The sequence below is a fragment of the Pithys albifrons genome, chromosome 10, assembly GCF_047495875.1.
Source record: "Pithys albifrons albifrons isolate INPA30051 chromosome 10, PitAlb_v1, whole genome shotgun sequence".
Lineage (NCBI taxonomy): Eukaryota > Metazoa > Chordata > Aves > Passeriformes > Thamnophilidae > Pithys > Pithys albifrons.
Window position 1 is genome coordinate 32179429 of NC_092467.1, and position 63259 is coordinate 32242687.

Consider the following 63259-nt stretch of genomic DNA (forward strand, 5'->3'; position numbering starts at 1 on the left):
TGGAAGTTCCCACCATCAGAAAACAATGCAGAAAATCAAACATCTAAAGGCATTTCCAACTCAATAATGATTTAATTTCTAAACTACATATTTTTGGCCCAAAGTTTACCAGTTTTCATGGATGGACTTCAAGGGACAAAAAAAAATTTATCTGTCAAATTTCAAATAAAAAAAAAATACCCCCCAGAAGTTTTAATTAAAAAAACCAGAATATTTTCCATAACTTTATGAGGAGGATTGGAAGTTCCCACCATGAGAAAACAATGCAGAAAATCAAACATCTAAAGGCATTTCCAACCAGAGCCAAGCATTTATTTTATATTTATAATTTCTAGAGGGCAGGACTAAACCAAACCTATCCAATTCCAGAAATAAGTTTGACCACTGAAAAATTATTTAATTTCTAAACTACATATTTTTGGCCCAAATTTTACCAGTTTTCATGGATGGACTTCAAGGGACAAAAAAAAATTTCTCTGCCAAATTTCAAATCCTGACTTAAAAAAGCTTAAAAAAAAATAACCCCCAGAAGTTTTAATTAAAAAAAAAACCAGAATATTTTCCATAACTTTATGGGGAGGATTGGAAGTTCCCACCATCAGAAAACAATGGAGAAAATCAAATATCTAAAGGCATTTCCAACCAGAGCCAAGCATTCATTTTATATTTATCATTTCTAGAGGGCAGGACTAAACCAAACCTATCCAATTCCAGAAATAAGTTTGACCACTGAAAAATTATTTAATTTCTAAACTACATATTTTTGGCCCAAATTTTACCAGTTTTCATGCATGGACTACAAGGAAAAAAAATTATCTGTCAAATTTCAAATCCTGACTTAAAAAAGCTTAAAAAAAATAACCCACCTCAGAAGTTTTAATTAAAAAATCCAGAATATTTTCCATAACTTCATCCCACAAAAATGGCATAGCAGAAAATGACAACATGGTAGAAGAAAAATAAAAACTGGCATAGATTAATTTTGTCCACATACTTAGAATTCTTTCCAGAAATAACAAAAGCAATGGGGCTATTCATTATCTCTGAAGAATCACCTGCTGATTTGCTTTAGGGAAATGGGTGAAGTTTCTAAATCAATTATTCCTGGAAGTTTATTTTCTATATTTTTCTCCCACACAGAAAGCTCGTGCTGATGCAAGAAAAAAAGCCAGAATAAAAAATAGTAGAAAAAAAAGAAGTAGAAAGTGCAGAATTAAATCCTTATCAGACCCTAAAAGGGGGGAAAAATCTTCCTTTAATTAAGAATATAGGAAAGCTCATTAATGGTCAGCATTAATGCTGGTGCTCCCATTTAATCCAGGAATCTCAATTATCCCTGTGCTGGTTTTCCAGAATGGCACCTGAAGAGCTCAGCTAAAAATCCTGGGAAATGATGGTTATTATGATGGTTCCTAATTCCCAAGTTTTCCAGCCTAGTCCATGACACCCATAGGGAGGTCACAGGAATTCCCTTCCAGGCCTGGAGAATTCCTGGGGCTTTTGCCTTTCAAGTAGTATCAGTAAGTCAATAAAAATAATACAAAATAATAATAATAATAATAATAATAATAATAATAATAATAATAATAATAATAATAATTATTATTATTATTATTATTATTATTATTATTATTATCATTATCATTATAATTATAAATATAATAAAAATAAAAATAAAAATAATAATAATAATAATACCTAATGTAATATACAACATAAACCAGTGAATTGTAGTTGTGTATAATAGATAAACATATCATAATGTAAAATTAAATATGCATTACGTCCAAGTAATAATAATGCCAAATAATAGTAAAAAAATAGTAAAACAAGTCAATAACACTCAAGCTCCCACGTCCTTCAGCAGAAATATTGTTCAGCTGGAGCACTTCAGATGGAGTGGAAACATGAGAACACTGAAGTTCCCTCCCATTTCTGGGTTTGTAACTCCAGCTCTGGGTTTGTTTCCTCCCATCTTTGGGTTTATTCCCTCCCAGCTCTGGGTTTGTTCCTTCCCAGTTCCCTTCCAGCTCTGGGTTTGTTCCCTCCCAGCTCTGAGTTTGTTCCCTCCCATTTTTGGGTTTGTTCTCTCCTATTTTTGGGTTTGTTCCTTCCCAGTTCTGGGTTTGTTCCCTCCCATTTTTGGGTTTGTTCCCTCCCATTTTTGGGTTTGTTCCCTCCCAGCTCTGGGTTTGTTCCCTCCCACTTCTGGGTTTGTTCCCTCCCAGTTCCCCTCCAGCTCTGAGTTTGTTCCTTCCCAGTTCTGGGTTTGCTCCTTCCCAGCTCTGGGTTTGTTCCCTCCCATCTTTGGGTTTGTTCCCTCCCAGCTCTGGGTTTGTTCCCTCCCAGTTCCCCCCCCCCCCCCCGTTTTGGGTTTGTTCCCTCCCAGCTCTGGGTTTGCTCCTTCCCAGCTCTGGGTTTGTTCCCTCCCATCTTTGGGTTTGTTCCCTCCCAGTTCTGGGTTTGTTCCCTCCCATCTTTGGGTTTGTTCCCTCCCATTTTTGGGCTTGTTCCCTCCTATTTTTGGGTTTGTTCCCTCCCAGCTCTGGGTTTGTTCCCTCCCAGCTCTGGGTTTGTTCCCTCCCAGTTCCCCTCCAGCTCTGGGTTTGTTCCCTCCCAGCTCTGGGTTTGTTCCCTCCCAGTTCCCCCCCCCCCCCGTTTTGGGTTTGTTCCCTCCCAGCTCTGGGTTTGTTCCTTCCCAGCTCTGGGTTTGTTCCCTCCCACTTCTGGGTTTGTTCTCTCCCAGTTCTCTCCCAGCTCTGGGTTTGTTCCCTCCCAGCTCTGAGTTTGTTCCTTCCCAGTTCTGGGTTTGTTCCCTCCCATTTTTGGGTTTGTTCCCTCCCAGCTCTGGGTTTGTTCCCTCCCAGTTCCCCCCCCCCTGTTTTGGGTTTGTTCTCTCCCAGTTCCCTCCCAGCTCTGGGTTTGTTCCCTCCCATCTTTGGGTTTGTTCCCTCCCAGCTCTGGGTTCCTTCCCTCCCAACTTTGCAGAATAAAGTGGTTTTCCAGCTCCTTTTTCTTCCCTGCTCCCTCGGGGGGCTCAGGACTGAGGGTTTGGAGCCCTCCCCGGTGGTTTCTCAGGAGGTTCTCTCTTACCTCATGCGATAGTGGAGCCTGCAGGAGGTTTTCTCATCGATTTTGAACACCTGGTTTGGGGCATACCAGAGCCTCTTGTTCTCATCATACAGGGCAAAGAGGTTGTGGCACAGAGGGGACACAGCTGGGACACAAAAACACACAGTCAGTGGAGCCCAAAAATTCCAGAGCAGAAAGTGAATCCCTGCCCTGGCAAAGCAGATCATGGAAAGAAACTGGGACTAGTTTAAACCAAGTGTTGGAATGTTAACTCTGAAGCAGAACTTGGGCATCAGTTTTACTGTGTATTTATTAAAGAGCTACTTCTAATATTAAACTCATTTTGCCCTGAACTTGAGAGGAAATGATCTAAAATCTTGAATTTTCCCACATCACAGAGATGAGTATTTTAACCAAACCACTCAGCAACCCCCAACTTTGCTCCCAGTTCTGTTTTATTAATGGATTTTGCCCCCCCAGTTGGAAGGGGAGGTTTCAATGTGCCATTTTCAGCCTCTTTGCTCACTCAGCAGAGGTTTCCACAAAGAACTTGGACTTGTCTGTCCCTCCTGACCTGCTTCAACCTTTGCATTTACATCATCCCAGAGCAAAGCAGGCTCTGGGCTGTTTCCAGCTCTGTGGTTTGAATTCTTTGCTCCAGAGTCTCCTGCAGCATCCAGTGGAACTATTTCCATTGTGAACTGGGGAGAGAAGGGAAGAGGAGAAGCCAAGGAAGCAAAACCTGAGCCCAGTGGAACTATTTCCATTGTGAACTGGGGAGAGAAGGGAAGAGGAGAAGCCAAGGAAGCAAAACCTGAGCTCAGTGGAACTATTTCCATTGTGAACTGGGGAGAGAAGGGAAGAGGAGAACCCAAGGAAGCAAAACCTGAGCCCAGTGGAACTATTTCCATTGTGAACTGGGGAGAGAAGGGAAGAGGAGAAGCCAAGGAAGCAAAACCTGAGCCCAGTGGAACTATTTCCATTGTGAACTGGGGAGAGAAGGGAAGAGGAGAAGCCAAGGAAGCAAAACCTGAGCCCAGTGGAACTATTTCCATTGTGAACTGGGGAGAGAAGGGAAGAGGAGAAGCCAAGGAAGCAAAACCTGAGCCCAGTGGAACTATTTCCATTGTGAACTGGGGAGAGAAGGGAAGAGGAGAAGCCAAGGAAGCAAAAGCTGAGCCCAGTGGAACTATTTCCATTGTGAACTGGGCAGAGAAGGGAAGAGGAAAAGCCAAGGAAGCAAAACCTGAGCCCAATGTCCAAGCCCACCGAAGGTGGAGTTGGGCAAACACTGTGCAGGCAACAGGACAGAAGGGCCACCAAAAATTCCAGCTGGGATCAGCAAGGATTTGTCCTTCTCTGCTCTGTGCAATGAGTGCCAAACAAGAGAAGGAAGAAAGAATTCCCTGAAGGAAAACTCATTTTAAGTCATTTCTCCCAAAGATTTAAACTCCCAGCAGACATTCCTGGGAGCAGCTGCACAAGAAGGTGGGTGATAAAAACTCTTCATTTTCATTAAAACTATTAAAAACCAACATCAGCACTTAGAGAATCACAGAATGGATTGGGTTGGAAAAGCCCTCCAAGATCATCGAGTCCAACCCTTGGTCCAACTCCAGTCCCTTTACCAGATCATGGCACTCAGTGCCACGGCCAAGCTCAGCTGAAAAACCTCCAGGGATGGGGAATCCACCCCCTCTCTGGGCAGCCCATTCCAATCCCTGAGCACTCTCTCTGCAAAGAATTTCTTTCTCATCTCCAACTTCAATTTCCCCTGGCAGAGCTTGAGCCCATCGTGCCCCCTTGTCCTATTGCTGAGTGCCTGGGAGAAGAGACCAACCCCCACCTGGCCAGAACTTCCCTTCAGGGAGTTCCAGACAGTGCTGAGGTCCCCCCTGAGCCTCCTCTTCTCCAGGCTGAACACCCCCAGCTCCCTCAGCCTCTCCCCACAGGGCTTGTGCTCCAGTCCCTTCTCCAGCCTCGTTGCTCTTCTCAGTTGGGTTGGAAGAGACCTCAGATCATCAAGCCCAACCCTTGATCCAACCCCACTGTGATCACTCTGGCACTCGGTGCCCTGGGCTGGTGATCACAGTGGGGTTGGATCAAGACATGGTGGATTCTCACATGGACTCACATCCAGTCCCTTCTCCAGCCTCGTTGCTCTTCTCTGGCCCCGCTCCAGCCCCTCAATGTCCTTCCTGAGCTGAGGGGCCCAGAACTGAACACAACACTCAAGGTGTGGCCTCCCCAAGGCAGAGTCCAGGGGAAGGGTCACTGCCCTGGCCCTGCTGGCCACGCTAGTTTGGATCCAGGCCAGGATCCCATTGGCCTTCTTGGCCACCTGGGCACACTGGTGGCCCCTGTTGAGCTTCCTGTCCCTCAGTCCCCCCAGGTCCCTCTGCTTGGCTGCTCTCCAGCCACTCTGTGCCCAGCCTGGAGCGCTGCAGGGCTTGGGGTGGCCAAAGGGCAGGACCTGCACTTGGCCTTGTTGAACTTCATCCCATTGGAATCAGCCCATCCCTCAAGTCTCTCCAGACCCCTCTGCAGATCCCTCCAGCCTGTCCAGATCCTTCTCCACAACCCTCCAGCCTGTCCAGATCCTTCTCCAGGTCTCTCCAGCCTTTCCAGATCCTTCTCCAGATCCCCCAGCCTGTCCAGATCCTTCTCCAGATCTCTCCAGCCTGTCCAGATCCTTCTCCAGATCTCTCCAGCCTGTCCAGATCTTTCTCCAGATCCCTCCAGCCTGTCCAGATCCTTCTCCAGGTCTCTCCAGTCTATCCAGATCCTTCTCCAGATCCCTCCAGCCTGTCCAGATCCTTCTCCAGGTCTCTCCAGTCTATCCAGACCCCTCTGCAGAGCCCTCCTGCCCTCCAGCCTGTCCAGGTCCCTCCTGCCCTCCAGCAGGTCGACACTCCCTCCCAACTTGGGGTCATCAGCAGCTCTTTGATGAGGTTTGTGCTGCAGGTTCCCTCATTTCCACCTTTCCAGCAGCAAAAGAGCAGAAGGGTATTCAGTGCTCCAAAAATCCAAGAGTTGGGAGAGGAAACATTTGAAAGCTGCAGAATTCCTGCCCAGATTCCCCATTCCCTCATGAACAATAATCAGTGTCCCAACTGGCAGCAGGGCAGGAAAGAACCTCAGCATTTTATATAAATATAAAAGTGCAGCAGGTTATGAGGCCAAGCACAGATTAAATCCTCTGTTTCCTGTGGAATTCCAAACACTTGGGACTCTTTTGCTGAGTCACAGCCCAAAGTGACACAACACTGTTTGAGAAGTGCCCAAACAGACCCTTTGGGGCACAAAGTTTTCATCCCAGCTCCTAAAAAAAGCACATTTTTTATCCAAACACTGTCCCATGTGCAGAGGATGCAGCAGCTCCAACACTGGGCACAAATTTCTCATCCCAGCCCATAAAATAAAGCAGATTTTTTGTCCAAAAAGCAGATTTTTTGTTCAAACACTGTCACAAGTGCAGAGGATGCAGCAGCTCCAACACTGGGCACAAATTTCTCATCCCAGCCCATAAAATAAAGCAAATTTTTTTGTCCAAAAAGCAGATTTTTTATCCAAACACTGTCCCACGTGCAGAGGATGCAGCAGCTCCAACATTGGGCACAAATTTATTATTCCAGACCATAAAAAAAGCAGATTTTTTTGTCCAACAATCAGATTTTTTTGTCCAAACACTGTCCCATGTGCAGAGGATGCAGCAATTTCAACACTGGGCACAAATTTTCATCCCATCCCATAAAATAAAGCAGATTTTTTATCCAAACACTGTCCCACATGCAGAGGATGCAGCACTTCCAACATTGGGCACAAATTTATCCTTCCAGCCCATAAAAAATCCAGATTTTTTTGTCCAAAAATCTGATTTTTTTATACAAACACTGTCCCATGTGCAGAGGATGCAGCAGATCCAACACTGGGCACAAATTTTACATCTCAGCCCATAAAAAAACTCCAGATTTTTTGTCCAAAAATCAGATTTTTTATCCAAACACTGTCACATGTCCAGAGGGCACAAATTTCTCATCATAGCCCATAAAATAAAGCAGATTTTTTGTCCCAACACTGTCCCATGTGCAGAGGGCACAAATTTCTCATCCCAACCCATAAAATAAAGCAGATTTTTTATCCAAAAATCAGATTTTTTTGTCCTAACACTGTCCCATGTGCAGAGGATGCAGCACTTCCAACACTGGGCACAAATTTATCATTCCAGACAATTAAAAAAAAAGCAGATTTTTTGTCCAAAAATCAGATTTTTTATCCAAACACTGTCACAAGTGCAGGGGATGCTGCACTTCCAACACTGGGCATAAAGTTTCATTCCACCCCATAAAATAAAGCAGATTTTTTATCCCAACACTGTCCCATGTGCAGAGGATGCAGCAGCTCCAACACAGGGCACAAACTTTTCATCCCAGACCATAAAATAAAGCAGATTTTTGATCCAAAAATCAGATTTTTTGTCCCAACACTGTCCCATGTGCAGAGGGCACAAATTTCTCATCATAGCCCATAAAATAAAGCAGATTTTTGATCCAAAAATCAGATTTTTTGTCCCAACACTGTCCCATGTGCAGAGGATGCAGCAGCTCCAGCACTGGGAATAAAAAGCACTAAAATGCCACACTCACCACACCTCTGGGCAGCCTCAATGCAAAGCTCCTCTGAGGTGAACTCCCCACTGGAGTAACTCAGGGGCTCTTTGTCCTGCAGGTAGAAGAGGATTTCCAAGCCCTGGGGCTGAACTTCCAGGTTCACCTCAGTCTTCTTTGTGCTCCTCATCTTTGCACAGAAAGCCATGGCCTTGCAATCCTCTTTCACGTTGAGATACTGGAAAAGGGGAGAAAACACTGGAGCAAAGTGGGAAGGACACTTTGGATGTTCATCAGAACACAAACCCATCACTCAAGAGGCCACTTCTCACTGGGATGGGCATTTCTCAAAGCCTTCAACTTGGGAACCTGATTATTTCAACCCCCCCAAAAAAAAGAGATGAAAAGTGGAAAAAAAAAAAGGAAATGTCAGGGATTATTCTGCTCCAAAGAATCCCCTTCTCTGCTGGTGGTTCCACAACTCTTCTAGAAGGTTCCTCTTCTCACTGCAAAGCACAAATAACTTTCACATCCTTAAGCACCCAACTGGCTGAATGTCTTGGTTTGAGATGAGCAACTGCCAACCCCCCCAAGCACAGAGAGAAAAGCCTCCCTCCTAACACCAGGGAAAGGGAGGAAAAGAGAGGGGAAAGGAAAAAACCACTTCAAACTGCATTTATACTAAATCTACATATATTTTTCACAGAAAGAAAGAGACAATTAGAAGAGAGTACAAATATTCACTCACACAAGTCTGCAACAACAAGTTCCCCACCTCAACTTCTTAACGAACACACAAATTCTACTGTCCTAACTACACATTACTTAAGAAGAAGCTTATTCCCCAGGGAGACAAACCCAAGCAGAAAGGAGAGACCCAGAACAACACAATTTACTTTCCTGAGGTACCCTGTGAGCCAGTGGTGGGCCTGGTCCTCTCCATCCCCCCTGGGACAGCATCGTGTGTCCTCCCAAGAGGAGGCTGAGAAGCCACTGCCTTAACCACCCCCACACTGGTTCCTACTGCCCTGGAGATGATGCCAGAATGTGGGATGGAATACAAAGTTACTGGCTAGAAGAGGTCAGCTGTCAGCTCAGCCCAGCTCAACTCAGCTGAGAGCTTCAGCCTAGTCCAGACTCCAGAGCCCAAATCTAGGCCCACCTTGGTGAACCCATAACATTGAACAACAACACTTGAGAGTTGATCAACTGATGGTTCCTTTTTTTAAAAGCCAAACTCTTATTTTTACAGTGCTTTGAACAACTAAATATTTCTGATTGTTCTTCCCCTCTCCCTCCTTTGTGTTTTAAACTCCTGGCCCTTAATGAGTCACAGAGAAATGAGCTTTATTGGCAGCTTATTTTGGATTCCCACTTCAGTCTCTCTCCAGAAGGAAAGAGCAGCAAAAAGGGATGTTTAATGCAAGAGCTTTTGGAGTGCCAAGAATGCACAACAAGACCCTTCTGAGTCAAAATGTATTTTATAGGAAGTGTTTAAATAAAAAGGGCAGGGAGGAGACAGGTTGGGACACCCATTTGGGGCTCTGGGCCAGGCTTTTATTAACAATTAACAACAAAAAATGCCAAACCATCAATTCTGGAGTTTATCAAATTAACCCTCCCAGTGAAAAATGAATCCCAAACCCCAACCCACCTGCATTTATGGGCCTGTGGGATCCTCCTCTGCAGCTGAAACGGATTCTCTGCACCTCTTGGGAGCAACTGGACTCTGCCTGCCAAAATAAAGGAAAAATAAAACTTGTCAGCAACGGTTTGAGGCACAAATTCAATGGTCAGGCTGGAAAATGCCCCCTGCAATCCAAGGGATCTTCCCATTGTCGGGGCTGAGATCTGCTCTCAGCCAGAGGCAAGAACACCCAGAGGTCTTCTGACTCTTTGGGGACTCTTGACTCTTTGGGGGCTCTTTCTCCTGACTCTTTGGGAACTCTTGACTCTTTGGGGGCTCTTTCTTCTGACTCTTTGGGGGCTCTTGACTCTTTGGGGACTCTTCTGACTCTTTGGGGACTCTTGACTCTTTGGGGGCTCTTTCTTCTGACTCTTTGGGGGCTCTTGACTCTTTGGGGACTCTTCTGACTCTTTGGGGGCTCTTTCTTCTGACTCTTTGGGGACTCTTCTGACTCTTTGGGGGCTCTTTCTCCTGACTCTTTGGGGACTCTTTTGACTCTTTAGGGACTCTTCTGACTGTTTGGGGACTCCTTCTTTGACTCTTTGGGGACTCTTGGCTCTTTGGGGACTCTTTCTTTGACTCTTTGGGGATTCTTGACTCTTTGGGGACTCTTGACTCTTTAGGGACTCTTGGCTCTTTGGGGAATCTTCTGACTCTTTGGGGACTCTTTCTTCTGACTCTTTGAGGGTTCTTTGACTCTTTGGGGGCTCTTTCTCCTGACTCTTTGGGGGCTCTTTTGACTCTTTAGGGACTCTTCTGACTGGGGGCTCTTTCTTCTGATTCTTTGGGGGCTCTTGGCTCTTTGGGGACTCTTGACTCTTTGGGGACTCTTGACTCTGACTCTTTGGGGATTCTTTCTCCTGACTCTTTGAGGACTCTTTCATTTGACTCTCTGGCTGAGCCACAAACCAAACCACATTCAAACCCTTGATTATCCATTGGCTTTTTCCCCATCTTTTCACTTTGGGGTGGCTCTCATTGTGACACCACAGGAACCTTCTCTCTTTTGCTCCATGGCTTCTGAAGTCCCTCCATCCTTCACTTTTTAATTACCAATTCCAACACCTCCCTAGTCCCCATTGTTTCTCCTGCACTTTGGCCACCCCAAGCCCTGCAGCGCTCCAGGCTGGGCACAGAGTGGCTGGAGAGCAGCCAGGCAGAGGGACCTGGGGGGACTGAGGGACAGGAAGCTCAACAGGAGCCACCAGTGTGCCCAGGTGGCCAAGAAGGCCAATGGGATCCTGGCCTGGATCCAAACTAGCGTGGCCAGCAGGGCCAGGCCAGTGACCCTTCCCCTGGACTCTGCCTTGGGGAGGCCACACCTTGAGTGTTGTGTTCAGTTCTGGGCCCCTCAGCTCAGGAAGGACATTGAGGGGCTGGAGCGGGGCCAGAGAAGAGCAACGAGGCTGGAGAAGGGACTGGATGTGAGTCCATGTGAGAATCCACCATGTCTTGATCCAACCCCACTGTGATCACCAGCCCAGGGCACTGAGTGCCCTGGGCTGGTGATCACAGTGGGGTTGGATCAAGGGTTGGGCTTGATGATCTCAGAGGTCTCTTCCAACCCAACTGAGAAGAGCAACGAGGCTGGAGAAGGGACTGGAGCACAAGCCCTGTGGGGAGAGGCTGAGGGAGCTGGGGGTGTTCAGCCTGGAGAAGAGGAGGCTCAGAGGTGACCTCAGCACTGTCTGGAACTGCCTGAAGGGAAGTTCTGGCCAGGTGAGGGTTGGTCTCTTCTCCCAGGCACTCAGCAATAGGACAAGGGGGCACGATGGGCTCAAGCTCTGCCAGGGGAAATTGAAGTTGGAGATCAGAAAGAAATTCTTTGCAGAGAGAGTGCTCAGGGATTGGAGTGGGCTGCCCAGAGAGGGGGTGGATTCCCCATCCCTGGAGGTTTTTCAGCTGAGCTTGGCCGTGGCACTGAGTGCCATGATCTGGTAAAGGGACTGGAGTTGGACCAAGGGTTGGACTGGATGATCTTGGAGGTCTTTTCCAACTCAATCCATTCTATGATTCTATGATTCCCCTTGATCATCCCTTCAATGAGTGTTCAAGCTAAACCTGACTGTTGGTTTATAAATATTTCCCACCACTGCTCTGAGGCTGAAACATCCCCCCATTCCCATCTCCATCTCCCCTTTTTCCCTCTCCTCTCTCTGCCAACATGTCCTTGAACCAAAGGAGTGTTGGCTTTGCCTCAAGTGGGAGCCTTTAATGTGACACAGCAGATTCCAACCAGCTCAGCTCAGTCTGGGGCAGGGCTGGCACTGCCCCAAGAGCTGCCCAGAAAAGAAAAAACCCACCAATTAACGGCCCACCCTCCTAATTAAAGTGCTTTTCCCTTCCAGCCCTGCCACCTGAGTGCCACATTCGAGCTGCCAGACACATCCCCTTGGCAAAGATCCGGGGAAGAGGTAACTGAGAGGGGGATTGGTGGAACCTGCAGGCCGGGCAGGGACTGTTCCTGCACAGCCCCAGCAAACCTCAGTGCAAAAGGACAAAGAGACTTCATGGAGTGGAAGGTAAAGCCTTTTAAAGGGAAAATAAAAATAAAGCTCAGTATATTTTAATGGCTGTGTGGGTTAATATTAATATAATAGGAAATAATATTATAATAGTATTATCATTAAAAAATAATATTTAAAATATAGTATTAAGATAAAATAAATATTAATTTAAATATAAAATTAAATGATAACATAAATTAAAATGAATCAATAATATTAATTACAATTAAATATTATTATTTTAAATTAAATAATATTAATTAAAACTAAATAATAATATTAAATAAATATATTTTAATGGCTGTGTGGGTTAATATTAATATAATATAAAATAATATTTTAATAGTAGCATTATTAAATAATAATATTTAAAATATAATATTAATATTATTAAATAAATAATATTAATATAATATAATATTTTAATAGTAGCATTATTAAATAACAATTAAAATATAATATTGATATTATTAAATATAATATAAAATAATATTTTAATAGTAGCATTATTAAATAACAATTAAAATATAATATTGATATTATTAAATATAATATAAAATAATATTTTAATAGTAGCATTATTAAATAATAATAATTAAAATATAATATTGACATTATTAAATATAATATAAAATAATATTTTAATAGGAGCATTATTAAATAATAATATTTAAAATGTAATATCGATATTATTAAATATAATATAAAATAATATTTTAATAGTAACATTATTAAATAACAATATTTAAAATATAATATTAATATTATTAAATAAATAATATTAACATAAATGTATAATTAAATAATATTAATTAAAATTAAATAATAATTAAAATTAAATAATGATATTAATTAAAATTAAGTAATAATATTAAATAAATATATTTTAATGGCTGTGTGGGTTAATATTAATAGAATATTAAATAATATAATAGTGGTCTTATTGAATAATAATATTTTAAATATAATATTGATAATAATATCAAATAAATAATAATATAAATTTCAATAATAATATTAATTAAAATTAAATAATAACATTGATTATAATTAAATAATAATAGTAATTAAAATTAAATAATGATAAAATTAAATAAATATATTTTAATGGCTGTGTGGGTTAATATTAATATAATATTAAATAATATAATAGTGATATTATTTAATAATAATAATATTTTAAGATAATATTGATAATAATATCAAATAAATAATATTAATATAAATTTAAATAATAATATTAATTATAATTAAATAGTAACATTAATTTAAAATTAATAATATTAATTAAAAATAATAGAGGAGAGGCTGTGCCAGGAGGGCACTGGGCAGGAACTCCTGGCATGGAGAGGCTGTGCCAGGAGGGCACTGGGCAGGAACTCCTGGCATGGAGAGGCTGTGCCAGGAGGGCACTGGGCAGGAACTCCTGGCATGGAGAGGCTGTGCCAGGAGGGCACTGGGGCAGCAACTCCTGGCATGGAGAGGCTGTGCCAGGAGGGCACTGGGGCAGGAACTCCTGGCATGGAGATTTTGTGCCAGGAGGGCACTGGGCAGGAACTCCTGGCATGGAGAGACTGTGCCAGGAGGGCACTGGGCAGGAACTCCTGGCATGGAGAGGCTGTGCCAGGAGGGCACTGGGCAGCAACTCCTGGCATGGAGAGGCTGTGCCAGAAGGACACTTGGGCAGGAACTCCTGGCATGGAGAGGTTGTGCCAGGAAGGCACTGGGGCAGGAAGTCCTGGCATGGAGAGGCTGTGCCAGAAGGACACTTGGGCAGGAACTCCTGGCATGGAAAGGCTGTGCCAGGAGGGCACTGGGGCAGGAACTCCTGGCATGGAGAGGTTGTGCCAGGAAGGCACTGGGGCAGGAAGTCCTGGCATGGAGAGGCTGTGCCAGAAGGACACTTGGGCAGGAACTCCTGGCATGGAAAGGCTGTGCCAGGAGGGCACTGGGGCAGGAAGTCCTGGCATGGAGAGGCTGTGCCAGGAGGACACTTGGGCAGCAACTCCTGGCATGGAGAGGCTGTGCCAGGAGGACACTGGGCAGGAACTCCTGGCATGGAGAGGCTGTGCCAGGAGGACACTTGGGCAGGAACTCCTGGCATGGAGAGGCTGTGCCTGGAGGGCACTTGGGCAGGAAGTCCTGGCACGGAGAGGCTGTGCCAGGAGGACACTGGGGCAGGAACTCCTGGCATGGAGAGGCTGTGCCAGGAGGGCACTGGGGCAGGAACTCCTGGCATGGAGAGGCTGTGCCAGAAGGGCACTGGGCAGGAACTCCTGGCATGGAGAGGCTGTGCCAGGAGGGCACTGGGCAGCAACTCCTGGCATGGAGAGGCTGTGCCAGGAGGACACTTGGGCAGCAACTCCTGGCATGGAGAGGCTGTGTCAGGAGGGCACTTGGGCAGGAAGTCCTGGCATGGAGAGGCTGTGCCTGGAGGGCACTGGGGCAGGAACTCCTGGCATGGAGAGGCTGTGCCAGGAGGGCACTGGGGCAGGAAGTCCTGGCATGGAGAGGCTGTGCCTGGAGGGCACTGGGGCAGGAACTCCTGGCACGGAGAGGCTGTGCCTGGAGGGCACTGGGGCAGGAAGTCCTGGCATGGAGAGGCTGTGCCAGGAAGGCACTGGGGCAGGAAGTCCTGGCATGGAGAGGTTGTGCCAGGAAGGCACTGGGGCAGGAAGTTAATGAAAGTGCTGGAGAGACCCCGGATGAGCCCATGCCCAGCCCAGGGTACCACCAGCAGATGGAGATGCTGCTTCATCCCCCACCAAAGGGCACAGCCACAAAAGCAGAATTTTGGGGCCTCACAACTGCCAAAATTCTGATCCCTTTGGGTGATGCCAATGAACAAACCTGGTGCCCACTGAAAGTATTTTTAAATCACACTCAGGCAAAGCTCTCACAAATTTTTGGTGTCAAAGGTGAAAAGTTACAGAATAGGGAAACTGAGTCCTAATAAAGGCAAGTTGTTGAAAATCAGTTTGGTTATTAAACTATTAAAACTTCATGAAATATTTGGCAGAGATTAATTATTTGCTTAAAACTCCAACTGGTGCCCAAGACTTGCCATGGCCAAGATTCCTCAGTGAGAGCAAAGTTGGTGAAGCTCAGCAGTTTTTTAAGTAAAAAAAACCAAATGTACAACACTATTAAATAACTTTTGCATGCCTGAAAAACTAAGGAAAAGCAGGTGGGGATGGTAAATACTCCTGAAATTATTTCCTTGAAGCAGAAGGAAGGAGTTGAGATCCTGCTGGGAAGGAGGAGCCCAGGAAAGCTTTGGCTCCCAAACCTGCACAGCTCCACAGGAGAGTCCTCTCCAGAATAAAAAAAAAACAAAAAAAAAAAACCAAAAAGAGCTTTAATAAGGAAATAAAGGATGAAACCCTCAGCTGGGAGAACCTGCACCCTGTCAGACACCTGAGCTCCAGCAAAGCCACCCAAAGCAGGGGCCAAAAAGGTTGGTTGGGATCTTCCCCCAAGCCAGTTCTCCTGTTCTCAGTGGGACACACTCCAGTTTCTCCACAATTCCCAAAGGAAAAGCCAAAGGAAAGGCCCATGGAGGAGATTCAAGCAGAGTCTGGCCCACTGCAGTCCCCAGCACTCTCTGCTCTCCCTCCACAGGCAACATTTTAATGAGCAAATTAAAAATCCAACCCCCTGCCAGGTTTGCAGAAGGGTTCCCCCAGCTCAGACCTGCTTGGATTCCAAATCCTGCTGATTTGGGAGAGTCCCGCCAGGAAAACAAGACCTGACCCCACCACCAGCCCCGCTCCACCACCTCACTCCCACCACAAACAGGGACCATGGGAACAAAAGGCAAAGATGGAAGGGGAAAAGTCCCTGAAATACGAGTAGAGGAAACCCCCCGATTAAATCTGACCAAACTTTGAAGCATCACTTGCAAGTTCTTCCTCTTTTCAGCCACTTCAGCTGCTGGTTCCGTGACAGGGACATGGGGATGTCTGGGATTGCTCAGGCTGAGCCAGGGACAGACAAGCTTTCCTTAGGTATGTCATTTTGGTGCTATTTATACTTCAAGTCAGCCCCAAAGTCCTCAATTATTATTATTTTTCAACGTTCTCCTCAAGAAACTTGTCCCAGCCCTTCCAGCACATGAATTTAACCCAGCAGAACCTCACTGAAAATTTATATATATTATCACAAGCTCTTTGTTTTCCACAGGGCTATCAGCAAATGTGACATTTATTTATTTGGATTATTGTATTTCTTTTCTTCAGAGGGATCTCAGTGCTCCCCTGAGCGTTCCCCTCTGCCCCAGAATCCCTCCTTGCCCTCAGGTTTTTCTGCAGGATCCACACTGTGAAATGATTCATCTCTGCCGTAAAATCTTGGTTTAAAACAGGGCTGAGAGGGCACAGAGTGGAAATTTTCATGAAAAGCAGTGAATGTGCAGCCAAGTTCTGCAGAACTGCCAAGCAGGGGGCACAGACATGGGGGTCTCACACCAGATCTACATGGGGGTCTCACACCAGATCTAGACATGGGGGTCTCACACCAGATCTGGACATGGGTGTGTCACACCAGATCCAGACATGGGGGTCTCACACCAGATCTAGACATGGGGGTCTCACACCAGATCTGGACATGGGTGTGTCACACCAGATCTAGACATGGGGGTCTCACACCAGATCGAGACATGGGGGTCTCACACCAGATCCAGACATGGGGGTCTCACACCAGATCTACATGGGTGTGTCACACCAGATCTAGACATGGGGGTCTCACACCAGATCTAGACATGGGGGTGTCTCACACCAGATCTAGACATGGGGGTCTCACACCAGATCTAGACATGGGGGTCTCCCACCAGATCTAGACATGGGGGTCTCACACCAGATCTAGACATGGGGGTCTCACACCAGATCTACATGGGGGTCTCACACCAGATCGAGACATGGGGGTGTCTCACACCAGATCCAGACATGGGGGTCTCACACCAGATCTAGACATGGGGGTCTCACACCAGATCTAGACATGGGGGGTCTCACACAAGATCTAGACAAGGGGGGTCTCACACCAGATCTAGACATGGGGGGTCTCACACCAGATCTAGACATGGGGGTCTCACACCAGATCTAGACATGGGTGTCTCACACCAGACCGAGACATGGGGGTCTCACACCAGATCTAGACATGGGGGTCTCACACCAGATCTACATGGGGGTCTCACACCAGATCGAGACATGGGGGGGTCTCACACCAGATCGACATGGGGGTCTCACACCAGATCTAGACATGGGGGTCTCACACCAGATCCAGATATGGGGGTGTCACACCAGATCTAGACATGGGGGTCTCACACCAGATCTAGACATGGGGGTCTCACACCAGATCTACATGGGGGTCTCACACCAGATCTAGACACGGGGGTCTCACACCAGATCTAGATATGGGGGTCTCACACCAGATCGAGACATGGGGGTCTCACACCAGATCTAGACATGGGGGTCTCACACCAGATCTACATGGGGGTGTCACACCAGATCTAGACACGGGGGTCTCACACCAGATCTTCTGGATTTCCATTTTCAGCTCTGAAAAGCAGGGGAGGCAGAGCCTGGTGCCTTCACTGAGGGATTTGATGCCCCCCATGCCCACTCAGTGCCCTCCAGAATGAGGAGAACCCACCCTGCTATTTCCTCTGCCTTCCCAAAGCTCTTCCAGCTCCTTCTCTGAACTTGGAGATGCCTCAGCCACGTGGGAAGAGGTTTCTGAGCCCTCTCCAGTGTCCTCTGGGGCAGAGGGACAGACACAAACACCAACCACATTTCCCTCTCTGCCTGACCTTTCCAGCCTGTTTTTCCTTAGGATGTGGATTGGGTTTCTCTGGAATGGTTCAGGTTGGAAGGACCCTTGAAGGTCCCCCAGTCCAACCCCCTGCAATGAGAACATCGACTACATTTTCGTAGCCTCCTTCTAAGCTATAAATGTCCATTTAATCCTTTTTTATCCACCATTTCTGGTACAGTAACAGCTTTAAATACAATTTTGAGCCACTCACAACCTTGGAGAGCCAACTCTGACCACTCCTCAGCTCAAACAGCATCAGTTCCTTGGAGGCAAAGGCACCAAGCATGGTGGAAACCTTCCAACAGCGCCATGATTTTTATGTAATTAGTTTTTCCTCACAAGCCAACCATCTAAACCCCAGACTTTTCTTACTAAGACTGATCTAACTGAAGGGAGATTCCAGATTTGAAGTGATTTACACAGACAATGTGTTTTGATTCCTGCCTGGTGGCTGCATTAATGAGCCTTTTCCTTCCTCGATGTTCTCCTCAGGCAGGGAGCGCTTTGCACCTCTGAGAAGGGATGGAATTCCTGGGGCAGGGAGCCAGGCCACCTTCCCAGCAGTGAGGAAGACCTGCAGGAAGTGTGGCCCCAGCCTGGTGGCACCACACTGATTCAAGGGCTTTCCTGGTGTTCAGCTTTCAGGAAAATCAGGCATTGTGGTAAACACCTCCAAACTCAGGTTTTCTTGCAGGAGAAAAGTGTTAAAGGTGTGCAAAGCTTGTTCCTTCTGGGCTTACCCAAAATGATGCTCACCAGGTCCCCAAGGGATGTGGCAGGACAACACAAGTGCCCTTTGGGTCCCAGGTGGAAGCTCAAAATTCTGTGGAAGTGACTATCATGTACCTCAAATGTTGTGTTCAGTTCTGGGCCCCTCAGCTCAGGAAGGACATTGAGGGGCTGGAGCGGGGCCAGAGAAGAGCAACGAGGCTGGAGAAGGGACTGGATGTGGCACTGAGTGTCCTCTGAAACACCTCCAGGGACAGAGAATCCACCATGTCTTGATCCAACCCCACTGTGATCACCAGCCCAGGGCACAGAGTGATCACAGTGGGGTTGGATCAAGGGTTGGGCTTGATGATCTCAGAGGTCTCTTCCAACCCAACTGAGAAGAGCAACGAGGCTGGAGAAGGGACTGGAGCACAAGCCCTGTGGGGAGAGGCTGAGGGAGCTGGGGGTGTTCAGCCTGGAGAAGAGGAGGCTCAGAGGTGACCTCAGCACTGTCTGGAACTCCCTGAAGGGAAGTTCTGGCCAGGTGGGGCTTGGTCTCTTCTCCCAGATAACCAACAGTAGGACAAGAGGGCACAGCTCAAGCTCTGCCAGGGGAGGTTTAGGTTGGATTTAGAAGGAAGTTCTTCACAGAGAGAGTGCTCAGGCATTGGAATGGGCTGCCCAGCGAGGGGGTGGATTCCCCATCCCTGGAGCTGTTTAAGGTGAGACTGGATGTGGCACTGAGTGAGAATCCACCACATCGTGATCCAACCCTACTGTGAGAATCCACCACATCTTGATCCAACCCTACTGTGATCACCAGCCCAGGGGACATGAGGGGGATTCACTGTCCATGGCCAGGACAGTGCTGGGGTTCAGGGACACCAGAGGGACTCACTGTCCATGGCCAGGACAGTGCTGGGGTTTGGGGACACCAGAGGGACTCACTGTCCAGCACCACTTCCACCAAGTTTTAGCACCTTCCTTCTTCCTCCACAAAACCAATTCACAGGCCCTTTGTTTGTGGCAGTTTTCCTAAGAGGAAAAGCCACCAGGAGGGAGAGGTGGAGCAGCCACATCATTCACACCTCCCAGATAAAGGTCTGTAAGTGCAGAACAACTCCCCTCTTTAACCAGACAAGGAGCAAGAGAGGTCACTCCATCCTGCTCTCCTGAGCCTTAACATCTCTGAGATCCCACCATGCTTGAAGAAAAACCCGATGCCTGGGGACTTGCCATGCATCTACAGGCTCTTGGAGCTCCAAGTTGCCCTCAGAAACCAAGTTTTATGAGCCACAGTCCATCCCACCTCCACCGTGTTCACTTCACTGAGTCTCCACTTGCATGAGGAGAAGACCTGACTCCCAGGTCCCATCCTGGACCTGCTCATGCTCTGCTCTGTTGGGTAAGCACTGAGAGAGCACCTGGGAGGGGGGTCAGTGACCCCCTCCACGATCCACTGGTGCTCCTCAGCAAGGGAATCCCACACTGGACTTGCTTTTCAGGAAAAAGCAAGCACAGATTTACCCCGACAGTGTCCGGATTTCCGAGCGTGCCTTAGATCTTCGGCAAGAAACACACCCCAACAAGCCACCAGCAAAGCCAAGACTGGTGAGACAGCTCAAAAACATCATGACCGTGTCTCTGCTGCAAATGAGTATAAAGGAGAAGTTCAGTGAGTTGCTCACTTACCCAGGAAATCAGCAGTGGTACCAGCCTGGGTGTCTCACATCCCACCCCACACCTCCAGCAGCAAAGCTACAAACAACTTCCTCCAAACATCAGCTGAGGAGAACTTCTCCCAGGCTTTGGCTTTCTAGTTTGAGGGTATGTAAATGTGCAGAGGGGCTGGGGGTTGGTGGTGAGCCCAGAGCTGCTGCAGAGCTGCCCCACAGCCTCCTGTACCAGAGCTCCCAGCTCAGCACCCACACATGGTCACCTCCCCCCGGGCTGGCCCTCTAGCCACTTCCTGGAGAGCAGCTACAGATGGTCTGGGCCTTCTTCATTTTCAGATTTAGCATAAAGTGGAGCCTCTTGTCACAGATCTCTCCACTCTTTCCCCCTCCTCTGTGGAGTTGGGCAGCTCTGACTGCACACTGTGATGGTGGCAGCAAACAGGTCCCACCTCAGCCCCTGCACCAGTCCCACCACTGACCCCTCATTGCCTGCACCAGCCCCACCACTGACCCCTCAGCCCCTGCACCAGCCCCACCACTGACCCCTCATCTCCTCCACCAGCCCCACCACTGACCCCTCAGCCCCTGCACCAGCCCCACCACTGACCCCTCATCTCCTCCACCAGCCCCACCACTGACCCCTCAGCCCCTGCACCAGCCCCACCACTGACCCCTCATTGCCTCCACCAGCCCCACCACTGACCCCTCAGCTCCTCCACCAGCCCCACCACTGACCCCTCATTGCCTCCACCAGCCCCACCACTGACCCCTCAGCCCCTGCACCAGCCCCACCACTGACCCCTCAGCCCCTGCACCAGCCCCACCACTGACCCCTCAGCCCCTGCACCAGCCCCACCACTGACCCCTCAGCCCCTGCACCAGCCCCACCACTGACCCCTCAGCCCCTGCACCAGCCCCACCACTGACCACTCAGCCCCTGCACCAGTCCCACCACTGACCCCTCAGCCCTTGCACCAGCCCCACAACTGACCCCTCAAGCTGGTTTGGGGTGGAAGGGACCTTAAAATCCCCCAGTTCCAAGCCCCTGCCATGCCAGCAGCATGGAGGCCTCAGGGAAGGAACAAGCAACAACAGGGCAGGTTTTTCCACCTCAAAATTTCTTTACTCTGAGAAGGGACTTGCCCAGCCTGGTCCTGCTTTGGGGCTGGGCTGTCCAACACCTCCCCCAGAGCCCAAAGAGCAACCTCAGGCTGACCACAGCAGCACTCAGGAGAACACACTCAAACAGTGGCACCTCTTTTTGCATCAGACCTGGTTGAAAAAGAAGCCTCACCGAGCTGTTGCCATTTAGATGCCTTCAAAAGGTCTTGAAGAGGTTCTAACTATGTGGTCCAACATCTCCTCTGCACATGGCAGAGCAGTCAACCCCCCCAGATGGCTTCTGTGCTTCCTGTGGTGGCTTTGCACTTTGGTAAGTGCTTTTTGATGGTTTGCCTTTTTCTCTTTTTTTTTTTTGTTTTAATGTGGTGAGAAGATACTGCCAAAGTTCCCTCTTAAGGGCTCACCATTTAAAACAAGTTCTAAATAAAAGTAAACAAAACTTTACCAGTTATTTTGGTCTTTCTGCTCAGAGCAAACCACCAACAAAGACATCTCCCTGTCCAAGCACTGCTGCTGTAATACAGCTGAAAACCATTCCATTCCAAGGGAAATTTGGGATTTGGACAGCAAGAGTAATTTGATCTTCAAAGGCACTTGGTGCTCTCTGCTCCTCTTTTATTAAGTTAAACAATGCTGGGAGCTCTCACTGGAACATTCCTTGGAGTTCTGGCTGAAGAGACACGGCCATGACACAAAAACAGTCTCAGTTAAGTCACAAAAAGAGTCTCAACTGAGTCACAAACCCCACCTGTGAAGGCCACAGAACTGAACAGGAAAAGTGCAGCAAGAAAGACTTCCATGGGACTTTAGACCCAAGCAGGGATCACCTCTGGTCTCACCCTCAGGGCTTCAGGTTAAATCAATTCAGCAAAAGACTCGTCTTACAAGTTTTACAGCTCCCAGACAAAGGGACCAACCTCCTGCTGTCCTCACCTGACCTCCCCAGGTTCCTCCAGCCCAGGGCTGTGCTGCTGCCAACACAACTGCTGAAAGCAAGGAACACAAAGATCCCTCCCCAACAATGAGCAGCTCCTGGGTGACACCTCTGTCCTCCAGGCAGAACCCAGTTCCTGGAAAACCTGTCACCTGGCTGAGTGAAACTGGGCAAGAGGAACGAGCAGCTCAGCTTCAGTTCTTCTCTCTCCTTCCTTTCTCTCAGTAGCTGCAAATGGGAAGATCTGGCAAACAAAGAACCTCACTGAGGACTGCAGGGGACTCCACCTGGTCTCTCCTCACAGTGTGGTGCCCTCCTACAGCCAAAAACCATCCACTAAACTGGCTGTGCTGCCAGGTCTAGAGAACTACAAGTGGTGGTCCAAAGAGCAGCATCACCTCTGGCTCTGCAGCTGCATCGTGACTTGTGTTACACCATGACAGCCACCACCAACACCTGGGGACACACTGCAGCTCTCCATGGCTTGTGTTACACCATGACAGCCACCACCAACACCTGGGGACACACTGCAGCTCTCCATGGCTTGTGCTACACCATGACAGCCACCACCAACACCTGGGGACACACTGCAGCTCTCCATGGCTTGTGCTACACCATGACAGCCACCACCAACACCTGGGGACAGAGCAGCTCTCCATGGCTTGTGCTACACCATGACAGCCACCACCAACACCTGGGGACACACTGCAGCTCTCCATGGCTTGTGCTACACCATGACAGCCACCACCAACACCTGGGGACACACTGCAGCTCTCCATGGCTTGTGCTACACCATGACAGCCACCACCAACACCTGGGGACACACTGCAGCTCTCCATGGCTTGTGCTACACCATGACAGCCACCACCAACACCTGGGGACACACTGCAGCTCTCCATGGCTTGTGCTACACCATGACAGCCACCACCACCACCTGGGGACACACTGCAGCTCTCCATGGCTTGTGCTACACCATGACAGCCACCACCAACACCTGGGGACACACTGCAGCTCTCCATGGCTTGTGTTACACCATGACAGCCACCACCAACACCTGGGGACACACTGCAGCTCTCCATGGCTTGTGCTACACCATGACAGCCACCACCAACACCTGGGGACACACTGCAGCTCTCCATGGCTTGTGCTATACCATGACAGCCACCACCAACACCTGGGGACACACTGCAGCTCTCCATGGCTTGTGTTACACCATGACAGCCACCACCAACACCTGGGGACACACTGCAGCTCTCCATGGCTTGTGCTACACCATGACAGCCACCACCAACACCTGGGGACACACTGCAGCTCTCCATGACTGCTGGAGGGACTTCAGCTTCCCCTGCCCATCCCACTGCCCACCAAGGCCTCGGTCTGGGGGGAAACTTCTCCTGCCCATCAGTGGATCACTTTTGGTTGCTTGGGAGATCATCTACACACAGATGTTGCCTGCAAAAGAGCTGCCATGGAAAGCCATAGCCACCTGAGACCAACTTAGAGGACAAAATGAGCTCTACAGCAGTGACACCAACACCACCCGGAGCTGTGGAAATGACACCCACTCACCTCCAACTGAAACCTCCCTGCTGGGAACCTAAAGAGGGAGAGTCAGCCAAGGTTGCATTTCACAGAATCATAGAATGGATTGGGTTGGAAAAGACCTCCAAGATCATCAAGTCCAACCCTTGATCCAACCCCACTCTGTGCCCTGGGCTGGTGATCACAGTGGGGTTGGATCAAGACGTGGTGGATTCTCACTCAGTGCCACATCCAGTGTCATCTTAAACACCTCCAGGAATGGAGAATCCACCCCCTCTCTCGGCAGCCATTCCAATGCCTGAGCACTCTCTGCAAAGAATTTCTTCCTGATCTCCAACCCAAACCTCCCCTGGCAGAGCTTGAGCTGTGCCCTCTTGTCCTGGGAGAAGAGACCAAGCCCCCCTGGGTCCAACATCCCTTCAGGGAGTTCCAGACAGTGCTGAGGTCACCTCTGAGCCTCCTCTTCTCCAGGCTGAACACCCCCAGCTCCCTCAGCCTCTCCCCACAGGGCTTGTGCTCCAGTCCCTTCACATTCTCCAAGCCCAAAGGGCAGCCAAGGTGGCTGCAGGAGAGTGGAAAAGAGAAGAACATGGAGAGTGGTGTTTAAATAAATCACAGAATCACAGAATTAGTTGGGTTGGAAGAGACATCTGAGATCATCAAGTCCAACCCTTGATCCAACCCCACTGTGATCACCAGCCCAGGGCACAGAGTGCCCTGGGCTGGTGATCACAGTGGGGTTGGATCAAGACGTGGTGGATTCTCACAGTGGGGTTGGATCAAGATGTGGATTCTCACTCAGTGCCACATCCAGTGTCATCTTAAACACCACCAGGGATGGGGAATCCACCTCCTCTCTGGGCAGCCATTCCAATGCCTGAGCACTCTCTCTGCAAAGAATTTCTTCCTGATAAATGGACCTTCAGAGAAATAGGATCACAGTGATAAAGCTTGAAAATGGTCTGGGTTTAGGCTCTGGAAAGCAACGGGGCAGGAGGTGACCTTCTCAAAGAGCAGCTCCAGCTCTTCTCCCAGGAAGGAGCAGTGTGGCAGCACCTGGAGAAGGAGCTGGCACTGTCCTGGGCTCACCTTGGGCTCAGCTCAAAAAAGAAGTTGTGACCAGATCAGGTTTTCCAGCAGAGCTGAGAGAGGAGCTTGACAACACCAGCACTTTGCTATTTTCCCCCACATCTGCCTCAATCCAGATGTTTGCCTTTGAGCAAGAGCCTTTGCCCTCCTCTCACTGCAAATGAGCAACTCCAGGAGTTGTCTCATCCTGAACCAGGAACCTGAAGTAGGTCAGATGAGGTGTCCAAGTCTGCCCTCTGACTGAGCAGGGATCTGATATTTCCTTCTAAACTTATCTCTTTAAGCTGCAGATTCAGATCTGGAGGAGTGAACTCTCCCCCAGGATATACTTTGGTTTGTTTGCAAATCCTTTTATATTCTCAGGCTTTACAGAATCCTTATATTGCCTGCCCTAAACTCTTACATTGCTTACCCCACTTTCTAAAGAGGAGCCAAGCCCTAAATATCACCTGCAAAGATGGTAAAGGAATTATTTCCTACCTCCCTTTCAAAAGAAGAATCAAGCCCAAAATATCTCCTGTAAAGATGGTAAAGGAATTATTTCCTACCTCACTTTCAAAAGAGGAGCCAAGCCCAAAATATCACCTGTAAAGATGGTAAAGGAATGAAATGGTTCAGATCTCACCCTAATTTCTTTTCCTGATCCCAACTGCAACAAAAATTGGGGAAAAAAATTAAATAAAGTATCTCACAGCTGCAAGATCTTTTGTTCCCCAAATCAAACACAAGTGAACTGGCAGAAGCCACTGGAAACAAGAGAAGCCAATGAAGGTATTTAGAAGGTTGTCTCAGCCAACAGCTTGAGCTCTGCCAAATGACCAGGATGCTTTGGTGACCCAAAAGCAGAGCCTGAGCTGACTCCTCTGGACCTTCAGAGCGTGGAACAGCCACGGTGGAGGCCAAGCTGTGCAGTTAAAGTCTCATCCAACACTTGTTTTGTGTCTGAACCAGAGGAACCCCTCGTTGCTCTTCTGGTGTGGGTTTTATCTCCTGAGACAACTAAAGCAACAGTTCAGTGTTTCAGCACAGCAGAGGCTGCCACAGGCACCTTGTTCTGCAGGAGGGAACCCATAAATCCAGTCCTGTCCTCCTCCTCCACCTCCAAACACGGCTTTGAATCCAGTCCTGTCCTTCACCACCTCCAAACATGGCTTTGAATCCAGTCAAGTCCTCCACCCTCTCCAAACATGGCTTTGAATCCAGTCCTGTCCTCACCACCTACAGACATGGCTTTGAATCCACTCCTGTTCTCCACCATCACCTCCAAACATGGCTTTGAATCCAGTCCTGTCCTTCACCACCACCTACAGACATGGCTTTGAATCCAGTCAAGTCCTCCTCCTCCACCTCCAAACATGGCTTTGAATCCAGTCCTGTCCTTCACCACCTTCAAACACGGCTTTGAATCCAGTCCTTTCCTTCACCACCACCACCTCCAAACACAGCTTTGAATCCAGTCCTGTCCTCCATCATCTCCAAACATGGCTTTGATTCCAGTCCTGTCCTTCACCACCTCCAAACATGGCTTTGAATCCAGTCCTGTCCTCCATCATCTCCAAACATGGCTTTGATTCCAGTCCTGTCCTCACCACCTACAGACATGGCTTTGAATCCAGTCCTGTCCCACACCATCATCTCCAAACATGGCTTTGAATCCAGTCCTGTCCTCCTCCACCTCCAAAAATGGCTTTAAATCCACTCCTGTTCTCCACCATCATCTCCAAACATGGCTTTAAATCCAGTCCTCTCCTCCACCACCACCTCCAAACATGGCTTTGAATCCAGTCCTCTCCTCCTTCACCTCCAAACATGGCTTTGAATCCAGTCCTGTCCTCCACCATCATCTCCAAACATGGCTTTGAATCCAGTCCTGTCCTCCACCACCTCCAAACATGGCTTTGAATCCAGTCCTGTTTTCCACCATCATCTCCAAACATGGCTTTGAATTCAGTCCTCTCCTCCACCACCTCCAAACATGGCTTTGAATCCAGTCCTGTTTTCCACCATCATCTCCAAACATGGCTTTGAATTCAGTCCTCTCCTCCACCACCTCCAAACATGGCTTTGAATTCAGTCCTCTCCTCCACCACCTCCAAACATGGCTTTGAATTCAGTCCTCTCCTCCACCACCTCCAAACAGGTTCCAGTATCTCCCCAGCCTGCACACCCTGAGCTGATGCTCTCAGCAGAGCACCCTGTCCTCCAAGACACCACACACATGATTATGGATTTCTTCCAACCACCCAAAGCTCTGCCAATTATTCTCAGTCCAACTGTGGGTGCCCTGCCTTGGCACGGTGCAGTTGGTACAATTAACAGGATTGCTGGGGTGAGTCTTCTGCCAACCACGAGCTGTAACCCAGCACTGCCCTGTGGAGCAACCCAAATATTGACACTCAACTCATTCAATCTCCTGGGCAAACACAACTGCTATTTTTAACCAGGCTGAACAGGAGTAAATGTTACCTGTTTGCCTCAGGGAATTGTGTCATCAGCAGTTCAAAGGTGGGGAGACACGTCAGAGGCTTTGGAGCACAATGGTGGCACTTGGGGTTGGTTTCCTCGGGGAGTCCTGGTGGGTCATGGACTTGAGACTTTGTGCTGCAGAGTGGGCAATTCTCCTGCCACTGAGGTTTGGTCCCAGAGTGCCCAAGGCAGAGCTTGGCACTCATCCAGACCCAGCCAGACTGTGGCACTTGGGGTTGGTTTCCTTGGGGAGTTCTGGTGGGTCACAGACTTGAGACTCTGTGCTGCAGAGTGGACAATTCTCCTGCCACTGAGGGATGGTCTCAGAGTGCCCAAAGCAGAACTTGGCACTCATCCAGACCCAGCCAGACTGTGGCACTTGGGGTTGGTTTCCTTGGGGAGTTCTGGTGGGTCATGGACTTGAGACTTTGTGCTGCAGGGTGGACAATTCTCCTGCCACTGAGGTTTGGTCCCTGAGTGCCCAAGGCAGGGCTTGGCACTCATCCACACCCAGCCAGACTGGGGTTGGTTTCCTTGGGGAGTCCTGGTGGGTCATGGACTTGAGACTTTGTGCTGCAGGGTGGACAATTCTCCTGCCACTGAGGTTTGGTCCCAGAGTGCCCAAGGCAGGGCTTGGCACTCATCCAGACCCAGCCAGACTGTGCCACACTTCCCATGTGACACAGAGGAGTGGCAACCACAGGGTCTCACCCTGGACAATTCCAACCTGCCCTAGAAGGTCTTACAGCTCTTCCAGTTTAACAATCCAGCTTAGCTCTTCTACAGAATTGTGGTAGGGCTGAATCATCTCATGGTTATTTGCAGTTCACAGATTTCCCTCTTTTTGGAAAACCTTGGCTGGTGCCATTTTTGCAATTGCTGGTCCTGAACACCCGAATCATCCTGTGAGTCTCACACAATGCATGAAACTAAAAAAAATCCTCAACTCTAACACAGACTCTGTATTTCAGAATAAAGGCTGGTCAAAGTCCAAAATTATGAGAGGAATACAAACTTCTACCTTTCCAGGAGTCTGTCTGCATTCCCAGGAATGTCTTTATGGGATGAACATTGACAGGAGCTCCAGTTCCTCAGTTCTGAATGAAGACACCAGTTCTGAATAAAGACACCAGTTCACAGAATCATAGAATGGATTGGGTTGGAAAAGACCTCCAAGGTCATCGAGTCCAACCCTTGGTCCAACTCCAGTCCCTTTACCAGATCATGGCACTCAGTGCCACGGCCAAGCTCAGCTGAAAAACCTGCAGGGATGGGGAATCCACCCCCTCTCTGGGCAGCCCATTCCAATCCCTGAGCACTCTCTCTGCAAAGAATTTCTTTCTGCTCTCCAACTTCAATTTCCCCTGGCAGAGCTTGAGCCCATCGTGCCCCCTTGTCCTATTGCTGAGTGCCTGGGAGAAGAGACCAACCCCCACCTGGCCAGAACTTCCCTTCAGGCAGTTCCAGACAGTGCTGAGGTCACCTCTGAGCCTCCTCTTCTCCAGGCTGAACACCCCCAGCTCCCTCAGCCTCTCCCCACAGGGCTTGTGCTCCAGTCCCTTCTCCAGCCTCGTTGCTCTTCTCTGGCCCCGCTCCAGCCCCTCAATGTCCTTCCTGAGCTGAGGGGCCCAGAACTGAACACAACACTCAAGGTGTGGCCTCCCCAAGGCAGAGTCCAGGGGAAGGGTCACTGCCCTGGCCCTGCTGGCCACGCTACTTTGGATCCAGGCCAGGATCCCATTGGCCTTCTTGGCCACCTGGGCACACTGGTGGCTCCTGTTGAGCTTCCTGTCCCTCAGTCCCCCCAGGTCCCTCTGCCTGGCTGCTCTCCAGCCACTCTGTGCCCAGCCTGGAGCGCTGCAGGGGTTGGGGTGGCCAAAGGGCAGGACCTGCACTTGGCCTTGTTGAACTCCATCCCATTGGAATCAGCCCATCCCTCAGGTCTATCCAGATCCCTCTGCAGAGCCCTCCTGCCCTCCAGCCTGTCCAGATCCTTCTCCAGATCCCTCCAGCCTGTCCAGATCCTTCTCCAGATCCCTCCAGCCTGTCCAGATCCTTCTCCAGGTCTCTCCAGCCTATCCAGATCCCTCTCCAGGTCCCTCCTGCCCTCCAGCAGGTCGACACTCCCTCCCAACTTGGTGTCATCAGCAAATTTGCTGCTGATGGACTCAATCCCCTCATCTAAATCATCACTAAGATGTTAATTAAACAGGACTGGCCCGAACACAGACCCCAGGGGACACCACTGGTGACCAGCTGTGTTGGGTCCAGTTTTTTAAGGCTGTGTTAGCCTTAAAAAAAAACCCCTTTTCTGCTTTTTTTTTTGCCAGAAAAAGCATAATATGATTAATTTGGGTGAAGCTTTCAGTGCAATCCAGAAGAAAGAAGGGACAGACAAACATTGTGCCCAAGTTAGTCCATTTTTTAAACCACCCAACAGCCTTTGGGTGCTTCCAAAACTCACAAAAAACTCAACAGCAACCAAGTCTGAGCTCCAACTGTCAGGGCAGAGAAAGAGGAACTGGGTTCAGGAATTGGGGCTTTGCATTTCCCCTTCTCAAGAACATTTTGTGTCTCAGACCACGAGACAAAACATTGGGGGAGTTTGTTTTGTTTTTTTTTTTGGGGGGGGGGTAAATTTAGAATCCATTTTTTGCTGCAAAGAAATTTAGAATCTGTTCTTTGGTGGTTCTGATTTCAATTTGTTCCTATTTCTCCAAATGGAAGGGAATGACCATGAGGAAAATCCTCTCCTGAATCCCAAATCCAGGAAATTTGGAAAGACAGAGAAGGAAAAAAGAAGGAAATAATCAAATTTGAGGCACCTCCAATCACTCCTCTCCTTATTTAATTTTTTTTTTTTTAATTCACTGTGATGAATTTTTGGCTGTTTTTACACCCAAAATTCCAAAGCTCTGGATTTCCCAAGCCAAGAATTTTGGAGAAAAGGAACTGGATGTTTTTCTGCTCCCCAAAAGCACTTCCCTCTTTCTGTCCTTAATTAAATTTCAGAGTTAACACAGAGGAATTTGAAGAATAAAAGGACTTGGGAGGTTTCCTCATGTTGGTGGTTTATCCTCAGGAATTCCTCATTATTTAGGGAAGTCTCTGGATTTTAGGGAGATCAAAACCCACTTCCCTGACACTGGAATTGCCAAAACTTTGTTATCCCATTGAAAAAACCTCAAAAAATTCTAAACCAACTCAACCAACCAACTCCAAATGCATCAGCACATTAAAAAAAATTAAAAAAGACTTTCAGAATTTAAAGGCCAGTCAAAAAAAAACTTGATTTTTAACCTCCCACAGTGAAAGAATTTTAGTGAACATGAAATGGGAGTTTCAAGAAGCAGATTTGGATTGAAAAGTTAATTAAGAGATTTCAGACACAACTCAGAGAAATAATTTACAAGTGATTTCTACAAGTTGGTTTTTTTGGATTCAAATCCATCTGTAATTCCTGTGGAATTATTTGTTGATAAATTGGATGCATCAACCTTGGGCATCACCACACAAACCTCACAGAGGGCAAATAAATTGCTTTTTAAACAAGAAATTAAAAATATTTCTGTGCCCTCCAACCTGGAAATGTGGCTGGAACTAAACAGAATTTTGGTGTTTCTGGCTGGTTCCTTTTCTCAAGTGGCTCAAGGCTCATAAATTGGATTTAATCCCAAATATTTGGTTTAATGTCTGTGATTCCTGTGCATGTGCAGAGTTGTGTTCAGAAACAAGATTATTTGCAGGTAAAAACCATCTATTGCTTCTCTCCCTGCACATGTAAATAAAATTAGAAATAACTTCATTTATAAAGGAAAATAAATTTTAAAACATCCAGTTTGCCATCAGTCTCTAATCTATATTTTATTTTCCCTTCAGTGTTCAGGGTACAATTCACCCCTTCATCTCCTTGGAAAAATCTGCAATTTTAGTGGACAAAGACACGGAGAAAATTCACCTGAATTGGAGCAAAAAAAAAAAAAGGGCCACAAAACTTTTCCACAAACCACGAGCAGGATTCGATTCCCAAGCAAAGGGAGGGAATTAAATCTTTGTGCCACAAAGAGGAACCCAAAGGACATTCAGGTGTTTGGGAGAGATGCAGAAAAAATGGGCTGATATTTTTTTTTATTTTTTTTTTATTTGATTTGTTAAGTGTTAATTAAACCCACCAAAAATCTCACAGCACTTTTGATTTGTGTCCCAAGAAACTCTTGAGTTGAGTTGAGGGAACCAAAAGTCACTCAGAATTCAGTTAAACTTTGGGTTTTTGGTTTTTTTTTTGCCAGTTCTCATCACTCAATTCCTGAATCCCACAATGGTTGGGCTTGGAAAGGGACTTTAAAGTTCATCTCGTTCCCCAAAGGAAAAATACCTTGGAAAACAACTGGGAAATTCAGACCACTCAGCTGGGAATTGGGAATCACAAAAAGCCAAACTCCCAATTTTTCAATTCTGGAGAGTCTGTTCTTGTTTCCTGTAACAAGAGAACAAACAGATGTGGCCAGAGAGGAAGAATTCCAGATGTTCCAGGAACAGCCTTTCCTTTCTGCTCCTCACCAACAGGGCTGAAATATCAGAATTTAACCTGCCAATAATTCCACCTATAGATACAATTTTAAAAGGTTTTCATTTTATTCTAATTTATCTATTCCTGAAATGTCACATGAAAGAAGCTCCAGCCTCTTCATCATGAAAGAACTTTGGGCTGCACTAATTATTTGTTTCTTAAGCACAAAATGACCTTTGGATTTAAAAAAAAAACCCCACACTGGGATCAAATTACCGTTTTTCTTTTCCTAAAGTCACTGCCTTTGACTCAAAACAAGACACAGCTCCAAGAAGAAAGAGGGAAGAGCAAGAAAGAGGGAAGAGCACAGAATTATTGCACAATGGATTGGCCTCAGCCCTCCCAGGCGTGCAGGACAAACCTCCAGCAGCTGATTTGTGTAGGTCACGACGTCTGGATCAGGACGTCTGGATCAGGAGCAAATGAAAGCAAAGCAGGAGACAAAGCTCAGCTGGAAAGGAGACAGTTATGGGAGGCTTAGTGGGCAAAACCCACCCAGAGCTGGTCTGAGGTCACTGAGCCTGGAGAGCATCAACTCATGGGCTTCTTCTCCCCACCATCTCATGGGCTTCTTCTCCCCAGCATCTCATGGGCTTCTTCCCCCCATCTCATGGGCTTCTCCCCCCCCACCATCTCATGGGCTTCTCCCCATCATCTAACAGATTTCTCCCCAGCATCTCATGGGCTTCTTCCCACCATCATCTCACAGGTTTCTCCCCATCATCTCATGAGCTTCTTCTCCCCACCATCTCATGGGCTTCTCGCCACTATCATCTCACAGGTTTCTCCCCATCATCTCACAGGTTTCTCCACATCATCTCACAGGTTTCTCCCCACCATTTCACAGGCTTCTTCTCCCCATCATCTCATGGGCTTCTCCCCCCCAACATCTCATGGGCTTCTCCCCCACAGCATCTCACGGGCTTCTTCTCCCCACCATCTCATGGGCTTCTCCCCCACAGCATCTCACGGGCTTCTCCCCACCATCTCATGGGCTTCTTCACATCATCTCACAGGTTTCTCCCCACCATTTCACAGGCTTCTTCTCCCCATCATCTCATGGGCTTCTCCCCCACAGCATCTCATGGGCTTCTCCCCCACAGCATCTCATGGGCTTCTCCCCCCCAACATCTCATGGGCTTCTCCCCCCCAACATCTCATGGGCTTCTCCCCCCAAACATCTCATGGGCTTCTCCCCCACAGCATCTCATGGGCTTCTTCTCCCCACCATCTCATGGGCTTCTAAACATCATCTCACAGGTCTTGATCCAACCTCACTGTGATCACCAGCCCAGGGCACTCCATGCCCCACTCTGTGCCCCACTCTGTGCCCTGGGCTGGTGATCACAGCGGGGTTGGATCAAGGGTTGGACTTGATGATCTCAGAGGTCTCTTCCAACCCAACTGAGAAGAGCAGCAAGGCTGGAGAAGGGACTGGAGCACAAGCCCTGTGGGGAGAGGCTGAGGGAGCTGGGGGTGTTCAGCCTGGAGAAGAGGAGGCTCAGAGGTGACCTCAGCACTGTCTGGAACTCCCTGAAGGGAAGTTCTGGCCAGGTGGGGGTTGGTCTCTTCTCCCAGGCACTCAGCAATAGGACAAGGGGGCACGATGGGCTCAAGCTCTGCCAGGGGAAATTGAAGTTGGAGATGAGAAAGAAATTCTTTGCAGAGAGAGTGTTCAGGGATTGGAATGGGCTGCCCAGAGAGGGGGTGGATTCCCCATCCCTGGAGGGTTTTCAGCTGAGCTTGGCCGTGGCACTGAGTGCCATGATCTGGTAAAGGGACTGGAGTTGGACCAAGGGTTGGACTCGATGATCTCGGAGGGCTTTTCCAACCCAATCCATTCTATGATTCTATGACCATGGTAATCAGTCTTGCCTTTTAATTAACTCCTCTCAGCTCTTAAAACTGAGCAACAACAGGTTGGGAAAAGCAAATTCGCCCTGAAATGGCCTGGAAAAGCTGCTTGGGAAAACTCAGGAATGGAGAGAGAGGATTTGGGGATTAGGAGATGATCTAAAAACCCTCTGAGGGAATTTTGGCTGGGAGAAGATGAAGGTGCCAAAGTCCAGCAGGGCCTGGGGAAGGTGGGACTGGTGTTACTGGGGGGGAAAAAAGCAGCACAGATGGTTTGGAATCCCACCCAGAGACCCTGAGATTGGCTCAGTTGGTTCAAACTTGGTTGTAACAACACCAAGGTCATGGGTTCAATCCCCTGTGTGGGCCTTTGACTTGAGAGTTGGACTCGATGGTCCTTGTGGGTCCTTCCAGCTCAGAACAGTCTGTGAATACCCATCTGTGAATACAAATAACACATCTCAAGTGGTCCATGTGCAAACCTTCCTAAATGCAGAATTAACAGATTAAACTCCTTCCAAACTGAGCTGCTAAAGCTTCTTGGCCATTAATTCCAGCTGGCAAAGAGCTGCAGTTCTAACAAAAACCTCTGAGTTTCTGCAAAATCATCATCAGGAGGAGGAGGAGGAGTTTGCATCTGAGCTGGGCTGGGACAAACCCAGTTCTTTATAGAATCATAGAATGGATTGGGTTGGAAAAGACCTCCAAGGTCATCAAGTCCAACCCTTGATCCAACCCCACTGTGATCACCAGCCCAGGGCACTCTGTGCCCTGGGCTGGTGATCACAGTAGGGTTGGATCAAGATGTGGTGGATTCTCACTCAGTGCCCTGGGCTGGTGATCACAGTGGGGTTGGATCAAGATGTGGTGGATTCTCCCTCAGTGCCACATCCATAGAATCATAGAATGGATTGGGTTGGAAAAGACCTCCGAGATCATCGAGTCCAACCCTTGGTCCAACTCCAGTCCCTTTACCAGATCATGGCACTCAGTGCCACGGCCAAGCTCACCTTAAAAACCTCCAGGGATGGGGAATCCACCCCCTCTCTGGGCAGCCCATTCCAATCCCTGAGCACTCTCTCTGCAAAGAATTTCTTCCTGATCTCCAACTTCAGTTTCCCCTGGCAGAGCTTGAGCCCATCGTGCCCCCTTGTCCTATTGCTGAGTGCCTGGGAGAAGAGACCAACGCCCACCTGGCCAGAACTTCCCTTCAGGCAGTTCCAGACAGTGCTGAGGTCACCTCTGAGCCTCCTCTTCTCCAGGCTGAACACCCCCAGCTCCCTCAGCCTCTCCCCACAGGGCTTGTGCTCCAGTCCCTTCTCCAGCCTCGTTGCTCTTCTCAGTTGGGTTGGAAGAGACCTCTGAGATCATCAAATCCAACCCTTGATCCAACCCCACTGTGATCACTCAGTGCCCTGGGTTGGTGATCACAGTGGGGTTGGATCAAGACATGGTGGATTCTCACTCAGTGCCACATCCATAGAATCACAGAATGGATTGGGTTGGAAAAGACCTCCCAGATCATCAAGTCCAACCCTTGGGCCAACTCCAGTTCCTTTACCAGATCATGGCACTCAGTGCCACGGCCAAGCTCACCTTAAAAACCTCCAGGGATGGGGGCATTGGAATGGGCTGCTCAGAGAGTGGGTGGATTCTCCATCCCTGGAGGTGTTTAAGGTGAGACTGGACGTGGCACTGAGTGCCCTGGGCTGGTGAGCACAGAATCAGAATCCCAGACTATTCTGAGCTGGAAGGACCCACAAGGATCATCAAGTCCAACTCTTAAGTCAAAGGCCCACACAGGGGATTGAACCCATGACCTTGGCATTGTTACAAGCAAGTTCTAACCAACTGAACTGATCTCAGTGGGGTTGGATCAAGGGTTGGTTGGACTTGATGATCTCAGAGGTCTCTCCTAACCCAGTTCATTCTACGATTCTCACCCAGGCCGTGCCCAGCACGGTGCCCAGGCTGGCACAGCCCCCTGGGAAGCAGCAGGGGAGGCTCCTGAGGAGCAGGAGGGGTCCATCCATCCCTCAGAGCTGGTTGCCCAACCCAAGTGTGACGTGCCACAACCCAGGAGCCAAAAGAAACCTGAGCCTGTTCCTCACTTAATTCCAAAACCACCTTCTAAGAACAAGGGTGTGATTAAACCTGGAGCAGCACAGGCTTTAAGTGGAAGGTAAACATCCAGCAGATCCCAACAAAGGGGGAAGGAGTTAATCAGCCCAGTCCATCCCACAGCCCAGTTAACATCATCAGCACCTCAGGGTTGAACTGCTGAAGGCTGTGCTGGCACGTGGGGAGTGCTCAGCATTTCAAAGCTGCCTTTTTTTTTCCTCTATTTGCTGATGTGTTTGCTTATATAGCTGGAACTTGGTGGGTTATAAGTCACATGAACAGGAAGCTGAAAGGACTCAAACCCACAAGCCTTGGGTTTTGTTTTTTTTAACTTGGCAGAAAATAGCTGTTCTTGTGTAAAAATGCAGCCCCAGCTCAGCTGTCCCCACATGTCCTTTCACTTTATCCCCTTGTTGTAATTCACTTTATCCCCTGTGATGGTGAAATCAAACCCAGGGATCAAACCCACAAATGGATGAAGCAACCCCACAACCATCATCAGAAAGTTGGTCAAGGCCATGAATTACTCCCTAAAACCAATTGCTGGTGGAAAACAACCCCAGCTGATTTTTTTCCACTTGATGCAGGTGGTAAAAGGAAGGTTTGCAGGGGACAGTCCAAGCTCGTGGCACTGACTTGGGTACAACATCCACGGGGGGTTTGTTGGGTGCCATCAAGAAACACAGCCTGGATTTTCCCTTCCTGAGGTTGAGGATGCAGCAGAAAGGACACAAAAATAAGTTTGGCAGTGCCCAAAAACCAGGGCTCAGACAGGCTCCTTCTCCCTGACTCCCCCACCAGAATCTGGGGGGACTCCTGGGGAACCTTCAGGAGACACAGTTACTGAGAGACCTTCTAAAAATCAATATATAAATCAAATAAAAGACATTTAAGCCAGACACTGAGGTTTCTAAGGTTCTAACACCAGTTCAGAAGCAAAGAGGTGCCCATTAGAGCCTGTACAACTCAAGTTGGTTAGAACTTGGCTGGAACAATGCCAAGGTCATGGGTTCAATCCCCATTGACTTAAGAGTTGGACTTGAGGATCCTTGTGGGTCCTTCCAGCTCAGAATAGTCTGGGATTCTGTGAAATAGTATTTTCCACTAGGAAGGTGGCACGTGCTGGGATTGGGAATTGCAGCTCTAACTTCAATAACTTCAGTAACTTCAATAACTTTCCGTATCTTCAATACCTTCAATAACTGTCAATAACTTTCAATAACTCCAATAACTGTCAATAACTTCAACAACCTTCAACAACTTCAACAACCTTCAACAACTTCAACAACCTTCAACAACTTTCAACAACTCCAATAACTTCCAATAACTTCCAATAACTTCCAGTAACTTCCAGTAACTTCCAGTAACTTCCAGTAACTTCCAGTAACTTCCAGTAACTTCCAGTAACTTCCAGTAACTTCCAATAACTTCCAGTAACTTCCAATAACTTCCAGTAACTTCCAATAACTTCCAGTAACTTCCAATAACTCTCAATAACTCTCAATACCTTCAATAACTTTCAATACCTTCAATACCTTCAACAACTTTCAACAACTTTCAACTCCAATAACTCCCAATAACTCCCAATAACTAACTCCCAATAACTCCCAATAAATCCCAATAACTCCCAATAACTTCCAATAACTTCCAATAACTCCCAATAACTGCCAATAACTCCCAATAACTCCCAATAACTGCCAATAACTTCCAATAACTCCCAATAACTGCCAATAACTTCCAATAACTCCCAATAACTCCCAATAACTCCCAATAACTTCCAATAACTCCCAATAACTCCCAATAACTCCCAATAACTTCCAATAACTCCCAATAACTCCCAATAACTTCCAATAACTTCCAATAACTCTCAATAACTTCCAATAACTCCCAATAACTTCCAATAACTTCCAATAACTCCCAATAACTTCCAATAACTTCCAATAACTTCCAATAACTCCCAATAACTCCCAATAACTCCCAATAACTTCCAATAACTTCCAATAACTCCCAATAACTTCCAATAACTTCCAATAACTCCCAATAACTTCCAATAACTTCCAATAACTTCCAATAACTCCCAATAACTCCCAATAACTCCCAATAACTTTCAATAACTTCCAATAACTCCCAATAACTTCCAATAACTCTCAATAACTCCCAATAACTCCCAATAACTTCCAATAACTTCCAATAACTTCCAATAACTCCCAATAACTTCCAATAACTCCCAATAACTCCCAATAACTTCCAATAACTCTCAATAACTTCCAATAACTCCCAATAACTTCCAATAACTTCCAATAACTTCCAATAACTCTCAATAACTCCCAATAACTTCCAATAACTCCCAATAACTCCCAATAACTGCCAGTAACTCCCAATAACTGCCAATAACTGCCAATAACTCCCAATAACTTCCAATAACTCCCAATAACTTCCAATAACTTCCAATAACTCCCAATAACTCTCAATAACTCTCAATAACTTCAAGTAACTTCAATAACTTCCAGTAACTTCCAGTAACTTCCAATAACTCTCAATAACTCTCAATACCTTCAATAACTTTCAATACCTTCAATACCTTCAACAACTTTCAACAACTTTCAACTCCAATAACTCCCAATAACTAACTCCCAATAACTCCCAATAAATCCCAATAACTCCCAATAACTTCCAATAACTTCCAATAACTTCCAATAACTCTCAATAACTCCCAATAACTTCCAATAACTCCCAATAACTCCCAATAACTGCCAGTAACTCCCAATAACTGCCAATAACTGCCAATAACTCCCAATAACTTCCAATAACTCCCAATAACTTCCAATAACTTCCAATAACTTCCAATAACTTCCAATAACTTCCAATAACTCCCAATAACTCTCAATAACTTCCAATAACTCCCAATAACTGCCAATAACTCCCAATAACTTCCAATAACTCTCAATAACTTCCAATAACTTCCAATAACTTTCAACAACTTCAACTTTCAACAACTTCAACTTTCAACAACTTCAACTAACTTTCAACAACTTCAACTAACTTCCAATAACTTCCAATAACTTCCAATAACTTTCAATATCTTCAATAACTTCAATAACTTCCAACAACTCCCAATAACTTTCAATACCTTCAATACCTTCAATACCTTCCAATATTTCCCCTCTGCAGCAGCCCCTCTTCAGAGGGTTACAAGTCCCAAACAGATCCCCCAGCAAAGCTCCCAGACACGTGGATTTGTCACAGAGGAGCTTCCTGAAGCCTTGCAAAGGTTTGTTCCTCACCACTGAGCCCCTGGTGCTGCTCTGGGGGCTCCAGAGCTCCAGGGGGGCTTCTGCAGCTCCAGAAGGCTGTTCAGGACCAGAGCAGCTGATCAACAACTACACAAACCACTTTATTGAAAACCATTTTCCCCCTCTTTGGCAGCTGTACCTGCCCTTGATCACAGTCCTACCCTGTAAGTCCTTCTCCAAACACAAACTCCAATTTCACTTTCCCCACCACTCAAACTGATGTATAAATCCTCTGCTCTATCAACACCAACACAAACCATTTTATTGCAAATAATTTCCCCCTCTTTGGCAGCTGTACCTGCACTTGCTCAGAGTCTCATTCTACAAGTTGGTCCCTCCCAAACACAAACTCCAATATCAATTTCCTCACCACTCAGACTGATGTATAAATTCTCTGCTTTATCAATAACACAAACCATTTTATTGCAAATAATTTCCCCCCTTTGGCAGCTGTACCTGCACTTGCTCCAAGTCTCACTCTGCAGGTTGGTTCCTCTCCAAACATAAACTCCAATATCACTTTCCCCACCACTCAGGATGTTGTATAAATCCTCTGCTTTATTGCAAACAATTTTCCCCCTCTTTGGCAGCTGTACCTGCTCTTGCTCACAGCCCAACTCTGCAGGTTGGTCCCTCCCCAAACACAAATTACAATATCACCCTCCCCACCACTCAGACTGATGTATAAATCCTCTGCTCTATCAATACCAACACAAACCACTTTATTGCAAACAATTTCCCCCCCTTTGGCAGCTGTACCTGCACTTGCTTTAAGTCTCACTCTGCAGGTTGGTTCCTCCCCAAACACAAACTCCCATTTCATCTTCTCCAGGCCTTCCCCACCACTCAGACTGATGTGTAACTCCTCTGCTTTATCAATACCAACACAAACCACTTTATTGCAAACATTTTTCCCCTCTTTGGCAGCTGTACCTGCCCTTGCTCAGAGTCTCATTCTACAAGTTGGTCCCCCCCCAAACACAAACTCCAACATCACTTTCCCCACCACTCAGGATGTTCTACAAATCCTCTGCTCTATCAACACCAACACAAACCACTTTATTGCAAACCATTTTCCCCCTCTTTGGCAGCTGTACCTGCCCTTGCTCACAGCCCAACTCTGCAGGTTGGTCCCTCTCCAAACACAAACTCCAATTTCACTCTCCCCACCACTCAGACTGATGTGTAACTCCTCTGCTTTATCAATAACAACACAGACCATTTTACTGCAAATAATTTCCCCCTTTGGCAGCTGTACCTGCCCTTGCTCACAGCCCTACCCTGTAAGTTGATTCCTCCCCAAAAACAAACTCCAATTTCACTTTCCCCACCACTCAGACTGATGTATAACTCCTCTGCTCTATCAATACCAACACAAACCACTTTATTGCAAATAATTTCCCCCCTTTGGCAGCTGTACCTGCACTTGCTCAGAGTCTCATTCTACAAGTTGGTCCCTCTCCAAACACAAACTCCCATTTCATCTTCTCCAGGCTTTCCCCACCACTCAGACTGATGTATAAATCCTGTGCTTTATCAACACCAACACAAACCACTTTATTGCAAACACTTTACCCCTTTTTTGGCAGCTGTACCTGCACTTGCTTTAAGTCTCACTCTGCAGGTTGGTCCCTCCCCAAACACAAACTCCAATTTCACTTTCCCCACCACTCAGACTGATGTATAAATCCTCTGCTTTATCAATACCAACACAAACCATTTTATTGCAAATAATTTCCCCCCTTTGGCAGCTGTACCTGCACTTGCTCCAAGTCTCACTCTGCAGGTTGGTTCCTCCCCAAACACAAACTCCCATTTCATCTTCTCCAGGCTTTCCCCACCACTCAGGATGTTCTACAAATCCTCTGCTCTATCAAAACCAACACAAACCACTTTATTGCAAATAGTTTCCCCCTTTTTGGCAGCTGTACCTGCCCTTGCTCACAGTCCTACTCTGTAAGTTGGTCCCTCCCCAAACACAAACTCCAATTTCACTTTCCCCACCACTCAGACTGATGTATAACTCCTCTACTTTATCAACACCAACACAAACCATTTTATTGCAAACAATTTTCCCCCCTTTGGCAGCTGTACCTGCACTTGCTCCAAGTCTCACTCTGCAGGTTGGTTTCTCCCCAAACACAAACTCCAATTTCACTTTCCCCACCACTCAGGATGTTCTACAAATTCTCTGCTCTATCAATACCAACACAAACCACTTTATTGCAAATAATCTTCCCTTTCTTTGGCAGCTGTACCTGCACTTGCTCACACTCTTACTCTGCAGGTTGGTTCCTCCCCAAACACAAACTCCAACTTCACTTTCCCCACCACTCAGGATGAGCAATAACTCCTCTGCTTTATCAGTAACAACACAAGCCACTTTATTGCAAACAATTTTCCCCCTCTTTGGCAGCTGTACCTGCCCTTGCTCACACTCCTATTCTGTAAGTTGGTCCCTCCCCAAACACAAACTCCAATTTCACTTTCCTCACCACTCAGATTGATGTATAAATCCTGTGCTCCATCAATACCAACACAAACCACTTTATTGCAAACACTTTACCCCTTTTTTGGCAGCTGTACCTGCACTTGCTCAGAGTCTCATTCTACAAGTTGGTTTCTCCCCAAACACAAACTCCCATTTCATCTTCTCCAGGTTTTCCTCGCCACTCAGATTGATGTATAAATTCTCTGCTTTATTTCAAATAATTTCCCCCTCTTTGGCAGCTGTACCTGCACTTGCTCACAGCCCAACTCTGCAGGTTGGTTCCTCCCCAAACACAAACTCCAATTTCACTTTCCTCACCACTCAGATTGATGTTTAAATCCTCTGCTCTATCAATACCAACACAAACCACTTTATGGCAAACAATTTCCCCCTTTGGCAGCTGTACCTGCCCTTGCTCACACTCCTACTCTGCAGGTTGGTTCCTCTCCAAACACAAACTCCAATTTCACTTTCCCCACCACTCAGACTGATGTACAAATCCTCTGCTTTATCAATACCAACACAAACCACTTTATTGCAAATAATTTTCTCCCCCTTTGGCAGCTGTACCTGCCCTTGCTCAGAGTCTCATTCTGCAAGATGGTCCCTCCCCAAACACAAATTCCACTTTCATTTCCCTCACCACTCAGGATGATGTTTAAATCCTCTGCTCTATCAATACCAACACAAATCACTTTATTGCAAATAATCTTCCCTTTCTTTGGCAGCTGTACCTGCACTTGCTCACACTCTTACTCTTGCAGGTTGGTTCCTCTCCAAACACAAACTCCAATTTCACTTTCCTCACCACTCAGATTGATGTTTAAATCCTCTGCTCTATCAATACCAACACAAACCACTTTATTGAAAACAATTTCCCCCTTTTTGGCAGCTGTACCTGCCCTTGCTCACACTCTTACTCTTGCAGGTTGGTCCCTCCCCAAACACAAAGTCCAGTTTCACTCTCCCCACCACTCAGATTGATGTATAAATTCTCTGCTTTCCCATCCACTTCCAGCTGTTCTCCTTTAGTCCCTCTCTCAGCCTTCACATCCCCCAGTGGGAAAAGGGGCCTGCCAGAGTCACTTTCTGTGCCAGCACTTTGAAAGCAGCACCAGAATCACCAAACCTGCAGAGAGCCCCGTTGGGGGCTGGGATCAAACATCTCACCCCAGCACAGGAGTTGAGATGCAGAATAACCAGCACTGACTTTGCTCTGCCATGTTGACTCTGCTCCTCCAGTTTCCTGAGCTCAGTTGTTCTGGCAGTTGTGCAATTTATGTCATATTTATGTAACCAAGTCAAGGAAGAAAAAAAAAAGAAGGGAAAAAAAGGACAAAAAAGGACAAAAAAAGAAAAAAAAAGGAAAAAAAGGAAAAAAAGGAAAAAAGGAGGAAAAAAGGGGAAAAAAAGGAAAAAAAAGGGAAAAAAAAGGAAAAAGGGGGAAAAAAGGGGAAAAAAAGGAAAAAAAGGGGGAAAAAAGGGGAAAAAAAGGGGGAAAAAAGGAAAAAAGGGGGAAAAGGGGGAAAAGGGGAAAAAGGGGAAAAAGGGGAAAAAGGGGAAAAAGGGGAAAAAGGGGAAAAGGGGGGAAAAAGGGGAAAAGGGGGGAAAAAGGGGAAAAGGGAAAAAGGGAAAAAAAGGGGAAAAAAGGGGGAAAAAAGGGGGAAAAAAGGGGGGAAAAAAGGGGGAAAAAAGGGGGAAAAAAGGGAAAAAAGGGAAAAAAGGGAAAAAAGGGAAAAAAAGGGAAAAAAGGGGGAAAAAAGGGAAAAAAGGGGGAAAAAAGGGAAAAAAGGGAAAAAAGGGAAAAAAGGGAAAAAAAGGGAAAAAAGGGAAAAGAGGGAAAAAAGGGAAAAAAAGGGAAAAAGGGGAAAAAAGGGGAAAAAAGGGGAAAAAAGGGGAAAGAAAGGGGAAAGAAAGGGGAAAGAAAGGGGAAAGAAAGGGGAAAGAAAGGGGAAAGAAAGGGGAAAAGAAAGGGGAAAGAAAGGGAAAGAAAGGGAAAAAGGAAAAAAAGGAAAAAAGGAAAAAAGGAAAAAAGGAAAAAAGGAAAAAAGGAAAAAAGGAAAAAAAGGAAAAAAGGAAAAAAGGAAAAAGAGGGGAAAAAAGGAAAGAAAAAGGAAAAAAAAGGAAAAAAAGGAAAAAAAAAAAGAAAAAAAGAACCCAAGAATTACTCGAGCCAGCAAAATGTACTTTCACAAGCATGAAGAAAATTGCCAGGGCCTGTTCCTTAAAAACCCACCTGTTTGCAAGAGGCCATTAAAGCCCCACCAAGTTGTTCTTCCTCCCTTCTCTAATTTCAGCCAAGGGAAATGGCAACCATTTTGCCCAAGAAAACCATCAGCAATCTGGTGTTTTTTTGGTTTTTTTCCCATGGCTTTCAGCAAAGTTTCAGCTGTTTCAAAGGACCAGCTGACTGTGTAGAACAAATCCTGGCTGGAATAACTCTCCAAGTGCTGCCAAAGCCAAGTGAGCAGAACAACCCCCCTCATCTGTCACTGCAGAGAAACTGCAGCAGAAAAAAAGAGACAGTTTTCCTGTCAACAAAACCCAAACGCTGCTTTTCTGAGACTCCCCTTCCTTCCCTGATGGGAGTTCCAGCAGATCTGGCTCACCCCACCAGCAACACTGAGCAGCATCAAGACACAAAAAGCCCTTTATTGCAGAGCACTCACTGCCTGAATGATGGACCTGGGCTGCAAAAAGCCATTTTTTATCTTAGAATCATAGAATTGATTGGGTTGGAAAAGACCTCCAAGATCATAGAGTCCAACCCTTAGTCCAACTCCAGTCCCTTTACCAGATCATGGCACTCAGTGCCACGGCCAAGCTCAGCTGAAAAACCTCCAGGGATGGGGAATCCACCCCCTCTCTGGGCAGCCCATTCCAATCCCTGAGCACTCTCTCTGCAAAGAAGTTTTTTCTGCTCTCCAACTTCAATTTCCCCTGGCAGAGCTTGAGCCCATCGTGCCCCCTTGTCCTATTGCTGAGTGCCTGGGAGAAGAGACCAACCCCCACCTGGCCAGAACTTCCCTTCAGGGAGTTCCAGACAGTGCTGAGGTCACCTCTGAGCCTCCTCTTCTCCAGGCTGAACACCCCCAGCTCCCTCAGCCTCTCCCCACAGGGCTTGTGCTCCAGTCCCTTCTCCAGCCTTGTTGCTCTTCTCAGTTGGGTTGGAAGAGACCTCTGAGATCATCAAGCCCAACCCTTGATCCAACCCCGCTGTGATCACTCTGTGCCCTGGGCTGGTGATCACAGTGGGGTTGGATCAAGACATGGTGGATTCTCACTCAGTGCCCTGGGCTGGTGATCACAGTGGGGTTGGATCAAGACATGTTGGATTCTCTGTCCCTGGAGGTGTTTCAGAGGACACTCAGTGCCACCTCCAGTCCCTTCTCCAGCCTCGTTGCTCTTCTCTGGCCCCGCTCCAGCCCCTCAATGTCCTTCCTGAGCTGAGGGGCCCAGAACTGAACACAACACTCAAGGTGTGGCCTCCCCAAGGCAGAGTCCAGGGGAAGGGTCACTGCCCTGGCCCTGCTGGCCACGCTGGTTTGGATACAGGCCAGGATCCCATTGGCCTTCTTGGCCACCTGGGCACACTGGTGGCTCCTGTTGAGCTTCCTGTCCCTCAGTCCCCCCAGGTCCCTCTGCCTGGCTGCTCTCCAGCCACTCTGTGCCCAGCCTGGAGCGCTGCAGGGCTTGGGGTGGCCAAAGGGCAGGACCTGCACTTGGCCTTGTTGAACCTCATCCCACTGGAATCAGCCCATCCCTCAAGTCCATCCAGATCCCTCTGCAGAGCCCTCCTGCCCTCCAGCCTGTCCAGATCCTTCTCAGATCTCCCCAACCTGTCCAGACCCCTATCCAGGTCCCTCCTGCCTTCCAGCAGGTCGACACTCCCTCCCAACTTGGTGTCATCAGCAAATTTGCTGCTGATGGACTCAATCCCCTCATCTAAATCATCAATAAAGATGTTAATTAAACAGGACTGGCCCCAACACAGACCCCTGGGGACACCACTGGTGACCAGCTGGATGCAGCTCCATTCACCAGCACTCTCTGGGCCCGACCCTCCAGCCAGCTCCTGACCCAGCAGAGGGGACACTTGTCCAGGCCATGGGCTACCAGCTTTTCCAGGAGTATATTATGGGAGACAGTGTCAAAGGCCTTGCTGAAGTCCAGACAGACACACCCACAGCCTTCCCCTCATCCACCAGGTGGGTCACCTGATGGTAAAAAGAGATCAGGTTGGTCAGACAGGACCTGCCCTCCTAAACCCCTCCTGGCTGGGTCTAATCCCTTGTCCACCCTGAAGGTTCTGTGATTGCACTCAGGATGAACTGCTCCATAACCCTGCCAGGCACCAAGGTCAGGCTGACAGGCCTGGAGTTGCCAGGGCCCTGCTTGCTGCCCTATTTGTGGATTGGGGTGACATTGGCCAACCTCCAACCATCTGGGACCTCCCCAGAGAGGCAGGACTGTTGGAAGATGATGGAGAGAGGTTTGGCCAAGTGCTTGCCATTATCAGGCCGTGCCACCTGATTGCACCCGGAGGGTTTTAAAGCCCCAGAGCAGCTCCAAGGGTGTTTTTTCCAGCAATAATACCCAAACTTTGTGCAACTTCAAACCCTTGGCCAGGCTACAGAAAGAAGAACAAGGTGACTCTTGCCAGGGGGTTCATCCAAGACGAAAACATTTGGTGGTTTTTAATGAGCTAAACCAGGAGTTGAGTCCCAGCTCAGCTCCCCCTTCACAGGCTGAGTTTTGAGGTCAGAAAAAACCCTTTTGGGTTTGCTTTGAACTCTCAAACAATGCAAAGCCCTTCCTGTTTATGCTGCAATTCACACCCAGCAAGGCACAGGATCCTCCTGTGGGGTCCCGCTGGATTTGCAGCATCTCCTTCCCCCAACCCGAGAAGGTGCCACAACCCCCAGTTCTGCAGGAGAATAATTGGGGTTTTTGTTTTTTTTTTTTTAATTTTGTTTTTGGGGTTTTTTTGTTTTGTTTTGGGGGTTTTGTTTGTTTGTTTTGGGGTTTTTTTGTTTTGTTTTTGGGGTTTTTTTGGTGTTGTTTTGTTTTTGGTTTTTTTGTTTTGTTTTGGGGGCTTTTTGTTTTGTTTTTTTTTTTGTTTTGGGGTTTTTTGTTTGTTTTTGGTTTTTTTGTTTTGTTTTGTTTTGGGGGGTTGTTTTTGTTTTGTTTTTTTTTTGTTTTGGGGGTTTTGTTTGTTTTGGAGTTTTTTTGTTTTGTTTTTGGGGTTTTTTTGGTGTTGTTTTGGTTTTGGTTTTTTTGTTTTGTTTTGGGGGCTTTTTGTTTTGTTGGTTTTTTTTTGTTTTGGGGTTTTTTTGTTTGTTTTTGGTTTTTTTGTTTTGTTTTGGGGGGTTGTTTTTGTTTTGTTTTGTTTGGTTTGGTTTGGGGGCTTTTGGTTTTGTTTTGTTTTGTTTTTTGGTTTGGGGTTTTTTTGTTTGTTTTTGGGTTTTTTATTTTGTTTTGGGGGGGTTGTTTTTGTTTTGTTTTGGTTTTTTGTTTTGTTTTGGGAGTTTTTTGTTTTGTTTTTGGTTTTTTTGTTTTGTTTTGGGGGGGTTGTTTTTGTTTTGTTTTTTTGTTTTGTTTTGTTTTGGGGGTTTGTTTGTTTTAGGGGGTTTTTGTTCTGTTTTTGGTTTTTCTGTTTTGGTTTGGTTTTGGTTTTTTGGGGTTTTTTTTGTTTTGTTTTGGGTTTTTTTGTTTTGTTTTGGATTTTGTTTTTTTTTTGTTTTGTTTTGGGGGGTTTGTTTGTTTTGGGGTTTTTTTGTTTAGTTTTGGTTTTTTGTTTTGTTTTGGGGGTTTTTGGGGTTTTTTTGTTTTCTTTTGGGGGGGTTGTTTTTTTGGGTTTTTTTTGTTTTGTTTTTGTCTGTTTTGTTTTCTTGGGGGGTTGTTTTTGGTTTTTTTTTGTTTTGTTTAGGGGGTTTTGTTCATTTTTGTTTGGGGTTTTTTTTTTGTTTTCTTTTTGGGGTTTTTTGTTTTGTTTTGGGGGGTTGTTTTTGTTTTTTTGTTTTGTTTTGGGGGTTTTGTTTGTTTGTTTTAGGGGGTTTTTGTTCTGTTTTTGGTTTTTTTTGTTTTGGTTTTGGTTTTTTTGGGTTTTTTTTGTTCTGTTTTGTTTGTTTGTTTTTATTTTGGATTTTTTATTTGGCTGTTTTAGTTTGTTTTTTTTTTTTAATAAATTCCTTGAACAGGCAATTTGGGCACAAAGAACCAGCTGAGAATTTCCCTCTTTGCAATTAATTTTCCACTGCAGAACCTTCCAGAAATTAAACTACTCCAGTTCAATATTCAGAATATTCTTGTGCAAATTTCAACCCACTCACCCCTGGATTTTTTTTTTTTTACAAACCTTTCACCTCCCCTTTCCCAAAGGCCAAATATTTGCAGTTTGGTGCTTCAGGAACATAAAATGGTCTCTGTCCCACCAACCTTGGGGGGGAAACACTTTGGGGATACCTTGGTAACAGTCTGGAATTCTGGGACATCTGTAGATCTTTCACCTCCAGAGCAACAAACTGGGAATTTTAGATGGTCCTTGTTCAACTATAAAAAAAAAAAGAGCTTTAAGAACTGAATCACTAAGAAAATACAGACAAAACAGTTTGGAAAATCAACCTGTGAGCACCAAATTTGAAGCTCCCAAATGAGATATTTGGTGGCTCATCCTAAGCTGGGTCTGCATTTCAAAGCACCTCTTTGGTCTCACCAAATTTGAAGCTCCCAAATGAGATATTTGGTGGATCAGCCCATCCTAAGCTGGGTCTGCATTTCAAAGCACCTCTTTGGTCTCACCAAATTTCAAGCTCCCAAATGAGATATTTGGTGGCTCAGCTCATCCTAAGCTGGGTCTGCATTTCAAAGCACCTGTTTAGTCTCACCAAATTTGAAGCTCCCAAATGAGACATTTGGTGGCTCATCCTAAGCTGGGTCTGCATTTCAAAGCACCTCTTTGGTCTCACCCAAATTTGAAGCTCCCAAATGAGATATTTGGTGGCTCATCCTAAGCTGGGTCTGCATTTCAAAGCACCTCTTTGGTCTCACCAAATTTGAGCTCCCAAATGAGATATTTGGTGGCTTATCCTAAGCTGGGTCTGCATTTCAAAGCACCTCTTTGCTCTCACCAAATCTGAAGCTCCCAAATGAGATATTTGGTGGCTCATCCTAAGCTGGGTCTGCATTTCAAAGCACCTCTTTGGTCTCACCAAATCTGAAGCTCCCAAATGAGATATTTGGTGGCTCAGCTCATCCTAAGCTGGGTCTGCATTTCAAAGCACCTCTTTGGTCTCACCAAATTTGAAGCTCCCAAATGAGACATTTGGTGGCTCATCCTACGCTGGGTCTGCATTTCAAAGCACCTCTTTGGTCTCATCAAATTTGAGGCTCCCAAATGAGATATTTGGTGGCTCAGCTCCTAAGCTGGGTCTGCATTTCAAAGCACCTCTTTGGTCTCACCAAATTTGAAGCTCCCAAATGAGATATTTGGTGGCTCATCCTAAGCTGGGTCTGCATTTCAAAGCACCTCTTTGGTCTCACCAAATTTGAAGCTCCCAAATGAGATATTTGGTGGCTCAGCTTGTCCTAAGCTGGGTCTGCATTTCAAAGCACCTCTTTGCTCTCACCAAATCTGAAGCTCCCAAATGAGATATTTGGTGGCTCAGCTCATCCTAAGCTGGGTCTGCATTTCAAAGCACCTCTTTGGTCTCACCAAATTTGAAGCTCCCAAATGAGACATTTGGTGGCTCATCCTAAGCTGGGTCTGCATTTCAAAGCACCTCTTTGGTCTCACCAAATTTGAGGCTCCCAAATGAGATATTTGGTGGCTCAGCTCCTAAGCTGGGTCTGCATTTCAAAGCACCTCTTTGGTCTCACCAAATTTGAAGCTCCCAAATGAGATATTTGGTGGCTCATCCTAAGCTGGGTCTGCATTTCAAAGCACCTCTTTGCTCTCACCAAATTTGAAGCTCCCAAATGAGATATTTGGTGGCTCAGCTCCTCCTAAGCTGGGTCTGCATTTCAAAGCACCTCTTTGCTCTCACCAAATTTCAAGCTCCCAAATGAGATATTTGGTGGCTCAGCTCATCCTAAGCTGGGTCTGCATTTCAAAGCACCTCTTTGGTCTCACCCAAATTTGAGGCTCCCAAATGAGATATTTGGTGGCTCATCCTAAGCTGGGTCTGCATTTCAAAGCACCTCTTTGGTCTCACCCAAATTTGAAGCTCCCAAATGAGATATTTGGTGGCTCATCCTAAGCTGGGTCTGCATTTCAAAGCACCTCTTTGGTCTCACCAAATTTCAAGCTCCCAAATGAGATATTTGGTGGCTCAGCTCATCCTAAGCTGGGTCTGCATTTCAAAGCACCTCTTTGGTCTCACCCAACACGGATCAAGGTGCAACTTCCTGCAGGTTTGAAAAACAAGCCCCAGGAGGAAATGCCTCCCAGGCCCCTTAGAAGGTCAGAACTGAAGTGAAAAAGGTTTGGGGTTCAGCAGCTCAAATAAAACGGGACCAAAGGATGAACCTTCTGCTCAGGAACAACAAACTGGGGAGAATCTTCCTGGGGGGAAATTGGGGCAAATTGGGGTGAAGTTTAAAAAGTGACACAACTTTTGAGTTGTTTTCAGCTCCCTCCACAGTCAAAGAATCACCAAAAAAAACCCAAAACCAAACCAACCAAACAAAAAAAAACCCAATCAAACAAAAAAAAAAACACCAAAAAAATATCCTGCAGGAGCAAAATTGGGGCAAATTGGGGTGAAGTGTAAAAAGTGAAACAACTGGAGTTGTTTCCATCTCCCTCCACAGTAAAAGAATCACAAAAAACCCCAAAACCAAATCAAACAAAACCAATAAAAAAACCCAAACAAACAAACCAAACAAACAAAAAAACCCCCCCAAAACAAAAAAAAACCCCAAAACAAACAAACAAACCAAACAAACAAAAAAATCAAAAAAAAAACAACAAAAAAAAACCCAAAAAAAATATCCTGCAGAGAATCTTCCAGGAGGAAAACTGGGGCAAATTGGAATGAAGTTTAAAAAGTGACACAACTTTGAGTTATTTCCATCTCCCTCCACAGTAAAAGAATCACAAAAAAAGCCCCCAAAACCAAACCAAACAAACAAAAAACCCAAAAGAAACAAACCAAAAACCAAAACAAAACAAAAACAAACAAAAAAACAACAACAACAAAAAAAACAAAAACAAAAACAAAACAAAAAAACAAACAAAAAACCCAACAAAAATATTCTGCAGAGAATCTTCCAGGAGCAAAATTTGGGGCAAATTGGAATGAAGTTTAAAAAGTGACACAACTGGAGTTGTTTCCATCTCCCTCCACAGTAAAAGAATCACAAACAAAAAAAAAAACAAACTGCAGAGAATCTTCCAGGAGCAAATTGGGGCAAACTGGGGTGAAGTTTAAAAAGAGAAACAACTGGAGTTGTTTCCACCTCCCTCCACATTAAAAGAATCACAAAAAAAAACCAAAACCAAACCAACCAAACAAAAAAAAAAAACCAAAGAAAAACAAAAAAACCCACACAAAAAACCAACAAAAAAAACAACAAAAAAAAACCCCAAAAATATCCTGCAGGAGCAAAATTGGGGCAAATTGGAGTGAAGTGTAAAAAGTGACACAACTGGAGTTGTTTCCATCTCCCTCCACAGTAAAAGAATCACAAAAAAGAAACTGCAGAGAATTTTCTAGGAGCAAAACTGGGGCAAATTTGGGCAAATTGGAGCGAAGTTTAAAAAGTGACGCAACTTTGAGTTATTTCCACCTCCCTCCACAGTAAAAGAATCACAAACAAGAAGGCCCTCAAATTCTCTTGCACTGCACTTACCTGCCTCCAAACATGACCCCTGCATCCCTAATTCATGGGAACAGCCACCCCCTCGGTCCTGCCAAGCACAGACTCGATGTTGGTTCAAGCAGAGCCAGGTCCATCCTCTCGTGCCACGCTGAGCCACTGCCAGGTTGTCTTTTTGCCACCCAATCTCCACTTTTATCGATGTGCTTCAGACTTTTGGGTCCTGGTTCTGCTCCTACACGAGCCTTGTACGTGTATTTTAACCATCCTGACTCGGTGGGATTAAAGAACCGGCGATTGGTTTGGGTTGGAAGGGACTTGAGTTACCCAACAGTGCGGTATTTTCACACGCACGCACGGAGCAGAAGGACGGATTGTTTGGGTGTCTGGAGAAGGTGGCACAGCCTGCCAGGCCACCTGCGTGTCCCTTGGGGTGCGGGACACCCGGCCCCGCACCGCGGCTGTCACATCCCGAGGGGGGGAGATGTCGCACAAGTGTCCCTGTCCCTTCCGGAGGAACAGCGGCCACCCGACAGCAAGACACGGCTGGCACTGCCCGGCCCTGCATCGACCCTGCGGATCGGGACACGGCACTGACCCTGCACCCTCCGGCAGGATCGGGACACGGCACTGACCCCGCACTGACCGGATCGGGACACGGCACTGACCCCGCACCCTCCGGATCGGGACACAGCACTGACCGCGCACCGACAGGATCGGGACACGGCACTGACCCCGCACCGACAGGATCGGGACACGGCACTGACCGGATCGGGACACGGCACTGACCCTGCACCCTCCGGATCGGGACACGGCACTGACCGCGCACCGACAGGATCGGGACACGGCACTGACCGCGCACCGACAGGATCGGGACACGGCACTGACCCCGCACCCTCCGGATCGGGACACGGCACTGACCCTGCACCCTCCGGATCGGGACACGGCACTGACCCCTCACCGACAGGATCGGGACACGGCACTGACCCCGCACTGACCGGATCGGGACATGGCACTGACCCCGCACTGACAGGATCGGGACACGGCATTGACCGGATCGGGACACGGCCCTGATCCCGCACTGACCGGATCGGGATACGGCCCTGACCCCGCACTGACCGGATCGGGACATGGCACTGACCCCGCACTGACCGGATCGGGACACGGCACTGACCCTGCACCCTCCGGATCGGGACACGGCACTGACCCCGCACCGACAGGATCGGGACACGGCACTGACCGGATCGGGACACAGACCTGACCCCGCACCCTCCGGATCGGGACACGGCATTGACCGGATCGGGACACAGACCTGACCCCGCACCGACAGGATCGGGACACGGCACTGACCCCTCACCGACAGGATCGGGACACGGCACTGACCCCTCACCGACAGGATCGGGACACGGCACTGACCCCGCACTGACCGGATCGGGACACGGCCCTGACCCCGCACTGACCGGATCGGGACACAGACCAGACCCTGCACCCTCCGGATCGGGACACGGCTCTGATCCCGCACTGACCGGATCGGGACATGGCACTGACCCCGCACTGACCGGATCGGGACACGGCCCTGACCCCGCACTGACCGGATCGGGACACGGCCCTGACCCCGCACCGACAGGATCGGGACACGGCCCTGACCCCGCACTGACCGGATCGGGACATGGCACTGACCCCGCACTGACCGGATCGGGACATGGCACTGACCCCGCACTGACCGGATCGGGACATGGCACTGACCCCGCACCCTCCGGATCGGGACACGGCACTGACCCCGCACCCTCCGGATCGGGACACGGAGAGTCCGCACGCTCCGGATCGGGACACGGCACTGACCCCGCACTGACCGGATCGGGACACAGACCAGACCCCGCACCCTCCGGATTGGGACACGGCCCTGACCCCGCACCCTCCGGATCGGACACGGCACTGACCCCGCACTGACCGGATCGGGACACGGCCCTGACCCCGCACTGACCGGATCGGGACACGGCCCTGACCCCGCACCGACAGGATCGGGACACGGCCCTGACCCCGCACTGACCGGATCGGGACACGGCACTGACCCCGCACTGACCGGATCGGGACACGGCACTGACCCCGCACTGACCGGATCGGGACACGGAGAGTCCGCACGCTCCGGATCGGGACACGGAGAGTCCGCACGCTCCGGATCGGGACACGGCGGCCCCGCACCCTCCGGATCGGGCCACAGCACTGACCCCGCTCGCATCAGGCCCGCTCCGGCCTCTCCTGCCGCGCGGAACCGGCAGCTCCTCTCGCTGGGAAAGCCCCGCACCGCCCCCGCGGCCATCGCGGAGCTCCCGCTCAGCCCTCCCCGCCCGGCCCTACTCACCGTCCGGCGTGGGCAGTCCCGGTTCGGCCGCGGCCCCGCGGGCTTGGAGCGGGGCTGGGTGCGGGGCTGGGTGCGGGGCTGGGTGCGGGGCTCGGAACGGGGCTCGGAGCGGGCGCGGCCCCGGCGCGGGCGGAGGGCGGCGGTCCCGGAGCGGCCGCAGCGCCCGCGGAGCATGCGCGGGGCAGGGCCCGCCCCGGGGGCGGTGCGGGAGAGGGAGGGGACAGGACGGAACGGGAGCGGGGCCGGGAACGGGGAAACTGCCCTACCTTAAAGCATCAAGAATCGCAGAATCAGTTGGGTTGGAAGAGACCTCTGAGATCATCAAGTCCAACCCTCGATCCAACCCCACTGGGATCACCAGATCAGAGAATCAGTTGGGTTGGAAGAGACCTCTGAGATCATCAAGTCCAACCCTTGATCCAACCTCACTGGGATCACCAGATCAGAGAATCAGTTGGGTTGGAAGAGACCTCTGAGATCATCAAGTCCAACCCTTGATCCAACCCCACTGGGATCACCAGCCCAGGGCACGGAGTGCCCTGGGCTGGTGATCCCAGTGGGGTTGGATCAAGACGTGGTGGATTCTCACAGTAGGGTTGGATCAAGACGTGGTGGATTCTCACAGTAGGGTTGGATCAAGACGTGGTGGATTCTCACAGTGGGGTTGGATCAAGATGTGGATTCTCTCAGTAGGGTTGGATCAAGATGTGGTGGATTCTCACAGTGGGGTTGGATCAAGACGTGGTGGATTCTCTCAGTGGGATTGGATCAAGATGTGGTGGATTCTCACAGTAGGGTTGGATCAAGATGTGGTGGATTCTCACTCAGTGCCACATCCAGTCTCATCTTAAACACCTCCAGGGATGGAGAATCCACCCCCTCTCTGGGCAGCCATTCCAATCCCTGAGCACTCTCTCTGCAAAGAACTTCTTTCTGATATCCAACCTAAACCTCCCCTGGCAGAGCTTGAGCTGTGCCCTCTCGTCCTACTGTTGGTTGTCTGGGAGAAGAGACCAAACCCCCCCGGGTCCAACATCCCTTCAGGGAGTTGTGGAGAGCGATCAAAGTGGGGTTGGATCAAGGGTTGGACTTGATGATCTCAGAGGTCTCTTCCAACTGAACTCATTCTATGATTCTGTGATTCTAAGAGACTGGTACCTGCTCTTCATGAGGATGTTTGAGGACCACAGTGACATCTCCCCTCACTCTCCTCTTCTCCAGCTGAACAAACCAAGTGCCCTCAGCTGCTTTTCATATGATTTCCCCTCCAGACCCTTCCCCACCCTTTGGCCTCCCTTGGTCACTCTCTAACAGCTTAATGGTTTTTTCCAGGCTTGTCTTCATTGCCATCTCCAGAGGTGCCCTGTGTGTGCTTGGACCATCTGCCAACCTCATCTCCAGCCTCGTGTGGCCATGAAGGAGCCAGCAAACCCCTCGGTGTTTCCCACAGCCTGCAGACAGGCACAGGCCTCCCTCAGCACAGAAAACAAACCCTGCGGTTTGAAACCCTTGTCAAAGTCACAGGAAATGGCACAAGTGGAAGTCAAACCAGTCAGAAAATGATTCAGTTCAATGAAATCGTCCCGCCCCCTTCCCACCCAGGCACACGTAGCTGGCATTTCCTTCTGACAGGAGGGCCAATCTGCTGCTGCCTTTTGGGGGAATTGTCCCAACAGCTGAACCAAAAACCCCACCCTGAGGAACGTGACCCTCTCCTATGTCATGGTGGCTTCATGGAATTCAGACTAAGCACACTGATAACATCTTTTTACCCAGATCTTCTCATGTCTGGGTTGTCAAGACCCTTTGCTGTTCTGAAGTCTTTGCACACTGGGGCTACTCTCACCCCAGCTCATCTGCCTCGTGCCTCAGCAACCCTGAGATTTGACCCTTTTCTCCAGGAAATCCACCCAGAGCTTTTATATCCCTTAGAGTTGCTGAGAATCAGGTGCTGGTGCCATGTGAGTGTTCGTGTCCTGGTGGTTGTAGTTCACAAACTAAAGGTAGACAAGCATTGATTACATTCCTTCCCTCTCCCAGGAGAAATCAAGCCAGAATCAGTTGGGTTGGAAGAGAGCTCTGAGATCATCAAGTCCAACCCTTGATCCAACCCCACTGGGATCACCAGCACAGGGCACAGATGGTTTTGCACAATTTTAACCCTTTTTTCTCAGCTCCATGAAGTTGGGTCTGGATTACCCACGTGCTGTGGGAAAGCACCAGGGTCTGACCTCATTCCCATCACTCTGGTTATCTTAACTCAGGTTGGAAAAGAGCCTGAGATTGGAAGGAGAGAGGTCAAAGCCAGAAGGGTCTGGATTGGAAGGGACCTTAAAGATCATCTCCTTCCATGCCCTGACATCTTCCCTTATCTCAGGTTGCTTCAAACCCTGTCCAGCCTGGCCTCGGGCACTTCCAGGGATCCAGGGGCAGCCACAGCTTCTCTGCCCAACCTGTGCCAGGGCCTGCCCACCCTCAGAGGGAAGAATTCCTTCCTAACATCTGTGTGGCTGTGCCACAGCTCCCAGGCACAACCTTTTGTTGGTCCCTGTCCCTGTCCCTGTCCCTGTCCCTGTCCCTGCCTGCAGGGGCTGCTCCCCTTGCTCATCCCTCATTCTTGCCAGTCCTTTCCACGGCTTTGCCTTTGCACTGAATTGAATTCTCACACACCTCACTTTGTAAAACAGGGGCTGAGCTCCTCTGGCACTGAAATTGCAAGTTCAGTCTCCCAGTCCTGCCTGTTGTGGGAGTTTTCCTTCTTTTCTTCAATCTTGGGACTCAGGTGCCTGTTAATTTCTGAGTTTTCCCTCGTTTTCTTGAATCTTGAGACACTGGTGGCTGCTGATTTCTGAGTTTTCCTTCTTTTCTTTGATCTTGGGACACTGTTGGCTCCTGATTTCTGAGTTTTTCCTTCTTTCCTTGAATCTTGAGACACTGGTGGCTGCTGATTTCTGAGTTTTCCCTCCTTTTCTTGAATCTTTTGACACTGTTGCCTCTTGATTTCTCCTCCATCTTCTGTGACTTGTAACTGGGATGAAATCAGTGCCCTTCTAAAAATGCCTTCAAGAACTATGTTAATAGCAGGGGAGCCTTTCCAACCTATACCCGAAACGATCTGTGTTTACCACAACATTCCACCCTATGGGAAGGATGGAATTTTCTATTAAAGCCCTTCAAGCAGATTCCTCTCAGGAATTAACCACATGTGTCTGTAGCTGACTTTGTTCTCGTGCTTAGAAAGACTAGACCTGACTGTCTTGGTGTTTGTGAAATAAAAATCCCATTCAATCCAAATTAACTCTGCCTTGTAGCCTTCTTTAAAGAAGGAGTAGGGATGGATGCCCAGATTATCCCTTCCTTGCCTGCTCTGCACTTTGGTTTGCAAGTTCACCTTTGCCTCTGAAAGGGGATCTTTTCACACTGCTTTAAACGGTATAAATGTTTAAAAGCATTTTTTTTCTGAGGCATTTCAAGGTGGAGTGAAGGTCCCTGCATGAAGTGCTTTAAATCACCGATGGCATCAGCTTGGGATTGATTGGACCTTTACATAAACATGATTTGATACCATCTAAGTGGTTCCAGCTTGTCATTGATTTGTTCCTGCCAGTAACTCACTCTGGGGCCTGGTTCTTCTCACACATACCAGGGGAAACCAGGAGGAGCCAAGGAAGGCAGAAGTGCTGGGTGAGGAGTAAAATGGGCCACAGAGTTCCTTAACCTGTGGTAGCATTTAAAAGTAGAATTACTCTGTGCTCTTCAGTGCTGCAGAGTGCCAGGTCAGTGCTGTTCAAATGAGAATTTACTTCTGAAATTACTCTTTTCATTCTTCCTGGGGCTGGAGAGGAGAAGTCTTAGGGAGCAGGAGGAGAAGCCCTGGGGAGCAGGAGAAGCTCTGGGGAGCAGAAGAAGCCCTGGGGAGCAGAAGAAGCTCTGGGGAGCAGGAGAAGCCTTGGGGAGCAGGAGGAGAAGCTCTGGGGGGCAGGAGAAGCCCTGGGGAGCAGCAGAAGCTTGGGGGGCAGGAGAAGCCTTGGGGAGCAGGAGGAGAAGCTCTGGGGAACAGGAGGAGAAGCTCTGGGGAGCAGCAGAAGTCCTGGGGAGCAGCAGAAGCTCTGGGGGGCAGAAGAAGCTCTGGGGGGCAGGAGAAGCCCTGGGGAGCAGAAGAAGAAGCTCTGGGGAGCAAGAGAAGCCTTGGGGAGCAGGAGGAGAAGCTCTGGGGAGCAGGAGAAGCTCTGGGGGGCAGAAGAAGCCCTGGGGAGCAGAAGAAGAAGCTCTGGGGAGCAAGAGAAGCCTTGGGGAGCAGGAGGAGAAGCTCTGGGGAACAGAAGAAGCCTTGGGGACCAGAAGCCCTGGGGAGCAGGAGGAGAAGCCCTGGGGAGCAGGAGGAGAAGCCCTGGGGAGCAGGAGGACTGGGGAGCAGCAGAAGCCATGGGGAGCAGGAGGAGAAGTTCTAGGGAGCAAGAGAAGCTCTGGGGAGTGGGAGGAGAAGCTCTGGGGAGCAGGAGAAGCTCTGGGGAACAGGAGAAGCCCTGAGGACCACGAGAAGCCTTAGGGAGCAGGAGGAGAAGCCCTGGGGAGCAGGAGCAAAAGCTCTGAGGAGCAGGAGAAGCCCTGGGGAGCAGCAGAAGCCTTGGGGAGCAGCAGAAGTCCTGGGGAGCAGGAGGAGAAACTCCTGGAAGCAGGAGGACTGGGGAGCAGGAGCAGAAGCTCTGGGGAGCAGAAGAAGTCCTGGGGAACAGGAGAAGCTCTGGGGAGCAGCAGAAGCTGTGGGGCAGCACAGGTCAGGCAAAGGGGGTCACACAGGCACAACCCTGGGTGCTCCAAAGCCTCCCTTGGGTGCCCATGGCTGGGGGTTGTTGGTCTCCCCACCGCAGCCCATGGTGGAATATCTCAGAGCCCGTGAGGCCCCGGGTGCTGCAGCTGGGCTGGCACTTGGCAGGGGAGCTGTAAAAATAACCACCCAAGTGCACAAGGTCTTTCCTCTGATCTGCTGCCGAATTTATCTGAAACTTCCTGTGCTCGCAGAACCCGCGTGAAACCCCGTTGGTGACACTGTTTTCACAGGGCCTGTCTGTGCCTGGAAAAGCAAGTGAGAGCATTTATTTTGAGACATCAGCAGGGTGTGAATTGCTTCCTCATAATGAGCTGCTTCTAAATAGGGTGCTCAGCCCTTCCTTTTAAGCGAATTGGGCCGGTTTGTATCTCCCTTTCCCTCAATAATCTCCCTTTGGGGAAGGAGAGGTGCTCCCTGTCCATATTCCAAACGTGCTTTGCCCAAACAAGAGGAGATGTTGCCCACCCTGTTCTGCCAGCCAGGCTGGAGGGGCATTTCCTGCGCGGGCACAGCTGGCACGGCCGATACGGAGCTCCATTCCCGACATCCCTGCCCGGGGGGGGTGGAATTCGCTCCAAGGTGGGGAGTGTGAAGATGCTGCTGCCACATCTCAGCGCTGCTTCCACCAGGCGTGCTCATGTTCCTGCTTGCCTCCATCGCCCGGTTCTTCCCGTTGACATCCTTCTGGTGCTTCAGGAAAGATACTGAGGGGCTGGAGCGGGGCCAGGGAAGAGCAACGAGGTTGGAGAAGGGACTGGATGTGGCACTGAGTGTCCTCTGAAACACCTCCAGGGACAGAGAATGCACCATGTCTTGATCCAACCCCACTGTGATCACCAGCCCAGGGCACAGAGTGATCACAGTGGGGTTGGATCAAGGGTTGGGCTTGATGATCTCAGAGGTCTCTTCCAACCCAACTGAGAAGAGCAACGAGGCTGGAGAAGGGACTGGAGCACAAGCCCTGTGGGGAGAGGCTGAGGGAGCTGGGGGTGTTCAGCCTCGAGAAGAGGAGGCTCAGAGGTGACCTCAGCACTGTCTGGAACTGCCTGAAGGGAAGTTCTGGCCAGGTGGGGGTTGGTCTCTTCTCCCAGGCACTCAGCAATAGGACAAGGGGGCACGATGGGCTCAAGCTCTGCCAGGGGAAATTGAAGTTGGAGATCAGAAAGAAATTCTTTGCAGAGAGAGTGCTGAGGGATTGGAATGGGCTGCCCAGAGAGGGGGTGGATTCCCCATCCCTGGAGGTTTTTCAGCTGAGCTTGGCCGTGGCACTGAGTGCCATGATCTGGTAAAGGGACTGGAGTTGGAGCAAGGGTTGGACTTGATGATCTTGGAGGGCTTTTCCAACCCAATCCATTCTGTGATTCCCAACAGCTTTATTTTCATTCTTTTCCCAGATTTCTCAGATGAAACACTTCCCTTCTGTTCCCTCGCTGTGTAGCAGAGACTGGGTTTGTGTCAAGGGCTGTAGAGCAGCTGCAAAGGATGGTGATGGTGGTTGTGGGGACAGTGGCCAGCTCCAAATCCCACCTCTGCCTCTCCCTCCCCTGAAGTCTGACTCATTCAGAGAGCACGTGTTTGTTGTGCTTCAAGCAGACTAATAAAATAAAGACAAATCAATTCTGCCCAGAACCTCAAATGGATTTTTTTTCAGCTCCTTCCCAGCAAAGACATCTCCAGAAAGATGAGGTTGGAGCTGGCACAGCTCACAGGTACCCACTTGCTGCCTGGCTGCCTGCCAGTCACGCCACTACAGCCTGACAATCCTCTTATACACTAACTCCATATATACATGGATATTTATGGATATTTTTATACATGGATTTTTTTCAGGGAGATATATATATATATATCCCCCAGAAGTTCTGTGTGCAACAGTTGGCTTGAGGAAGGGCAAGTCTATGGATAATTTTATACATGGATATTTTTCAGGGAGAGATACATATATATATCCCAGAAGAAGTTCTGTGTGCAACAGTTGGCCTTGACAAGGGCAAGTCTCACACTGAATGATCTGGAGGTGGGTCTGCTGGTGGGGAGGGATGAAGCAGAGGAGGAGATGGAGCAGAGCAGGAGATGGAGCAGAGGAGGAGATGGAGCAGAGGAGATGGAGCAGAGGAGGAGATGGAGCAGAGGAGGAGATGGAGCAGAGCAGGAGATGGAGGAAGAGATGAAGCAAAGGAGGAGATGGAGCAGAGGAGGAGATGGAGCAGAGGAGGAGATGAAGCAGAGGAGGAGATGGAGCAGAGGAGATGGAGCAGAGCAGGAGATGGAGCAGAGCAGGAGATGGAGCAGTGGAGGAGATGGAGCAGAGGGGGAGATGAAGCAGAGGAGGAGATGGAGCAGTGGAGGAGATGGAGCAGAGGATGAGATGGAGCAGAGCAGGAGATGGAGCAGTGGAGGAGATGGAGCAGTGGAGGAGATGGAGCAGAGGATGAGATGGAGCAGAGGAGGAGATGGAGCAGAGCAGGAGATGGAGCAGTGGAGGAGATGGAGCAGAGGAGGAGATGGAGCAGTGGAGGAGATGGAGCAGAGAATGAGATGGAGCAGAGCAGGAGATGGAGCAGAGCAGGAGATGGAGCAGAGCAGGAGATGGAGCAGTGGAGGAGATGGAGCAGAGGAGGAGATGGAGCAGAGGAGGAGATGGAGCAGTGGAGGAGATGGAGCAGAGGATGAGATGGAGCAGAGCAGGAGATGGAGCAGAGGAGAGGATGGAGCAGAGCAGGAGATGAAGCAGAGCAATGACCTCAGCTAATCAAATGTTTTAGGATTGGAAATGCCACATTACACTTTACACAAAAGTGTTCACCTTTCTGTAATAATACCCATTATTGATCACGTCCCCCTTGGTGCATTGTCCACTGAGCTTGTGTACATGGCTGGAGCATCCCCCAGGTCAGTGCCCACACCCCCAGGTCAGTGTCTGGCACCCCCAAGTCAGTGCCCACGCCCCCAGGTCAGTGCCCACACCCCAGGTCAGTGCCCACATCCCCAGGTCAGTGCCCACACCCCCAGATCAGTGCCCACACCCCTAGATCAGTGCCCACACCCCCAGGGCAGTGCCCACACCCCCAGGTCAGTGCCCACACCCCTAGATCAGTGCCCACACCCCTAGATCAGTGCCCACACCCCCAGGGCAGTGCCCACACCCCCAGGTCAGTGCCCACACCCCTAGATCAGTGCCCACACCCCTAGATCAGTGCCCACACCCCCAGATCAGTGCCCACACCCCCAGGGCAGTGCCCACACCCCCAGGTCAGTGCCCACACCCCTAGATCAGTGCCCACACCCCTAGATCAGTGCCCACACCCCCAGGGCAGTGCCCACACCCCAGGGCAGTGCCCACGCCCCCAGATCAGTGTCTGGCACCCCCAGATCAGTGCCCACACCCCCAGATCAGTGCCCACACCCCTAGATCAGTGCCCACACCCCCAGGTCAGTGTCCACACCCCCAGGTCAGTGTCTGGCACCCCCAGGTCAGTGCCCACACCCCCAGATCAGTGCCCACACCCCCAGGGCAGTGCCCACACCCCAGGGCAGTGCCCACACCCCCAGGGCAGTGCCCACACCCCCAGCTCAGTGCCCACACCCCCAGGGCAGTGCCCACACCCCCAGATCAGTGCCCACACCCCCAGGTCAGTGCCCACACCCCTAGATCAGTGCCCACACCCCCAGATCAGTGTCTGGCACCCCCAGGTCAGTGTCCACACCCCCAGATCAGTGCCCACACCCCCAGGTCAGTGCCCACACCCCTAGATCAGTGCCCACACCCCCAGGTCAGTGTCTGGCATCCCCAGGTCAGTGCCCACACCCCCAGATCAGTGCCCACACCCCAGGGCAGTGCCCACACCCCCAGGTCAGTGTCTGGCACCCCCAGGTCAGTGCCCACACCCCCAGGTCAGTGCCCACACCCCCAGGGCAGTGCCCACACCCCAGGGCAGTGCCCACACCCCAGGCCCTGCCTTGCCCCTGGGAACACGCCTAACCCAGAGCACAGAGCAGCCCTGGAGTGTGTAATAAACGGCTGCACACACAGCCTGGCCCTGGCTTGGCCACCTTCCAGAGCTCCTCCTGCTGCTGCAGTTTTCCCTCTGGAAAGGCCAATTCCTGGGGCTGGGTTACAAAGCTGCTTTTGGAAGTGCCAATTTTATTCCTGCTCCCTCCATCGGAAGGGGGTGAAGAATTAGGGTTGTGTTTCCACAGGGGTGTTGCTCATAAGGGTTCAGAAACAGAAGCAGGATGGCAAACAAGCTCCAAATCCGTGGACTTTTCCCCCATTTTAAGGATGAGAAATATCAACACCAGGAAACCTGTGGAAGTGAAGGGCAGGGTAGGATTTTTCTCCCACAGGTCTAACTCTCTTTTTCCTCATTTCCTCTTAAGTGAAACTGTATTTCACACAGTTGTTCTAAAAGGCTGGGAGATCCTTCCCTCAGCTTAGCTAAGGGGGCGAAAAAGTGAAAAATTCAGACTAAGAAGGCACTGAACAGACACTGTGTTCCCTCTTCAGATAAAACATCCACTCCTGATGGTGATTAAAATGCGTTTTCATTTAATGGGGATGCAAATGTGACTGCAGAAACATTTACATCCCAAATTAATTAGGCTTCATTAGCAATAAGCCTCTGGAAATTTTAATTTAGAGAGTCCAGTCCCCTGGAGCACAACATTTCAAACCAGAAAGCAACAAGGCTGTG

General features: G+C 48.5%; 1 protein-coding gene across 4 annotated transcripts; it reads right to left on the reverse strand.

The window, feature by feature from the left end:
• Positions 1 to 2988: 2988 nt before the first annotated feature.
• LOC139676555 (tyrosine-protein kinase JAK1-like) lies at positions 2989 to 53924 on the reverse strand. 4 transcript variants are annotated; one of them, XM_071565633.1, is made up of 4 exons: positions 53735 to 53924; positions 9334 to 9408; positions 7719 to 7917; positions 2989 to 3217 (listed from the first exon to the last, which is right to left on the reverse strand). In XM_071565633.1, the coding sequence occupies exons 2-4, from the start codon at positions 9337 to 9339 to the stop codon at positions 3090 to 3092; spliced, it is 333 nt and encodes a 110-aa protein (XP_071421734.1). In that variant the 5' UTR covers positions 9340 to 9408; positions 53735 to 53924; the 3' UTR covers positions 2989 to 3089. The 4 variants fall into 4 exon arrangements, with proteins under 4 accessions (XP_071421734.1, XP_071421732.1, XP_071421735.1 ...); XM_071565631.1 differs by having other exon boundaries at positions 9334 to 9412; XM_071565634.1 differs by lacking the exon at positions 53735 to 53924 and adding an exon at positions 51406 to 51769 and having other exon boundaries at positions 9334 to 9412.
• Positions 53925 to 63259: the final 9335 nt, after the last annotated feature.

Coding starts and splice junctions, on each gene's coding strand:
- LOC139676555 (XM_071565633.1), bottom strand. Junction 3,218..7,718: donor TGAGGCTGCCCAGAGGTGTG/GTGAGTGTGGCA, acceptor TTTGTGTCCCAG/CTGTGTCCCCTCTGTGCCAC.